Here is a 60,948-nt window from a genome sequence, read left to right on the forward strand (position 1 = left end):
TGAAATAAGGAACAAACAAAAATGTCAGGCAAATAATAGAATAATGAAATAAAACCTATGACGTACACATAGCGCCTATCTATATTGGGGCGAATACATAGCGCCTAATATAAAATCCTAACACATCCCATCTAGAAACCAGTAAATGACAGATAGAAAAAGCAGTAAAGCAGTAAATCGTACAAAAAGCTTTAAAAATTAGTTGAGTCTAGTGGATCGAGTATAGGATAGCGGTTCTAGATGGTTAGGCATTGTAGTTTAGAATAGGTCATCGAACTACGTTGACTCCGATTCTTCCCGAGGCCGGGATACGTAGAGCAGCTGGGATGGACGGCCATCTTGGTCCGAGTCAAGTCCTGCATTAGAGTTTTAGGATTTGTCTTGTCCAGTCATGTATAGAGTTGATTTGTGTTGTGTGTTTGGCTGTGTTTTCTTACTTTCATGTACAGATCCTATACCTTTAGCTGTAGCATGCATGTATTTGCACACCAGAATTTAGACACCAATTAGGTATGACACTCATAACTTAGCTATTCTTAGGCGACACTACTTTCCTTTCTTTTATGTGTGCTTATTATTCATATCCGAGACATGCATGATTAGATAGACGCCTTCTCGGAGATATTCGTTCCCATTTCACATGACTTTCGCCCAAAACTCTTCAAAATCATTAAGTAAATGGCATAAGAGACCAGGTGTTTGCACTTGGGCGGATGAGGTGCTCTTCGGACCTTCCAAATTCTTAACCAGGCACGAACCTTCTTTTTTATATCTCTGGTTATCCGTTGCAACAGAGCATAGTATGGGATCCAGGGCCCATTTCCTTGGATGGCGACTCTTCTTTGTTTAAGGTACACCTCGAATCTGGGCTAGTCCCCGAATCGAGAGGTATCTCACCTTTTATCGCCACTCATACTGTGAGGGGCACTTCTTTCGAGAGTTCCTTGGTAGAGCTCTCCATTCATGTGGATGATCCTGAGACTCGAGCATGGGGGCCCGTCCCCCCGGTTCTCTCTCGGATCGGGGTCCACAGGCTGGCGACTCTGCTGGGGATATCTTTCGAGATATTGCCTAACTCTGTTAAAATACCATTTTTTACTAACTTTGAAGAATTTTGGGCTAAAATCATTATAAATGGGAATTTAATCGCTTAGAATCTAGAGGCACCAAATAGGTGATTAAAACAAGGGATTCACACACTGCACTGCATGCATTATCATATTCTTTACTTCTTTCATTGTTTTCTTTATTTATTTCTTTCATTGTTTTTCATTATTGGCTTCACGGGGTAGATACAGTGCGTGCCAGATGGGATGTCTTTACCCTGCTGGTGCTGTTGTATCTATTTCCAAGCTATGCGCCAGTGCTGCAGCCGTAAACACTCGGCGTACTTGTGTTATACATCTAAAGTATGGATCATACCCATAGTGCCCGATATATTGAGTCCGGAGCTCTACTTTCATTTTACATATATTATGTACATGGATATATTTGTTGATTTAGTAAAACCCAATTAGGATCTGCATGTGCTTATATATATTGCATTCATATAAGGATGAACATGTGTTGCTGGTACATGTTGAAGCCTAGATTTAGGAACCATGTACTATCTATAGATTATTATAGCTCACCTTATGTGGCTACAACGCCGTCCTAGTGCACTCACATGTCTGTCTTGAGTCAAGTGTTTTGACTCTGTTGGATTATATTTAGGGTTTGTGCCCCTGGTTAGGGTGTATATATGTATATATACGTATTTATATTGATTATTAGATTAGGGCCTACTTATTCAGTGAGGTTTCCTTATCTAATTCTATCAATCCATCTTCAAGATCTAGACCCGGTCTATGACCTACTTCTGTCATTTTGTGGCTGTGGTCTTCTTTCTGATCATTGATCAACTTTGATCATGGATGAAAAATTCAGTGTTGCCTATTATATCCTTCTCCTATGATTGATTCTGATCTGATTATGTTCCACTTGTTTGATTGCGAGTTTATCTTGCTGACATTCATTCGAGTGTGTGTTCTTGCTGAGAGCCTTACTTTATCTTAACCTAGTTGGCATACCTTTTGTGATTAGCTGCTTTAGACCCTCTCTATATGGCTGTTATGCTGCCGAATTTTCTGCAAATACCTTGAGTTTGGTCATTATCCTTTAGACTTGTTGACAAACTCTATGTGCTTATCTTTACCACATCTCCTTGCATATATGTTATGCTGCCGGATTTTATCCATGAGAGGATATATTCGTATCATCTTTAGTCTCAGCTTACATATGGCATTTTCATTCGATTACCCTATGCTGAACTATAGTGTTTGTCCATTCCATGGCAGGAGTCTGACCTTGTTGGCTTCACTCATTTGTAGTACCTATTTCTATTCAACCCGCACCAGAACTGATGACTGAATCCAGAAATACTCTGGCCGAAATGAATGAATTGATGAAGTCTATGCTCCAACAGATGAATAGTATGAGTGAGGAGATAATCCGTCTGAAAAGTGATAGAGGTTCTGCTTCTGAAGAACCTGCACCCCAGCAAATTCCGCTTATACCTCCTCCACCCCCGGTCCCCTGTTGAGGATGACTTTGATGAGGAACAGTACGCAGAAGAGAATTGTCTCCCCCATCTGGATAGAACTGATAAAAGCAAAAGCATTGTAGACAGGTTAGATAAGCTAACCTCCATGGCCCTAAGAAGCTAAACATAGCCGATTTTATGATAGCCCCAGGTGTTGTTCTACCTCCGAAGTTCACAATACCTGATCTTGATAAGTATGATGGGACGGGATGCCCCACAAGTCATCTGAAATTCGTCATTCCTCTTCTGCAACAGCATGGCCTATCTCCAGAGCAGATTGCTCTCCTATTCCCCAGGTCTCTAGTCGGAACTGCTAAGAAATGGTTTTTGAGCTTAAAATCTGAAGAGATCAGAACTTTGGAAGATATTGCCAACAAGTTCGTGGAAATTTTTCCATGGAAGAGGGAATCGATGTAACCAAAAGGGATTTCAAAATGTTGAATCAAGGACATGATGAAACCTTCACTTCCTTCATCCGCAGATGGAGAAGGAAAGCTGCGCAGATAACTCATCATCTGTCAGATGAGAAACAAATAAAAATCGTGGTGAAGAATCTGTCTCCACAATATTACCATCATATGGCTATCCAATACTTTCTCGATTTCAATCACCTCATCAAGACGGGAACCCAAGTAGAGGATGCACTGACCAAAGGCCTAAAGACAAGGACCTCAACTGATGTTCGAGATGGAAAGAGGACTATGGTAGCAGCTGAAGATGTCAACAATGTGGACACTTCTCATCAACTTTTCAAGAAGGTGGCTCAGAAAGGAAACAAGCTTATTCAGAAGCCAAATAAAGAGATTCCTCCATTACCAAAGAATCTTGAAAAACCTTTGAGAGAATTGGTCGGAGTGGGTAAACTTGAACTTCCTGAACCTTCTCCTCCTCCAAATCCTCTTCCTAGCAACTTTTATGAACAAGACTTCTGTGAATATCATCGAGTTCATGGACATTCATCCAACAGTTGCCAAGCCTTGAAACATAAGATCCTAAAACTTATCAAGGATGGTACGGTAATTGTTGGAGAACCCGGTGCTACCAAAAAACCAATGCGAAGGTCAGTTGGCCCTTTACCGATGGTAGGAGCTATCTCTATGGATGACCCATTATTGGATCCTGCATCCCTTATTCGTCCTATCTCTGAAACACCACCTATTCCATCAAACTTTCGACCAATGGAGGAATCATTTGAAAGGTCGGCCCTCATCAGAATGGAAGACTGGATGGTTAAACTTTTTGGTCAGATGGCCATGCTAACTGAAGAAGTTAGAGAGATGAAAACTCAGATACGATATCTGCCTACCGAATGTGGTTCAGCTCCTAAGCAGTTTGCCGATATGAGTACTATGACAGAAGAAACATCAGTTCAGAGTTTAATTCTTAACAGATATGTTGATTTGCATAGTGGGACAAAGTCTGTCATTGTTCCCAGTGAAGTTAAGAATGTTGGACCCTATCGTCAACCTTTTAAGAAGCCAATCATAGAAGTGGAAGAAAGGATGGGTCAGAAACTGAGGAGGGAGTACGCTCAGCTGCCATGTTCTCAGGAAGTTATCATGAAGAAATGGGTTAGTGAAGGTCGTTTAACACTTTTAGATCCGAAGCTTCTTCCTAACCCACTCCCCAAACACTGGAGAAGAGATCAGTATTGTGAGTACCACGAAAGTATTGGTCATACAACAGAAAAGTGCCTGGTATTAAAACACAAAATTCAGGACGAGATAGATGGAGACTCTTCCCTTCTTCCTGAACTCTGTGCTTTTGTGAATTATGCACCGGTTAGACTTATTCAACCCTTCAAAAGTTCCACCACCTCTGTTTATGCCGCCTCAAAGCAGAGAAATGAATTGAAAGGAAAAGAAAAGATGTCAGAATTTGAGCCTCCGAAGAATGTCAGGACAGAGAGAATGATGCCACCGGCAGATTTTAAAGGGCAGTTTGGGCCAGGTAGACAGAACTATATGGGACCGCCTCTTCCGAGATTCCTATACCAAGATCGGAACCAGTAGCCGACAACATCATGGAGGGAGGCGTGCTACTTGTGAACTTCAGTGTCGAGCCTTTGTCCATGTCCAAGTGTCGTGTTTCAAGTGAGGTGTTCCAAATGTCATGTTTCAATATTTAACTTCTATCAAGTGTATACCAACTCCTGTGTTGAAAGTTGGTGAGTCATAGTGTCAATGTCAAAAAAAAAAAGTGTAAGTCATGTTTGTCAGTTTTCTCGTTGAGTCCATGTTTTGTTTTCTATCAAATTTGATGTAAAGCCCATAGAGCGTGTTTGTGAATCATCTATGTACTTCAAACTTTTTCAATTTAATAAAGCATTTGGTTCTGTATCTTCAATGTTTTATGATTCACTCTTGGATCTAATATTTAAAATAACTAAAGACACCCTTCTCGGATGAGAATGCAGACGAAATTCCCCTCGAGATCTGAAACATGATCAAACGAGAGGAAGAACGTCGAGCATAGCCACTCAAAGAAGAAATCAAAGCTGTTGATAGTAGTATTGAAATCCGAAACTCGAGAAAGATGGATTGGCAAAACTTTAGCTCCCAATGAGAGCGAGGAATTGATAAACCTGTTTATAGGGGTTCGAGGTAGCCTTGCTTGATCCTATAAGGATAAACCGGGTGAACGCCCTATGCAAAGCAAGACTCCATCTGCTTTAGATATCAGTCGTAAAGCAAAATTCAAGAGAGTGAAACATCAGACATGTAATAACCGGTAAAATATATATACAAATAAATAAAAATGGCCTCATAGGTGGGTAATCATCGGCCATTACTCATTTTTCCTCGAGTTAATCGGGCATGAGGACATCTAGCATAATGGGGCGTACGCGATTCAAACCCAACGCTGAGCGAGGATTGAACGGCTTCCTACCACTAAATCACCGCCCCAGATGTCAACTAAAAATGAGTAGATACTTACACATATTAAAAATTACCAATAGTCACTATTCATAATTACTATTCACAATAGTCACTATGCAAGATTACTATGCAGAAATACTACGTAAGATTACTATGCAGAAATACTATGCAAGTTCACTATTGAGATAAACTATTCAAAATTACTATTCACAGTAGGACCCACCGAGTACTATTCACAAGCGGGTCCCACATCAGCGGGCCCCACACAAGCGGGTCCTACCACCAGTGGGACCCACAACAAGCAGGACCCACAAATAGCGGGACTCAACACCAGCGGGACCCATCACTAGTGGGAACCACTACCAGAAGGACACACCGCAACCACTATCATTAATGAGTAGTTGCGCTTCACCGACGAAAATAATAATTAAATAATATTAATCATCCTGTTACTATTCAAGCAGCCTTTACTATTCATTTATACCTTTACTATTCCTATATTTTTGTAAAAGCATTTAAGAGAGTAGTTGTGAATTTAAGACTGTAGTTGAAAAAAAAATATACCTATAAATAGAGGAAGAGAAGAAGAAGAAAAATAAAATAAAAACAAGAGAGAGAGAGAAAAGAGAACGAGAGAGAAGAAAGAGTAAGAGAGAGGAGAAGGAAAAGGAAATCCACTTCATCACTACCAAGGTAAGTCTTTCATATAGATAGTTAATGTATTTATTATGGGTAATATGGTTGGTTCTACCACCTATGTAAATATTAGGATAAAGCATGCATAAGAGGCGATAACTTGCTATAGATTATGCAAGTTTTATCATCTTATTTGAACGGTGAAATACTAGCATAGTAACCGTAAAGTAAACTTTAATCAAAGAAAGGCGAACTGCTGAGCATAGTAGCTCATCTTATTTGAACGGTGAAATGCTAGCATAGTGACCGTAAAGTAAACTTTAATCAAAGAAAGGCGAACTGCTGAGCATAGTAGCCAAGAAATAAACTAAATCAAAGAATGGTGAACTGCTGAGCATAGTAACCTGTGGGGTCCACATGAATAGTAACATGTGGGGTCCATATGAATAGTGCATGCTGGGCCGCATGATCTTAAAAATTTAATAGAAAGAACACTGAACACAGGGAACATTATTTTGGACATAGATGGACATTACCTGGACAGAAAGGACACTGCCTTAAAACATGAATTTGATAAAATTAGACTATATTTACAGGTTATCCACTCCAAGGTGTAAGCTCAAACAAACCTGTGACCGGAAAACTATATGTAAGGATTTTCTTCCATTGATTCTCTTTTGCTATATGTAAGGGTTTTCTTCCATTAATTCTCTTTTGCTATATGTAAGGGTTTTCTTCCATTGATTCTCTTTTGCTATATGTAAGAGTTTTCTCCATTGATTCTCTTTTGATATACTGGATGTGAATATTTCATATTCTTTGATTCTCTCTATACGCAATTGCTATAAGAGTTTCTATCCTTCTAAGATCCACAACTGATGAGAATCCAAGGGGGATCCTTTCTTTCAGACCCCATTCATTTCAGATAAATGATTTTACTGATAAGGCTATAATTCTATTTTGTATCCTCGAAACTTGTTTCCGTGAGATATGTTTATGTTTAGAGTTTATCTTGTGATACCCTAATTCTGAATATGGACTGAGTTATGATATGATGACGGGTGGACGCGTTATAGTCCTCCATGTGCACGTGGGTAAAGACGACTCTAGAGAGTGTAAATCTAGAGGATTATGAGCCGAGGTATGGCTATGAATGGGCCGAGATATGGCTATGAATGAAAGCATCTACGCTTAATGAAGTCTATATATATAATTTTATATATAATTCTTGATATCAAGTTCTGTAAGTTTTCTCTATACGTTTGGAAAGTATGTTGTGCTTATTCTTTCTTTCCATATTTATAATGTGAGATGTCCTATCTACAAAATATCATGTTCTTATGAGCTTGACAATTCTACATCACTTGTTGTTTATACCCTACTGGGCTATTTGAGCTCACCCATTTTTTTTCTTTGTTTTATTGTTCCAACCCCCAGCTGAAGTATAGATGAAAGATGAGGAATGCTAGAGTTGAATCCAGAACTGTTCTAAAGGACAAATATGTTTTTAATATGTATCAACTATGTCTTGAATTAAGATGTAATAAGTTAGACCTAATTTCTGTAAACCCTCTAAACGTAGTTGTTGTATTTGAAATCTTGGGAATAATGAAAGTTTTTGAGAAAGATGATGTAATATTCTTCTACGCACCGAGTTGGTATTTCGAAAAATCCGGGGCGTTACAAGACATCCAGTCGAGCTGATGAGAAATTTAGCGAAGACTTTCAGAAAATGAAGTCATCAATTCGAGCCTGAAAGGAGCACTTGAGCTATATATTTTCAATGAAATTCCGAGGGGGAATACTTCAAGAGTAAGGACATTCCTAATGTCTAAAAGCAAAAAAAAAAAAGAATAGAAGGAGAAGGGAATGTGTCCCTAAGACAACTCCTTAGAAAAATCGAAGACCCAAGTGATGGAGTCTATGAGATAGATTGAATATCAGAATTGTCTCCAACATTTGGAGACTATCGAGAGCTGTATAACCTTGAGCATAAATTCAAGATATTCGAGAAGCGCATAAGTTCAAATGGAGCACCGTGGTTGAAGAACTTGCAAATACCGATAGACTCTTCGACAAAAATATTCAAAGCCGTTGAACCTTATTCCTCAAGAGCTTGTACATCAAAACACCAGGAGGCCATCCTTGGACGTTTGAGCCTTTATAGCCAAAATCCCAACGTTTAAAAAAAAAGTCCTTTTGTGAGCCCTTTGAGCCAACGTTTTAAAACCAAACAATTCTTTCAACCATATTATAAACCATGGGCATTTTATGCACCTGAACTACGTCATGCCCTGATCCCCAACTCTTCGGGGGTACGTAGGCAACCTGATCAACTCAGGTTCAGTCAAACCTTTGGGAATAAAGGAAACTTATTCCCTTTCAATCTTTTTGAAGCTAAAAGCTAAACCATTCTTCGCTAAGCCCTAAAAGGGTGAACTACGCGGACTGATCCTCCATATTTGGGGTATGTAGGTAGTCTGGCAAGACCAGATTCGGTCCAAATTCTTAGAACCTTAGATATCCAACCTTTTTGAACCCAAGCTTACCTGGAAAGTCCTTCTGGTGAAACAAGCGAAGGTTCAAGCCAAATGAAACAAAAACAGAAAGAAATGAAAAGAACGAGAGTCTGAAGACCTGCTAGGTTGAAAACCTGAAAGGGCGGCCTAGAGAAAAGTGATAATCATTTTTCTTGCTAAGTCAACAACCAAAGAGGTTAGCTTATACAAAGAAAGGGTAGCGGTTTGCTAGATTGAAAACTCAAAGAGACAATCTAGTCAGTAGCAAGACTTCCCATGAAAAACGAGCTGATGAGTTGTGGAAGGAGTTCCTCAGCCATGAAGAACTCAAGAATGCAAGCAGTGCAAACAAGAGTTGAGACAGATGGTCTGCTAGACCAGAAACCTGGAATGGAATAGTCATGAGTTCCCGCAAGGAGGGAATGGACGAGATGGAGAAGCAGTCTTCAAACAGGGCAGGATCCCCGAATCTGAGTAGTGTCGGCGAGATTTACTTTGATACTCTTCTAAACTAGGGGCATTAAAACTGAGCAATCCGAAGAGGGGTAATAACCATGATGGAAATACCGATGGAGGAAATTAGTGCCTCTTGACATGATTTTCGAAATTACTCTGAGAGCGGCTAGTCTTACCCTAAAAAAATAATACATTGGATCTAAGGGTGAATCAAAAGTGAGTCGTCCCTTGAATCGTATAAATTTTCTTTGATCGAGTCAGTAGAAGTCTACTTCTCATTCTTATCCATGTTTCTCTCAAGGTCTAAAGTTCTCAAGGTCTAAAGTTGTCTGGCACTGGAGACCGAGAGTACACCTTCCAAAACGCGAAGAAAATTCAAAGAAAATCCTGGTTAGGAATCAAAGAGAGGCAAGAGACATCTTGTTCAGACCTGCCAGAGACATCAAGGCCTCAAACAGTGAGCAGTGACAGAAGGAATTCTCAAACCCAGCCATTGTAAAGATTGTTCTTCCTATTTCAAAGAAAGAACCCATACAAATTTAAATTTTCCTTACCTATCCTGGTTCCGCTTCCTTAAGAATCTTGTCATGGAATCACAACACACTAGGGGCATCTTTTATGACTTGCGTCATAAAAGATATCAAGCACACAAAAAGCAATCAATGTCAATGTTTTTAGTAAGTTGAGATAAGAGATGTACGGGTATATCTCGAACCAAACTTCTAAATTCCTCAGACGAGTCCACTCTCCTGAAGAGTCAACTTCCCAAGAAAATCAGTTTCCCCAGCGGAGTCTAGAATTTGCTCCCACAGTCTTCAACCCCAGCAGAATACAATTCTCTTGAAAAAAAGGGGGGTTAATACCCAAAACCCAGCAAGTTATTTGAGTCCGGTTCTCGGCAAAGAACTCGAACTCACAATGGTTCTCGGCAAGAGACAGTCAATCTCTCAGTGGAATCGATCAAAATTTTCTCATCCAAAAGCAAAATTATTGTTTATACCTCCTAGCAGTTAGTATGGAGAACAACCTTTCCACAGGTCCATCTACTGTTATTCTGGTGAAAGCCTTTCAACAGGTCCGTCATACCTTTGATTCCCGTACCGTCTCATGAAGATTTCGGCTTGATCAAGGTATTCTCGACCTTTCGGTTCATTCGCAACCAGGTCAATCCTTTGAGCCTTCGACTCATTCGCAGTCTCGCTCATATTCTCGACCTTTCGGTTCATTTGCAACCAGGTCAATCCTTTGAGCCTTTGACTCATTCGCAGTCTCGCTCATATCCTCGACTTTTTGGTTCATTCGCAACCGAGTCAATCTTTGAGCTTTTTGACTTTCACAGTCAAGTTTTTCGGTTAATCTGTGACCGAGTCAATCCTTCAATTTCTGATTCTGTCAGGTTATTATATTTTTGGTTCATTCGCAACCAAGTCATCGTTTCGACCTTTTCGGTTCATTCGTTACTGGGTCAATCCTCAATTTTCTGGTTCATTATCAACCGAGGTGATCTCTGAGCTTTTTGAATTTCGCAGTCAAATTTTTCGGTTAATCTGTAACCGAATTAATCCTTTAACTTCTAACTTTGTCAGGTTATTACCTTTCTGGTTCATTCGCAACCAAGTCATCATCTCGGCCTTTCGACTCATTTGCAGCCAGGCCAAAATCTTAGACGTTTCGGCTCATTCGCAGTTAGGTCTATTTCCTAATTTCTTGACTCATTTGCAGTCAAGTTAATCTCTTTCACTTCGGTTCGTTTGCAACCAAGTCATCATTCCGGCATTTTTGGTTCATTCGCAACCAGATAAAAAATCTTAGACTCTTCGGCACGTTCGCTGCCAAGTTTCTCGCTGATTTCTTGATTCATTCGCAATCAAGCTAATCTCCCCGACTTCAACTCACTCGCAGTCGAGTCAATCTTCCAATTCTCAGCCCATTTGCAGCTAAAGTCATCATTCCAGCTTTTTGGTTCATTCGCAACCAAGCTAAAATCTTAGATTCTTCGGCTCATTCGCTGCCAAGTTTCTCGCTGATTTCTTGATTCATTCGCAATCAAGCTAATCTCCCTGACTCTGACTAACTCGCAGTCAAGTTAATCATCCAATTCTTAGCTCATTCAGATCTAAAATCAAATTCCTAACTTTCTGGTTCATTCCAACCAAGTCATTATTATGGTCTTATAGTTCATTCGCAACTAGGCCAATATCCTTGACTCTGGCTCCCTCGCAGTCAAGTCACCCCTTTGCTTTTTGGTTCGTTTGCAACTAAGCAAAATTTTGACCTTCCGACTCATTCGCAGTCAGGTCCATTATCTGATCTTCTGGTTCATTCGCAACCAAGCTAACATCCCTAATTCTTTGACTCCTTCGCAGTCAAGTCAATTCCCCGTTTTTTGGTTCAATCGTAACCATGCCAATATCTTTCCTGACTCTCTCGCAACCAAATCAATCCTTTAAAGTTTTGCAAGAGAGGCTATCTCATCCATATATCCATTGTTGAGTTACGGCATTTGCAGAGTCAGAGTCCGGTGAAAGGCTATTCCACCGTGGTATCTTTGTAAATATCATTTTCAAAACCAAAAATTAAAATTTGATTTGCTTCTTTTTCGGGTCGGCCAAAATGGTTTGTCTGTTCAGCTTTGACATTCGCATGACAAGTACGCTTTGCCAAAGAGGGGCATCTGTAGACACCCCATTTTGACCGTGCCCTAAACCTTCCAATTTTGTGCAAGACCCCATCAAATCAATGAGTTAGGGTCCCAAACTTCACCCTAGGCTAGCTTTGGGTCTCATCTGATTCCCCGCAAAATTTGGTCGAATTCCGAGCGCGTTTGCCTAGCGAACGAGATGGGAGAGTGTTCGTAGTGTAAACCAGAAAAGGAGGGCGAATTATCCTGGAGAGGGCTGATCCTAGGCCAGATAAGACAAGAATCCGTTGTGCGCCCATCAACTTTTCGCGCAACCGCGCGCTCATCAAATTTGGAGTGCCATTATCAATTCCCAAAATATTCTATAAATACGAAAATCAAAGCTCATTAAAAAAATCTTAAAAAAGAAAAGGAATTTTCATTTTTCTCTTTTAGAGAGAGAAACTCTGAAGATTTAAGTGAGAGAAAGGGGATCTGGATCGAAACCCTAGCGAATTTTCTTCACCGATCATCGTCTTCTCCGATCATCCTCGACAGAACTCCGGTCAAATTCCGAGCGTATAGATTTGGTTATCCTTTTCAGCATAAGGAAGAAGCTCATTCTCAGATCTGAGAAGAAGAGAGAGAGAGTAGAGAGAGAGAGAAGAGACTTGGAACCCTAATTTCTTGTCACCGTTCATCTTCTCCAACTAAAATTCACCAGAATCTTGTTTTCTTTCACTTTTAAGGTTTCAATTTCAGATCATCCGAGAGAGATCCAGGAGCAAGAGTTCCGGCCACTCAACGTTGATCAACTCCGGCACCTCTTAGAAGGAGAAGAAAAGAAAGGGGATCTGTAATTCATCTCCTTCGAGAATCGTTTCTCCGATCCCCCAAAATTCGAAACCCTAACTTCAGATCTGATCCTTCTTCTCCGGCCAATCCGTCAGATCTCCGATCAATCACCATCAGAAGCATTTCCTTCAGCTTCTCTCTCTATTTTTGTCCTTTTCCAATCAGATCATCATCTCAAACAGTAGTGAGGAAGTATCTTGGGTTTTGGCCTTTGTTTTCGTCAATTATACAGGTAGATTCCTCCCCTTTCTTTTACATTTATGGATTTGAATTAAAATCATGCTTATGGATTGAGGTTGGCAATCAGTTGTGATCGATAATGGTTCATGCATTCACGTTATCAAGATGCTAATAAGTTCTGGAATTGAGTTTAATTTCTTCTTTTCTTAAAATTCCTTTAGATTTCTATTTTACCCAAAGATCTGCAACATGATTGTTTGAGAAGATGAACTTTGAAAGCTTGATCACAATTTTCTTTTAGAATAATCTCTTCACAAGGTTCAATACTCAGTATTCTTATGATCTTGATTTCCCTCCGGCGATTTGATGTTAGGAATAAGATGGATGGATTTTTCTTCACTTTTGGTTTAAGTTGCTTACTTTTAATTGTTGGTCCCTATTGCTATTATATGTGATAGAAAATTTTGTTTTACTTCTTTGTATTACACCTCAAATTTCAATTAAATTTGGTCTGTGAGGATATGATGACCATAAACATTTTGATCTTGCATGTTTTGTTAAAATAGGTGCTATATCAGTATCTTTCTCCGGGACCTTAAAATAGTCGATTTTAACAAAGGTTTAAACTGGTTTTTGATAAATCATGTATTTGTTATGATTTCGGGCCCCTGATTCTCGGCCATTGCAGATAAAACATGGAATTGATATCTCACCATGAACTAATTTTTCGAGTTGCAGGCAAAATCAATTATCTTATAGCCCAGTTTATCTATTTTTTAGGTTTACCTTTAAGATAATCATAATAAATCTCTCATGACAAGAATTGAGGCAAGATTCCACATGCTTATTAAGACAAAACAATGCTCAACTTGTTCTGTATAGGGTGATGATATTGTCCTCTAAACTTTGTTTTATGGGAAGTTCACACTAGAAAAGTCTAAAGGGGAGCTAAGCTCTTGCTTTGATTCCCTGAGGTATATGTTTGAATGGCAAAAAGAAGAGACTTTATTATTTTCTTGAGTTATATGTTGAGTGACACAGTGAAGATTTTATGTCCATCGCTCTATTTTTATCCAGATTTTGGGATTCCTTTAATTCTTTCGAATAATGAAAACAGATGGTATGGTTTGTTTTTTTTTTTTTTCCAATTCAAAGATTTTATTCTTGTCATGATCTGTATATCTTAATGCAAGCTTGTGATAGAACTGTGAAAGGATATCATCCTTTTTATCAACTTTGGTATGGGCTTTATGCCTTATAGGAAGGGTATTTGGGTAGTGCAAATGTTGTGTTGGGCTTCAATGTTTTACCTTCTACTATGTTTATGCCTTTGTTTTACATAGTTGTTCGAAATGAGATCAAAAGGAGGCCAAGAGAGAAGCCCATAGACTTTGACTTGTTCCCCATTGGTTTTGACCTTTGTTATATGAAGATTAGAGAGGTTTGTGTTGATTGTCGGCTAAGAATGTTTTGTTTCTTTAGATATCCAATGGTTGATAGGGTCAGGGTTCGGTTTTTAAAATCAGCTATATAAGAGTTAGATTTTTTATAATTGTCTGAGAGAGGAGTAGCGGGCGATGAACGAGTCATCCCAAGCCCATCTTTTAGGGGATTTGCTTAGTCCAAATAATGAGCCCTATTTCCTCTTCTTTCTTCCCCTGTATAGAGACTAATTTAGTCTTTTAGATGTTTTCCCTTGTTATTCAGTAGCCTTATCATTGCAAGGGCGATGAAGGTGTTAGCCCAAGCCCATCTTTAGGGGACTTACTCGGTCCAAGTAGCACTCCCCTCTTATTTTAGCTGTACTCAGTGTTTACAAACCCATTCATTGCAAGGGCAATGAAAGAGATATCTTGAGCCCACCTTTTAGGGAGACGAGCTACGTCTCAACAGATAGTCTTACCCTCAGGGAGACAGGCTATGTCTCATGCAAAGAAAGTTATATCCTTTAGAGACAGGCTTTGTCTCATCAGTAAGTCAATCCATAGGAGACTATTCGAGTCTCACAAAGTTGCACCCCTTTGAGGAGACAAGCTATGTCTCATGTAGGAAAATTCAAACCCTTTGGAGACAGGCTTTGTCTCATTAGCCCTAGTTATCCTTTGGTTTTAGGAGACATGTCATGTCTCATTAGAGCCCTTCTCAGAGTCACTAACATAGGAGTCTATCCTTAGCAAGAATGTCTTTTCCATTGGCATAGGAGTCTGTCCTTAGCTAGAGAGTCAGTCTTTCAAGAGTCTGTCCTATCATCATAGGGGTTAGGATTCCATCCAACCTCTCATCAAGCATGTGATTTCTATCCGCTCTTGCAAGGTATAGGATGCTGTCCAACCCTTGCAGAGTCGTGATTCTGTCATTTTTCCCCGCAAAGCATAGGATGCTGTCCAACCTTTGTGGGATATCAGGAGTCTGTCATACTCTTATGATGATAGGAATTTGTCCTCTTGAGTCAAAAACATTTCAAAACATAAAAAACACTTGAAAAGCCAAAAATCTCAAAAGTCTCGAGTCTCAGAGAGTAGTTAGGAAAGTCTGTTCCGAACTTCGTTGGCTTGATCCTCTTTCACGAGGTACGTAGTGCAGCTTGGGATTCATATCCCAAATCCAGCCAAACCTTCCAAAATAAACATTTTAAACCTTCAAAAAATACAAAAACTCTTCAAAACCTTTTCAAAAAGATCTTCCCCTAGAGTTAGGAGTCTGTCCTAGATATTTGGGGTGTTTTAGAGTTAAGAGGCTGTCCTGATTTGTATTGATATGGTGTGTCCTGTCGCGTGAGTGTCCCTAGAGTTAGGAGGCCTCAAATTGATCGGTTAGACATTTAGTCGAACCGATGGCTAGACTAAGAAGCATATAGTCAGCCCATGGTTTTCATTAGGTTGCACAGCCTAGATACACATAGGATGTAGATCCCACCAGCATTAGCTTAAGGCTAATCAACTTGCATTAGTTAGGGCATATAGAGAGTCCTAAAAATTACAATTCACCTGAATTTAAGCAATCGTACAAAAAGCTTTAAAAATCAGTCGAGTCTAGTGGATCGAGTCTAGGATAGCGGTTCTAGATGGTTAGGCATTGTAGTTTAGAATAGGTCATCGAACTACGTTGACTCCGATTCTTCCCGAGGTCGGGATACGTAGAGCAGCTGGGATGGACGGCCATCTTGGTCCGAGTCAAGTCCTGCATTAGAGTTTCACGATTCGTCTTGTCCAGTCATGTATAGAGTTGATTTGTGTTGTGTGTTTGGCTGTGTTTTCTTACTTTCATGTACAGATCCTATACCTTTAGCTGTAGCATGCATGTGTTTGCACACCAGAATTTAGACCCCAATTAGGTATGACATTCATAACTTAGCTATTCTTAGGCGACACTACTTTCCTTTCTTTTATGTGTAATTATTATTCATCTCCGAGACATGCATGATTAGATAGACGCCTTCTCGGAGATATTCGTTCCCATTTTACATGACTTTCGCCCAAAACTCTTCAAAATCATTAAGTAAATGGCATAAGAGACCAGGTGTTTGCACTTTGGCGGATAAGGTGCTCTTCGGACCTTCCAAATTCGTAACCAGGCACGAACCTTCTTTTTTTTTATCTCTGGTTATCCGTTGCAACAGAGCATAGTATGGGATCCAGGGCCCATTTCCTTGGATGGCGACTCTTTGTTTAAGGTACGCCTCGAATCTGGGCTAGTCCCTGAATCGAGAGGTATCTCACCTTTTATCGCCACTCATACTGTGAGGGGCATTTCTTTCGAGAGTTCCTTGGTAGAGCTCTCTATTCACGTGGATGATCCTAAGACTCGAGCGTGGGGGCCCGTCCCCCTGCTTCTCTCTCGGATCGGGGTCCGCATGAGCAAACGTCAGTAGATGATAGTAAAGGATAATAATCAGTAACCTAATGAAGATAGAGAATTACAGCTAAGCATGTAAGAACTAACAGCCAAGCAGGGAAGAGCTTCAACTAAGCAAGTAGGTAAAACACATAAGCAGGTAAATGCTATAGCTAAGCACGTAAGTAAGCAAGGAAATGAACACACGCTATCATGATCCTATGCGAAAATCATCATCAATATGGAAACATAAACCCTCAAGTGCTAATAACAGACCCTAAGACTCTAACGGTTTCGCCCGAGTCCTTGGATGGTCTGATGTTCATCCAAAGAAGCCTACGTATCCCTGCCTCCACGAGAATCAAGGCAACGTAGTTCTTCGCACCTATTCTAAGCTATGATGCCTAAGACACCTGGACCTCTATCCTAGACTCGACCTAAAAGACCGGACTAGTTTTTAAAGCTTCTTGTGTGATTATTTAAATTCCAGTGGATTGTGGATTTTAGGACACATTATATGCCTTAACTAAATGCAGGTTAGCCCTAAGCTAATGCAGATGGTTCCTACAACCTATGTATAACTAGGCTGTGCGTCCTAAGGAAAATAATGGGATCACTAACGTATCCAAGACCTAGTCACTAGTCGGCGATGTGAATCGCCAACTGACCGGACGGAGGCACTCCTAGCTAGGACAAACTCCTAACTCTAACACAAACACATAACAAGCACACAACAAAAGACAAACTCCTAACTCTAAAACTCTCTATCTAGGACAAACTCCTAACTCTAGAGGAAGATCCTTTTGAAAACAAGGTTTTAAAGTTGTTTGAACGATTTTTTGAAAGATTTAAAAAGTCTATTTACAAAGTTTGGCTGGACTTGGGATAAAGATCCCAAGCTGCACTACGTACCTCATGAGAGAGGATCAAGCCAACGTAGTTCGAAACGAACTTTCCTAATACGCTACTAAAACTCAACACTTTAAATGATTTCAAATTTTTCTAGTTTTCAAATGCTTTTTATATTTTTATATTTCTGATGTTTTTGGTGTTTTGAAATTTTCAAGTGCTTTTACATTTTAGGCGTCTAAAGCGAGTTAACACCCTTTCAGATAAAGGGAATCCGATAGAAGAGCCTCTATACCCACCATATCATGGTAGGGTATTAAAGAGGGAAGCAGGATCCCTAAAGCCTAGGGGGAAAGAAAACAAACGAGGGAACTAAAATTCTGATACGAGAAAACAATCTGAAAGAGACGAAAACAAAACTAACGAGCCCTAATCAATCTCCAAATGAGACGATATCTAACCTGCGAGAGAAAACCCTAAACAAATGAGAGATGAAAAGCTTCTAACCCTAAGGGTAAACTAGACAGAAGAGATGAACAAAAACCTATAAGAAGAACTATTAAACAATCAGTCACTAACCAAGGGTCCTAACTAGTTAAACACTCTAAGAGGGAATCCCTTAACCTGCGAAAACTCTAAGGCAAGAAGGGAAGAGGTTGGCTCAAGAAACGTTCCATCGTTGCCCTAGCCCGACAAAGTGTTCCCAAAATTGAGAGAGTCCCGAAACTCCATAAGGATCCCAAGGAACGCGCAAAGAATGATCTCGAAAGTGAAGGAACTCCTAAACCCTATAAGAAGTAATGATCTCGAAGAAGGAGAAACCTCAAGCCCTGTAGAAAATGATGAGATAGGAAAATGGACAGGAAGGGCAAAGGAGTGGCTCAAGAAACATTCCGTCATCGCCGAGACCCGACAGAAAACTTCTGAAATCGATGGACAATATGGGAACCCTGAGATCTAAGGAAAATCCTAAAAATAAGAGAAGCCTCGAAAGGGAAGGAAAGAGAAAGATAATCATGGGCTCCGAGTAACCTCATCATAGCCCTTGCAATGAAAGGAGGAACCACCATCTAATATCTAAAGGGGGTCTAAAGATTAAGAAAGTCTGCTAAAATAAAAGAAGAAAAAAGCTACGTGGGGGGTTTTGGCTCAGGAGGTCGCCGTCCGTCGTCGCCTGTAACCTGACAAAGATGTGCTCCCAAAATCGATGGGATCCCGAAATACAAAGAGAACCCTGAGGAGTGCGAAGAATAAACCCGAAAGAGAAGAGAAGTAATTCTGAACCCTATGGAAAATGATAATCTCAGAGAGGAAAGAACTCCTAAGCCCCACAAGAAACGACGATCACATAGAAGAGGAAACCCCTATGCCCTATGAGAGATGAACATAAGAAAAGAGACAAGGAGGGCAAAGGGGATTGACAATATTACCAACATGAAGTAAGTCAAATGTGTCACCTGGGTGATCAAGTAATGGCGACAAGCAAGGGTAGCTATCAGATACTGAATCTACACGGGTAATCAATCCTGCTCGTCTATTTTCCTTACCTTGAACAGAGTTGAATGAGGGGATAAGCAGGGGACTAAAGACATGGACTTTTTATTTAACATTCCAAAGCCATCTTGAGAACCACTAGGATAGTTTGAGGAAAGAAGAGAAAAGAAAACAATATATGACCACTCTACCTGCCACCCTTGGTCTCATAAACTCTCACTTAGACATTTACAAATAGGGTGGAGGTTTGAGCAGAATAATTTGGGGTTGAGCAATGGTCAAGTCATGACACCCAAAATGCTAAAATGAACAAGAATCATGTAGACGGAAAAAACATGGTATGCTAATACGAATCCCAAAGGAAATAAAGAAAGGGAGTTGCATACAAGGAAGAAACTCTCAGCCCAAGAATCAACACAAAAAGGGCACACATAATCTGATATTTTAACAAAGCATACTCACATTATTTGATTTTCAAAGAATGGACTCAGGACCCTTGACAACCTATCAAAACATGCGAACAATATTTGGGGACCAAACTAATGGACTCTCAGTACTCAATAACCCAACAGATCATACCCATTTTACTTGATGCCCAAGGAATAATGAGCTCACATCATCTGATGACCCAAACACAGTAGACTTGCACTATCCAACAGAACCTAACATACTCAGTGGACTTAACCACTAACTGGCTGCCCCTATAAACCTAGGAAATATTATGAACACTGCCATACCCTGCTACACCAAGAATTTCAATGATTCTACCTCTCCTACATCCATGCTTTAATAATTGTCTTGAATTTATCTATACTCACATCATCAGGCAATTATCAAAATTATACCATGAACCCAGATGCAAATTTGAATCATCAAAGTAGCTTATCAGGGACAACATGAATGAACATAAGAAAATGCAAGGACTCATGATGGCAGCAACGGGACTAGCATCCGTGCTGAAACAGGGGGCAACAACAATGGACTGTATGCTAAAACAGTGAGCTGACCTATGGACAGAACTTTATGCAAAACAGGGAGCATAAACTGCCCACAGAATTGTGCCAAACCAGGGACCAAACTGTGGACAGATTTGTGCCTCAAACAGGGGCTGAAATGTGGCAAACATGGGGCTGAACTATGGCTTTGTATTATGCAAAACAAGGGCTGAAATGTGGCAAACATGGGGCTGAACTATGGCTTTGTATTATGCAAAACAAGGGCTGAAATGTGGCAAACATGGGGCTGAACTATGGCTTTGTATTATGCAAAACAAGGGCTGATTTAGGGGTGAAACTCATGCACAAACAGGGACAGATTTGGTTGACAGAATCTTCACAAAACGGGGGCCGAATCGGTGGACAAAATCTGCACAAAACGGGGGCCGATTCGTGGGTTAAACTCGTACAAAACAGGGGCTGAATGGTGCTTAAAAATGGGACTGAAATGGGGTAATAACAGGGTCTGTTATGGCGTAAAACAGGGGCTAAATGGTGCTTAAAAATGGGACTGAATTGGGGTAATGTGCATAAAACCGGGGCTAAACTCTGGGACAGATTTGCGCCTCAAACAGGGCCCAAACGATGGACAGAATTGTGATGAAGCTGGGGTTGACTTGTACATATATGAGCTGAACTTATAACACAGAACATGGACTGGATTGCTAGTGGATGAGTTGAACACACAGACGATCATGACAACCAAACATATACCTGTGAGCATAAAGACAGAGCTAAGCATACATACAGTGATAGAGACACAACTGTACTGAAATCATTTTCCTAAGAGCTTTGGATGAATCATATAGGCGAAAGCAAGGAGGAATGCAGAAATCTTCCTATAGGCATTTAACCAAACAGCTTACAGGCATATGATCATTTCAACACTAAAAACTCAAGCAAATTGTTCATTTATTACTGAAAATTAAATAGATCATACCACCATCAGAACATGAATTCTCTTCAAAAATAAAAATCAAATAGATCATATTGTCGTCAAAACACAAAATCCCGTGCAAATGAAAATCAGGTAGATCAAATATTTATCATAGCATAAGAATCATTTACTCACTCAAAATCAAGTATATCAAGCTATTATCAATAAATCATTCAAGAGATAAAAAACAAAATGAGTAGCTACCTGATCTGAACTCTTTTCTAACAGGTCAACAATGATCGGAATTAATGCCTGAAAGTTGCAGAAAATCTCCGAAGAAAGAATTGCTTGCTGGAAAAAACAAAGGGGTCACGATTGAAATGGGTTCGCAGCTTCTGATAGAGAGGGGTTTGGATCTAATGAGAAGAAGGACAGAGGATTGAAGGTTTTGTGTTTAGCTTGATATGGGTTTGTTAGATCAAAGTTGAAATTGAAAAGGGTTTGGTGTAATTAGAGGGACATGGGTTTGGGTCTTAAAAATGGTGGAAGAGAAGTGGCCTCGGTCTATGGAGTTGGCTGAAAGGAGTTGAAGGGATTTTTATGAGGGTTATGATATTTTAAAGAAGGTGATGAAGAGGAGAAGAAGAGATGGTGGCGGGTGGGGCGAACATGGGTGGCTACGGAGGGAATGGAGACGATCGGCGGCGAGGGTGGTCGGATTCCAGTGAGAATCCCACCGGAGATGAAGGGTTTGGTGGTGGTAGAGGGGTGGAGAAGAATAAAAATGGAAGAAGAAGAAGAAGAAATGGAGGTGTTGTTCGGCTGTGGGGAGATGGGGTTCACCGGAGCTCCGGCTAAAAGATCGAAAAAGGATGAAACCCCGCCTCTCTCTCCTTACTACCTCTCTGCAGCTCCCTCTTGCCAAAAAAAATCCGATCCTCTCCAATCCCTAATTTGTTTAGTATTTAAAGGGAAAATGATAAATTCTCACCCCCACTATTTCATGGACAGCCCCCCCCCCTTTTAGTGTATTTGACTATTCTTTTATACTACAAAGGGGGGGCTCGGGTAAGAAATGGGGCATAAATTATTTTCTCTTTACATGCTCTTAACCCTCTGATTTGATCCAGTGGCCAATAAAGATTGCTTGCGAATGAAGCAATATAAAATTGCCAAGAATGCACTCCTTCACATGGGAAATGACGTATTTCATCCCTCCCCCTTCTAAACTTGCACCACGACACCGTCCTAACTCGTTCGCTAGGCAGATGTGGTCGGATCTTGACGAAATTTCACAGGGACCTTGGTGGGACCCTAAGCTAGCCCAGGGTGTAATTTGGGGCCCTAACACACTGATTTGAAAAAGTTATGCACAAAAACATGAAGGTGTAGGGCACGGTCAAAATGGGGTGTCTACAACCTCCTGAGGTTTCAATTTGTATAAGGTAGACCCCCCTCAGTTGACGGTTCGTCCACAGATCGGATGGTTATGATGATCCTATGAAGCTAATTTTTTGGGCACACCCTATCTATGTTAGGGCCCATCAACTGAACGATTTGGATCATCCAAACAACGTGGCCCCACTGTGTTTTTGGTAGTGTTTGGATTCGGGTATGGGTTTGGAGAGGGAGGTATGGGGTCTTCATTAGCATTAATAGTGTTTCGAAAGAGGGGGTCTACCTTATACAAATTGAAACCTCAGGAGGTGTAGTTGGTGACTTTTAAAAGTCAGGGTTCGAGTTGAAAATGTCAGAAAGTTGAGTGGGTGTAATTGTATTTTTCCCTAATAAAAAAAGGAAAGTTTCTTAGGGTTTGGGAAAAACCCAAGTATAAGAAGGTGTCAGTTTTCTCTATCGGGTGTGTGCGGCAAAACAAGAGAGGGAGAGAAATAAAGAAGAGAGAGAGAGAGAGTGTGTGTCAAACAACCAATTACTCCCAAAGCTTAAGTGGATGGACATGGCATTATTTAATCTTTTAAAACTTGACACTCCCCCTCAAGTGTGGCACCTTTTTTGGGTTGGCCATTACATGTGGATTTTTAATATCAAACAGTTCTGAACCCATGGCAATTGCTTGTGATACCATGTGAAACAACCAATTACCCCAAAAGCTTAATTAAGCCGTTGGAGATGGCACTATTTAATCTTTTATGATTTAACAGAGGGAGAGAAAAAGAGTGAAGGAGGGTCTCTTCTTGGTTTCCTCTTGGGGTTTCTTCTCGGATTTTTTCTTAGGAATTTTCTCAGGGTTTTCTCTCGGGTTTCAGTGAAATACAAGTGTGACAACCCAAGAACGGGGGGTGAATTGGCCAATAAAAAATTCTTGGCTTAATTAGGTGGATTAATAAAATTAATTTACTAATTAAGCAAATATGGTCTAACCCTTGTTCAAATAATCAGGATGATGAAAGCTAGGGTTTAGATCTTACGTTAGCATACATTCACTAACCCTTGTTAAGTTAAAACATAAACACAAATAGGGTTAGAGATTACCAATCACCAAGTGCAAAGAGAAGGAGAAAGCAATCACAAGGAACACAAGATTTTTATAGTAGTTCGATCTATCACAAGACCTACTCCACTCTTCCAAGTATTCATCCTTGGATGCTCCACTAAGATTGGGATTCTTCAATGGAGAATCACCAAGCCGTACATACACCTTCTCCTTCAAACTCCAAAGGGCACCAACCCTTTCTGCACTAACCCTTGCGAGGAACACTTCCTCTTACAGATGATTTACTTTTGTTAACGGGCCAAATCAGAGACCCTCAAGAATAAAATGAAAAAATAAAATGAAGAACTCTCTTTGCCTCTTAATAGGTGGATTACAAACTTTGTACAGTTCACAATCTCTCCAAGGAATGGATACAAATGTAAAGCCTATGGATCCTCATGAAAGAATGTAAAAATACAAGTTCAAAGAGGTTTAACCTTCCATATAAAAGTTTACGTTCAAGAAGATAGGATTTGATCTTCAAAATTTTTTTTTTAGAAAGGTTTAGATAGTGTATATATAGCCCACAACGAAATATGACTGTTTGGGGGTAAAACTGTAAAATACAGGGTTGAAAAAGTCAACATGCGCAAGCCCCAACGGCTCTATTTTCAGGCCGCGGCGGTCGCCCGCCCTTATCGGGCTCCCTTTTTAAATTTCAAATTTCATACCGGCGCGATCGACCGGCCCTAGGGCGGTCGCCCGACGAGGGCAATCTGTTTAAATCAAAATTCAGCTCAAAAACACTATCGCGGTCGACCGACCCCATTGCGGTCACCCGCCAAGACCAACCTGGAATGGTTTTGTTTCGACAGAACCATTGCCGTGTTCGTCCGGCTCACCCTGTCTCGGTGTCTTCTCCCTTTGATTCCATTCATTTCTGTGCCAAATGTCAGAATATTAATCGGATGGAATCAGAATAAGATGCCGATTCCAGCACTTGGTTCAGGCAATCCAAACGTAGTAGTATGCATAGTTCAGTGTTTAATTGATGTGTTGTTTGCAAAGAATATTTTTTATGAGTATTTGATTACTGATTGACAACTTTTTGAATAAATGATGAATTTATAGAATAAATCATGATTTAATTCTAAAATTCATAGACATTAATTAGGATCACCCTGATTAATGAAGATTGACACATTTGCATTGTTTGTTTTAGATTTTGAGAACCGATTGTGAGTCCAAAATTGATTACTGGACTCGCAATCTGTTGTCAAATTCCAAAACAAATAAGGCCTTGGCAGGAGTGATGCACCACAAGAACATGGTTCTTTCCTATTGTTCACTTATTTTCCCCGGAAAGGAAAGGAAAGGATTTCGTTTTCCTTTCCTTTCCAGGTGACATGGCAGAAGGAAAAGGAATCCAGGGAAACTGTCAGGCTCTGTTCACTTCTTTTCCCTGGTGCTGTTTTCCCTGGAAAATAGTCTTTTTTTTCCCTGACAAGACCTTGACAAGACAATTTCTGTGTACACTTCTTTTCCAGAGAAAAATATTATCAGATGTGGAATTTCTTATTTAAAAGCTGAAAATGACATGGAAATTGACCTTTTCCCTGTTACCTGAGATTTGGCTTCCGATTAAATATGTCGAAAAGAGGCTTTCCAAGGAAAACGAAACCTTTTCCTTGAGGCTCTGTTCACTTCTTTTCCCTGGTGTTGTTTTCCCTGGAAAACAACCCTTTTTTTCCCTGACAAGACCTTGACAAGACAAAATTTCTGTGTTCACTTCTTTTCCAGGGAAAAATATTATCAGATGTGGAATTTCTTATTTAAAAGCTGAAAAATGATGTGGAAATTGACTTTTTCCCTGTTACTTGAGATTTGGTTTCCGATTAAATATATCGGAAAGAGCCTTTCCAAGGAAAACGAAGCCTTTTCCTTGACAGTTTCCCTGGATTCCTTTTCCTTCTGCCCTGTCACCTGGAAAGAAAAGGAAAACGAAATCCTTTCCTTTCTTTTCCTTTCCGGGGAAAAGAAGTGAACAGAGCCTGACAGTTTCCCTGGATTCCTTTTCCTTCTGCCATGTCACCTGGAAAGGAAAGGATAAAATCTTTTCCTTTCCTTTCCGGGGAAAAGAAGTGAACAGAGCCTCAAGGAAAAGGTGGAAAGCCTCTTTCCGACATATTTAATCGGAAACCAAAACTCGGGTAACAGGGAAAAAGTCAATTTCCACGTCATTTTCAGCTTTTAAATAAGAAATTCCACATCTGATAATATTTTTCCCTGGAAAAGAAGTGAACACAGAAATTCTGTCTTGTCAAGGTCTTGTCAGGGAAAAAAATGGCTGTTTTCCAGGGAAAACAGCACCAGGGAAAAGAAGTGAACAGAGAGAAATAATAGACTGAAAGGTGCCGTTGCAAAAAACCAATTACAAGGGGTCCTTGTCAAACAGGGCATTTAGTCATATTAAATTTGAGGCCGTAAATTGATTCTTTTTCTCGCTAGATGGTGTTTTGACTATGCTTTATTTGTTCTTTAGCCACTCCATAGTCTAGAAGGTATCTGTCTCTTACTTGTTCTTAGTCCCTGAAATAGTTTGTATATTCCTTAGCCATGAACCAAGAAGAAATGGAGAATAACGCTCACAGACCCCATGTTCTAGTTCTCCCATTTCCTGCCCAAGGTCACATGAACCCAGAAACCCAATTTGCTAAACGTTTAGCCTACAAAGGCCCCAAAGTCACAGTAGCCACCACCGTCCTCTTTGAACATAAGGAAACCCAAGTTGGTTCAATCAAGATTGAAAACATATGCAATGTAGAAGATTTTGTTGCCAATAGCACTTCCACTGAGGCCTATTTTCGCGGTATAAAAGCCATTATCTCACCGGCCTTAGAAGAGTTTATAGAGAAGCACGAAAACTCCGGTGACGCCTTTTGTTGCCTCATCTATGACTCCCTTATTCCTTGGTGTTTGGATGTTGCCAAACAATTTGGATTATATGGAGTTCCATTCCTCACTCAGCCGTGTTGCGTGGACGCCATCTACTACCATGTGCACCATAAGCTACTGACCGCCCCGTTGGAAGTTACCACCGTTTCTTTGCCTGGATTGCCAGAATTCGAAGTTTCGGAATTGCCTTCTTTCCTGTCGAAACCAGAAGTTTACCCCGGTTCATTGGGCACTCTTGTGAATCAATTCTCCAACTTGGAGAAAGCCGATTGGGTTCTAATTAACACATTTGACAAGTTAGAAGCTGAGGTTGGTCTTGAATTTTTTTCCGTTTTCGTTATTATTTGCTTTGATTAATTGTAGAATGAATCTACTTTAATTTAACACATTTGACAAGTTAGAAGCTGAGGTTGGTTGTTCGTAGACCGTGTTTCTTTTGGATTTAGAGAATCGATTTTCATTCGAAAATATATATTGGACTCAAAATTGCTTTTAAATTTGAGTCAAATGAGGTGGAGATTAGATCGGTTTACCAAGGTATTAAATTGATTGACCAAGAGCTCCTAAACAAGATCATAGTAAGGGTGACTCTTTGATAGTGATGAGATGGTCTAAAGGAATCAAGGCTCATCCATGGCGGTTTGCGCGATAGATTGCTGAGATCTCAGATCAAGTGGCAGGAACCTCCATTTCTTTTCATCATGTAAGAAGATCGACTAACAATGAGGCTGTTAGGCTAGCTAAGAAATGGGTTTCGAGGGTGGAGTTTGAAGTATTCGACTTTCTCCACGCTTGATTGTTTTGGGCTCTTTGTTTGGTTTTTTATTTGTTTATGTGAATGATTCAATCTTCTCGATCGTTGGGGTTCCCCCCTGTTTCGCTTCTTGATTAATGAATTCTTTACCATTTTTTTCTAAAAATAGTCAAATAATAAGTTTTTGGCTCAATCAATTTTTAAAATTCCAATGAAACAAGAACTTGGATACAAGGAGGGCTATACCTAGGAGGAAAAGTAGATACTTAGCATATTCCCAAAAAGGAATACCAATATCGACTGACAAATGAGGCTGTTAGCTGGCCAGCAGATAAATCTTCAATCTTGGTTCGGTGATGCAAGTGCATTTCAGCCAATCGAGGGCTGGATGTTCCGTAATGGCAATCTAATTGGTCGGGTTGCTCATTAAAGGGCCAAAGGCTTTAGAACCATGATTGGATCACATAGGACCATCGGATCGACAAACCAACAATCGATGGAGTGGAGATTCAAAGGAATGAAGGCTAGACACATTTATCGGTCTTTACCTATCAGCCGGGCTGTGACACTGGAACTATACTTCTACCTGTCAATGGGGTTGTGGCATTGACCATATTATTGGAACTATTTTACTTATGACAGATATTTTACTTATGAGGGACATATTTCAAAAAAAAATTAGAACTTTTAATATTATATGTTTACATATCCTTGATCCAACTGATGTAGGTGCTAGTTACTTATTTAGCAATCGAGCTCACTCTTTTATTTTCCATTTCAAATATCAAGAAATGACCTGATTATGCCACGGTAGCTTAATCAGTGTGAGGATTAGATGATTAGGGACTAGACTCCGATCAATTAGTCTACATGAAACTTAGTATTTTTAACCATGCATTATAAGACATTAACCATGATTTGGAGCTTTATTGAAAATTAAATTCTAGTGAACTTATTTATTCATTTTTAGCAAATTTAGATTTCTCTGCCATGAATGTAAATTCTAGAGATCCATTTCTGGTGTAAATCGTTAGATCGGATGAATGCAAAGATGAGCGTTATCATGTGCCTAGTCTGCATTCTTGGGTTGGGCATGATATTCTGTCCTTAAAAAAAAGGCTCCAATTCAAGAGGCTTCCGCCATTGTGAGGTCTGGCGAGGGCAAGATGTACGCAGCCTTACCCCTGCTTTGCAGAGAGGATGTTTCCATGACTTGTACCGTTGCGTGATATTCTGTCATTTGGGGGATAATATTAGCATGTTCTTCTCTTAAGAATACGGTTGGTCATTTGGAAAAATGGAGTGAAGATAACATTTTTTGTTTGTTTATTAATATTGATTTCATTTTTGTTTAGATTTACTTGTTTCTTTCTAACAATTTTACTTGAAATTTGTTTAAGCTGGTAAGTTGGATGAAGGGACTATATCCTTTGAAGACGATCGGACCGTGTGTGCCATCTATGTACATTGACAAGATTATTGAGAACGATAAGGACTATGGGCTCAGCTTCTGGATTCCGAAAGCCGACACATGCATGAAGTGGCTAGACACAAAGCCAATCGGGTCAGTCGTCTACGTCTCGATGGGGAGCCTCTCGACACTGGAACCGGAGCACATGGAGGAACTAGCATGGGCTCTGAAGGGAAGTGACAACTATTTCTTGTGGGTAGTGAGGGCGGAAGAGGAGAATAAGCTTCCCAACAATTTCTTAGAGGACACAACAGAGAAGGGTTTGATAGTGAACTGGTGCCCCCAACTGGAGGTATTGGCTCACAAAGCAGTGGGTTGCTTTGTAACACATTGTGGGTGGAATTCAACAGTAGAAGCTCTAAGCCTTGGAGTACCAATGGTGGCGATTCCACTGTGGGGTGACCAGCCCACTAATGCAAAGTATGTGGAGGAGGTTTGGGGGGCGGGAGTGAGAGCTAAGGTTGATGATGAGGGGATTGTAAGAAGGGAAGAAATGAAAATTTGTATAAGGGAAATAATGGAAGGAGACAAAGGGATAGAGATTAAAAGGAATGCAGGCAAATGGAGGGAATTAGCAACCGAGGCACTAGAGATTGGTGGAAGTTCAAATAAGAACATTGAGGATTTTGTAGCTACACTTTCGACTAAGTGATATTTTGGACTTCGTATGTATTCTATGATTGAATTGAAAATATAATATAATAGTTGAAGAGGGATCCTTTAATGTTATATTGTGTTTGGAAGGACAACAATGCAAGGGTATAGCAAATGCAATTGTATTCAACAAATTACACCACAGATATATGGCTCTTTAAAATAAATTAAATAAATCCAATAACATTTAATTGTAAAAGAAACTCAAAATCATAAATATGTTAATCCAATACCATTCATATCCAATGTGGGACCTCTTTATCTTTATTTTTTATTAAAAATGTTACTTATTTTATCTTAATAGTTGTAAAGGATACTAAAATAAGGATGAAAGTGGTTAGGAGACTGTTTAATTTGATCATTAAGGAGAAAACCTTTTAATTTGATCATTAAGGAGGTTACAAATTGGGCCAACTCTCTCGTTCAATTCTTCTCTCCTGATTGCACTAGCTAGGATACTTTGGACCTTAGAAAAATAAGGTTCGATCCCAAGATGGGATTCCCCTCTCTTAAGTCTCTTTCAAGTTCTTTTGGAAAAGCTGAAAGCATGTGAGTTGAAATTAAATATGGATGTAGTAGCCAAAGGCAACTTCGGCATGTCTTGTGGAGGCAAAAGTATGCAGGCAAAAGTAAAAAGCATGCAGACTTAGATACTAGAAACGTTTTGGGTTCACAAATATCTGTATTGAATCAGATAGTAAGACTATGATTGATTTACTTAGGGACAATAAAACTCCTCATTGGAGCATTAAATTATATTGAGAGGAATTGGCATCGTTGATCATGGAGCTAAAGTCTAGGATATCCCATCCCTAGCTATAGAGAGGCCAATCAAGCTGCTGACTCTTTGGCAAATTATGCTTGCAAACGAAAAGGTTAAAAAGCATTTAGTCAATGGAAGTAGCTTCCTACAAGTGCTATTCACGGGTGATATTCATGGTTTTAAATTTCAACCGAAATTTCGGATTTCGGTGGGGACCGAAACAGGTATTTGGCGAAATTAGAAATTTCGGTCCGAAATTTCGAGAAAATGCATTTTTTATTTTTCAAAAAAAAGCGTTACAAAATTTTGGCCGAAATTTCGAACGAGAGTACCAAATTTCGACCGAAATTTCGGTTTTTCGGAAGTCCGAAACCGGTACCGAAATTGAAATTTTAAACCTTGGTGATATTTGACGGGATGCTTTGGGTATTCCAAGCATATGTTGTAAGCAATTTATGCCCTGGATTTCGAGTTGAGGTGGAATGTCTCGCTCTTGTTAGTCTTTTTTTAGGTTTTTTGCAAAAGAAGTCTTCTACTTTGTTTTATTTGAAAAGAGAGTCTTCTAGTTTGACAAACTGTCCTTATAGGGACAAAAATTACCTTGACAAAGGACCAGACTACCCATGACGGTCAATGATATGTCTTGAATCAAGGGTGTGGGAATAACATTTCTATATATACCGGCTTTTTTGGCCCATGTAATGCACAGTTGTTAGATGGGCCCCATCCTATACATGTGCTCAATTTGATATCGTGGGACCTATCCCATCAAAACATGAGGCAAAATGGTGAGCCCCACCCGATACATGGGTTTGAGTTGAGTTGGTGGGAGCCACCCTATCAAAATATATTAAGGAGCATCACTAGTATTTTGGTCTTTTTATTATGTAATTTTCTTCTTTTTTACATAGAAGGACATTTGGTCTTTCCACTGAGAGAATTTTTGTCGCAAATTGATGGCATGACCTGATTTGCAAAATTCACTCGAAGGTGATTACTCAATTTGTAAAGTGAAATGTTATCCGCACTACTGTATTTTGATGAGGGCACTCCACACTTTATTAAAAGAACGGTATGGCCCGCACCATAGGATGATCCAAACCGTCCATTAGATGGGCCACAGCCTAAATAAGGTGTGCCCCAAAAATGATTTCCATAGGTTGATCCTAACCCTCCGATCTATAGAGGTTTAGGTTCAACCCTCTAACATTCAGATCAGAGGGTTAGGATTAACCTATGGAAATGATTTTTGAGGCACAACCTATTTAGGCTGTGGCCCATCTAATGGATGGTTTGGATCATCCTATGGTGCAGTCTATACCGTACTTTTAATAAAGTGAGGAGTGCCCTCATCAAAATATAGAAGTGCTGATAACATTTCCCTTTGTAAATTCTCAAACTAGAAGCCTGTTTTCCCCAAATAAAACAGAGTAGAAGAATTCTTTTGCAATATCCCCCATTTTTTTTTTCTTTCATCTAAAATCCAAGGTGCATTATTCTACTTCTAGATAAAAAAAAACAAAAATATGTAAGACCATTGCATTATTGTACTTCTAAACACAATATAATATACAAGTGGTCCTCTTCAATAATTGTGATATATAGGTTTTCAACACAATCATAGAGAACGGAAAAAGTCCAAAATATTACTTATTCAAAAGTGTAGCTATAAATTCGTCAATGTTCTTATTTGAACTTCCACCCATTTCTAGTGCCTCTATTGCCAATTCCCTCCATTTCCCTGCATTCCTCTTAATCTCTTTCCCTTTATCTCTTTCCATTACTTCCCTTATGCAAAGTTCCATTTCCTCCCTTCTCACAATCCCTTTCTTATCAACCTTAGCTCTCACTCCCGCCCCCCAAACCTCCTCCACATACTTTGCATTGGTGGGCTGATCAGCCCACTGTGGAATTGCCACCATTGGTACTCCAAGGCTTAGAGCTTCTAAAGTTGAATTCCACCCACAATGTGTTACAAAGCAGCCCACTGCTTTGTGAGCCAAGACCTCCATTTGGGGGCACCAATTCACTATCAAACCTTTCTCCTCTATATCCTCTAAAAAATTGCTTGGAAGCTTGTTCTCCTCTGCCGCCCTAACTACCCACAAAAAATATTTGTCACTTCCCCTCAAACCCAAAGCGAGTTCCTCCATGTGCTCTAGTCCCAGTGCTGAAACGCTCCCCACCGAGACGTAGACTACTGAACCAATCGGCTTTGTGTCTAGCCACTTCATACATGTGTCGGCATTCTGAATCCAGAAACTAAGCCCGTAGTTTTTGTCGCCCTCGATAATCTTGTCTAAATACATGGACGGGACACTCGGACCGATCGTCATTAAAGGGCCATAATCCCTTCATCCAAGTTACCAGCTTAACCAAATTTCAAGTAAAAGTTAATAATAAGTAAATCCATACCGATATCAAATCAGTGTATAATAAATCAAAAAGCTTGCATTTTCTTTTTGCACTTAAGCGCATAGTGTGCCTTTTGTAATGATTCCACTACGTTTGTTCGCCCAAACAAATTAGTGGTCTCAAAATTAATTTTGAGCCCAAAAATCGGTTTGGGCCACACTACGCTGGTGCGCCCAAACGAACCAGACCCATGCCACTTTTTTTTTGGGATTTTGATAATGGATTGAGACCAAATGACTCTAAGGCCCTATTCGTTTAAGATTGTGAAAACCTATTGTAAGCCCCAAACCAATTATTGGATTCAGAATGATGGCATTCTGAGTCGTTTGGGGCCCACAGTTGGTTATCACAATCTAAAACGAGCTGGGCCTAATAATCAGTTTTGGAATCAAAATCAATTCTCAAAATCTAAAATAAACAGGGCCTAAGATTAGAAAAGTTTTTTTTTTTTTTTGGAGTGAATGATGACTATATTAAAAAGATGCATTCTACGTTAATCCAAACTATAATAATTCCTGAAACTAGAATATATATAGATAAAAACCAACCAAAATAGGAAAAAATTTAAGACAAACCTCAGCTTCCAACTTATCAAACGTGTTAATTAGAACCCAATCGGCCTTCTCCAAGTTGGAGAACTGATTCACTAGAACCTCAAACGAACCAGGGTAAATTTCTGGTTCCAAAAGGAAAGGAGGCAATTCCGAAAGTTCGAATTTCGGCAATCCAGGCAAGGTAACACTAGTGACTTCCAAAGGGGGTATAAGTAACTTCTGGTGCACATGGTAGAAGACCGTGCACACGCCACAGGGCTGAGTGAAAAATGGAGCTCCATATAAGCCAAATTGTTTGGCAACATCCAAACACCGAGGAAGAAGGGAGTCGTAGATGAGGCAACAAATGGGGTCACCGGAGTTTTCGTGTTTCTCTATAAACTTTGCTAAGGCCGGCGAGATGACATCGCTGACAGCATGAAAGCTGGCGTCGGTGCTTGCGACGGTGGTGAGATAGTTTTCCACATTGCAGAGGGTTTCAACCTTGATTGAACCAACTTGGGTTTGCTTATGTTGGATTCCTCTGGTGGTAGCTACTGTGACTTTGAGGCCTTTAGAGGCTAAACGTTTAGCAAATTGGGTTGCTGGGTTTATGTGACCTTGGGCAGGAAAGGGGAGGACTAGAACATGGGCTCTGTGAGTGTTTTCTATCTCTTTCGTCTCCATTTCTTCTTGGTACATGGCTTTGGAATATGCCTATTATTTAAGAGATTTGGAGTTGTTAAAGAAGAAATAAGTACACGAACTCATCAACAACTTGACAACTTGTAGTTGCTAGAGAACAAATGAAACAGACAGTCTGACCACTTACAGACACGGAGTTGCTAGACAAAAACAAACCATGTTCATGTGGCTGGGAAAGAACCATGTTCTTGTGGTGCATCACTCCTGAGAAGGTTTTTTTTGTTTTGGATTTTGAGAACCGATTGTGAGTCCAAACTGATTATTGGACTAAAAGATTATGTCATTTTGGGTACAATCAGTTTTGGACTTAGATTCGCTTCTCAAAATCCAAAATGTGTAATTTTGAGCCCAATAATCAGTTTTGGACTCACAATCGGTTCTCAAAATCCAAAACAAACAGGGCCCATGCGTGATTCTTAATCAATCCGGGTGATCCTAAGAGATGGCTACATTTTGTATTTCTTTATTAGATTGTTTCTAATAGTTGTTGTAAGAGATAATAGCCTAGACTAGAATTCACAAGAATCTAAGAGATCAAATTGGGTTTTGCTTCTGTATTTCTTTATTAGATTGTTTCTAATAGTTGTTGTAAGAGATAATAGCATAGACTAGAATTCACGAGAATCTAGGAGATCAAATTGGGTTTTGCTTCTTGGTTGCTTCTTAGCATATAAACTATTGTAAAGAGGATATTTACAACTTTAGGCATTTACATATAGAAGAAAACTCACTTGGAGGCTTTAGGAGCTCTTTACTTATTGAAGCAGAAATTGAATCAGTTGCTAGGCGACAAAGGATCAAGATCCATAACAGAAAGAGCTAAAGAAATGACCACGATTGGACAACCCTGTGCAATCGGGGCAGCGAAGAAAAAAGTTAATGGTTAAATAAAAGAAGTAATAAAACTATTGAGAATAAAGACATTAAGGCCATGTTAGTTTGAGATTGTTGGCCCCAATTACATGGATCGATTATATCATGTTGTGGTCGTAAGAGCAACGCAAGGGAGCTTGGGAGATACGTGGCCAAAGCGCACGTGTAGAGCTCCACCAAAACACAAATGTAACACCAAAATAAGAAATTACTACACTTGTTCTCCCTCAAGCCTTCGGGCTTGAAGCTTCTCTCTAACTTTCCCTTGAAGTTCTTAAGCTTACCATCTCTACACAGACTTCATATTTATAGACTCAAGAGACACCTAAAAATAGCAAATACATTAACCACAAAGTTGTAGTTCCCATGAGTCATCTAGGCATCCTAAGCAACTACATAGGAACTCGCCATTTGACTCTTTAATAATCCAATTAGACTTTAAGAACTCTAGGAAACACAAAAGACACTTTATATTTTCCACTCACTAACTAAACTAGAAGACTACATAGACTTTCCACAAGCCATACAAATATTAATTTTGATTTACTATTTCCAGCACCTCTATTTAAATCAAAATCCCAAACAATTTCTAATCTTTATCTACATGATTATCATCTGAACTTGATGAAATCATCTTCTACAACATAGCAATTTCTCCTTCAAGCAACTTGATCTGATTGCTCAAATCTACCACACGTTCTCTTTTTTCTATTAGGTTACGATGATTAGCATCCATGAAGACGATATAGTAACATTTCGGGAAAAAAATGAAAGGCAACGTGTGTTGCACTTTCTTCAGCTTCTTCTTTATGCTTGCCACCTTTCCAAAAAATTTATTGAAAAATCCATGCTTACCAACTTCAACTGAGGCTTTGAAAATGGGTTTGTAGTCCGGTCCTTCTTTCTAAACAGCATAAACAGGAGGTTTTAGCATCAACTTTTTCGAAGCTTCCATTAGAAATGCTTTGAACGAAGCCTTCACAACAATGATTTACATGGTGCATCAGACGTCATAATCGTTGCCTTCGCCAATGGGATAAAGAAGAAAATTGTTCTTTTCCCAACACTCATCGGGACAATAAGAGAAATCCGTTCTCGAGAATAAGAGAAGAGTATCCTTCTCTTATTCACACCACTAAAATTTTGCACCACCCAATCAAATGGAAACACCACAAATAAATATAGAGAAGGGAATTGTTTTCTATTCTAACAAAAATCCTTAATCAAATCTTCCTCGTTAAACCTTTAAATGGATCATAATCATCCTAAAAACCTATAAAATAGATAAACTTTCTAATCCATACACTTGAAGGAAATTTCTTCTCTTGAAAAACCGAATCTTGAAAAACAGTCCAATTTGAAAGCCATCCACTATTTTGACAATAACTTTTTGTAAAAAACTCTGGTCGATGATCCATTTTTTTTGTTGGAAGCTAGACGGAAAACTCTTTCAATTAGTATATCATAAGCCACATTTTGACTGAAAAAAGTTACTCGCAAACATTTAATAAAAACTTCCAAAATCTTCGACTGGTTTTTCAACACTACGCGCCCTATGCCCTGATACCACTTGTTGGCCCTAATTACATGGATAGATTATATCATGTTGTGATCATAAGAGCAAGGGAAGGGCACTTGGGAGATATGCGGCCGAAGGGCACTTGTAGAGCTCCACCAAAAAACAAATGTAACACCAAAATAAGAACTCTTTTATATATCAAAATACACTTACAAGAAATTACTACACTTATTCTCCCTTAAGCCTTTACCCATGAAGCTTCTCTCTAACTTTCCCTTGAAGTTCTTAATTAAGCTTACCAATTCTACACAGACTCCATATTTATAGACTCAAGAGACACCTAAAAATAGCAAATACATTAACCACAAAGTTGTAGTTCCCATTAGTCATCTAGGCATCCTAAGCAACTACATAGGAACTCATCATTTGACTCTTTAATAATCCAACTAGACTTTAAGAACTCTAGGAAACACAAAAGACACTTTATATTTTCCACACACAATAACTAAACTAGAAGACTACATAGACTTTCCACAAACCATACAAATATTAATTTTGATTTACTATTTCCAACAGAGATTATTAAAACTATTGATATCTATTAAAGTCCAGAAAAAAGTTATGTAGATTGTGAATTGTACAGATGAAGAAACCAATGAGAGAATTATATGAATACAAAAATTAATATATATATATATATATATATATATATCTCCAGAAGTATAATAAAAAATGTCCAGGCAAAAGTTCTGTGAATTGTATAGCTTAAAAAATCAATGACATAATTATATGAATACAAAGGGAAACCAAAGAGAGAGAGAGGCGAAGGTAGCTTGAAGAGAGGTGGAAAGGAAGATATCTTCAGGCCCTTTGCAAGACATTAAGCTTTAACTATTTTCGGTCTCTAAAAAAAATGCTGACTCATACCTATTTGGTTGGCTGGGAGAGTAGTGGAAGTAGTTGTCAAAAGGGAGGTGACAAGCACGGAAGATGTGTAGAGTTGTCTAGGAAGAATGGGGGAAGAGCGATAGTAGCATTTGGTTGCGTGTAGAAGACGTGAGGAAAATGTAGGGGCGCCATTATCAAACTAGTGAGTGAAAGAGAGAGAAAGGGAAGAGAGAGAAGGAGAGAAAGAGAATAAGACAAGACCATTATACTTTTCTTCCACCCAAAAATCTACTTTTTTTTTGTGGAAGAAATTTGCTTGGGAGATGAGAGGAGGGAACAATTGAAAAAGTAGGGTGCAACAAAGAAAAAAGCTTATGATTATGTCCCTTGATTTTAAGAAGTCAAATGGAGTTTCCACTAAAATTTGGCAACTAAACAGCATTACGCATTCCATATTCCGCAAATTTCCCAGTCGTCTTCCACTGTTTTGACAACCAAACAAGAAATGTCTTCCAAAGCCATAGAAAGAATGCTAATTCCATAGCCCATTCTGCGAAACTAAGAAAAAAAAAATGCTAAGATGTACATTTGAATAATTTTAATATTTTGGTTGAGGAAGATGGAAACCACAAGACAATATAACAGAGAAACCCTAATGCCATCATAGGAAAATTGTAACATAAAAATACCCTAACCCTAGCTCCAATGGAGAGAAACCAAAACGGTAAAAAGAAACCTCAACCAAAATATAACAATAATAAGACACTGGTAACAATACAATTAATGCATAGGTTGGGTCGAAGATGGTGGAACCCACCCGATATTAACATTAGGGATAAATGGAGGGCCTAACCCTATGGGGAGAGATGATAGGCCCACCCCCATTAAAAGATGATGTGTAAAATGGTGGGCCTGACCCTATGCATGAGTTTGGATGGAGATGGTGGGCCAACTGCATAACAACATAAAAACATGAGGTGTAAAATGGAGGGCCCCGCCCCACTATAGCTGAGGTGTAAGATAGTCGGCCCCACCATATAGGTTGGGTAGAGATGGTTGGCCTCAACCACTGAGTGTTAGATTGATGGAATTTCAAGTAAAGACCGAGGAAAGGGTTCTGTTCACCCCTAATTCAAGGCCTCTTTCTCATGTCTGTGTGCCGCATTCACAATGGGCCCACCTGTACCCTAATATCGGTGAAGTTCCCAAGGGAATAAAATTGGGGCTATTAATTAATTAGCTTTTCAATGCTCAAGATGTTGTCGTTCATTTTTAATAAGTGACAATTACCTTCAAAATCGATTATGTGACAATTACCTTCAAAATCGATTTATTGGGGATGAATCAAAACCGATTTAGTCTGTGTAACTCACTCAAAGGAAGAGGTTACCCGCAACAATGAATTAATGATTGAATTAGTAGGAGTAAATTGACGTAGAGCGCGACTTGCGGAAGCGATCTTCGTCTTTCGAATTGAATCTAGAAATGTTTTTCTTCTTCTCTTTTAATTTTCATATGAAATTCGAACCTCGATCTTTACCACGAGCGTGAGGACTTAAGGGGTCAATCAAGTGTGAAAAATTGGGGTATGAAGTTCTTGCAATGTTATAAATGGAATTGAATTTAGAAATGTTCTTCTCATTCTCTTTTAATTTTCATATGAAATTCGAAGCTTGATCTTTACCACGAGCGTGAGGACTTAAGGGGTCAATCAAGTGTGAAAAATTGGGGTATGAAGTTCTTGCAATGTTATAAATGGAAAAGGGATAGGAGAAATTAAAGACAACTAGAATCACTAGCTTGTTAATCCAATTTTACAAAAAAGAAGATGAGATAGAAGCTCTCTCAAAAGATGCTCTCTCTAATTTTCAAATCATCAAAATTACAAAATGAAAGACCATAGGGCTTTATATATGTAGAGTAGCCCATTACAATATAAGATGACCAAACTGCTCTTAATGAAACTTAAACGCCCACCCCCCCCCCCCCCCCCGAGTGAGCAAAAGGCTAAAATAACCTTACAAAGAAAAACAACAACAACCGTAAAAAGATGACTCTCACAAAAAAAAGAAACTACAACCAGCACTATCTAAGCTGATGTAGTCATATGATGAGCCGATGCGCCTGAGGATGCTCTGCATCACAAATCCAATGAAACCAATTAAATAGGGAAAAAAACAGAATTATTAGTGGGAAAATTAAAAAGGGAAATGATATGCCCCCCTCCCCCAAAGAGTTATTCGTAAAATTTTAAAGGCAAAGAAAAACGTCAATGGGGGTGAATTTATCCTCAAGCAGTGAAACATTCTCACAGAAACTGTTAGGGGGTGAGGGGTGAGATTTTATCTGTTTAGGAGAGGGGGGATATCATTCCCCAGTTAAACACTAGCTGGAAATTATGGATAAATCAAAACTGATCAGGACACATCTTCAAAATTGAATTAGTGACCAAATCAGTAGGGGCAAATCAAATGTTAGCAGCATAACGGCAAAACCCAATTAATACTGTTAAAATAGATTTAGTAGGGGAAAATGTTTTCAAATACAATTTTTTCTTGGGAAAATGAGAATGAGAATGGGAAGAAACTTGCTTAGTATGTTTGAGAATTTATATGATGGTTGGCCGTGAAAACACGTGAAGTCTGAAAAAAGTAGGTACAGCCCACTTTTTCGATGATCCAAACCGTTCATCTGTTTGGGCACAAGGTAAATATGGTGTGTCCCAAAAATCATTTGCATAGGATGATCCTAACCCTCCGATCTGAACTGATCTGAAAATGGAGATTTCCAAAAATCATTTATGGAATCTTCTACAGATCGGAGGGTTAGGATCATCCTATGGAAATGATTTTTGGGGCACAACCTATTTGAGTTGTGCCCAAACAGATGAACGGTTTGGATCATCGAGAAAAGTGGGCCGTACCTACTTTTTTCAGACTTCACGTGTTTTCACGGTCACCCATCATATAAATTCTCTATAATATAGATCATAGGTAGATAGATAATACAAGTATGCTAAAGTGAAAAGCGCCCTTGAAAAACAAGCTACAAGGGCACCCCCATTGGACCATCTCGCTAAAGTATGGCACACAACAATATAAAATTAAATAAATAATTAATGAATTTTTGTGAGATGATACAATGGGATGCCCTTCATGCTGGTTATTTTCCGGGGCACCCGTCACTTTAGCATTCATCTATATAATAATTCAAAAGATAAAAAAAAGGGGAGTGGTAAATCGACTCCCATATATCTTAAATCGACTCCCCATGTGTCTTTTTCTCTCCTTTGGGTTAGAGAGAGAAGGAGGAGAGAGAAAGACACATGGGTCGATTTAAGATATTTGGGAGTCGATTTATCACTGCCCTAAAAAAATCAATGATTAGAAAGCGTAAAGAAAAATAATTAATGCATTTTTGTTAGATGATACAATGGGATGCCCTTCATGCCAGTCATTTAACGGCGGTCATTCAAAACGCCTCCAAAGGTGAACAGTGTACTCGCTAGCCCCCTTCTCTGTCCCCTTTTCCGTTCTGAAAAATTCCAATTTAAGGGGTTTCCTTTCTGAGACATTTTTTATATTAAAATCTCTGTTTGAAGAAGAAGAAAATGAGGAGAATAAAAAGAATAAGAGGAATGAGGGAATGAAGAAGAAGCAGAAAGAAGGTGGCTTGAATTTTTTTGATTTTTTTATTAGTGTTTTAATCTATTACTTTTCATATCTTTTCATTTTTTTTCTGATTAGTGTTTTTATTTCTATGGCTGAAGCAAATCCACAGTTGAAGAAGAAGAAAGAAGAAAGAAGAAGGGAAGAGGAAAAATGCAACTATTTTTTCATTTTTTGTTTTCTATAATAATGCCCTTTTCATTAAATTTGTACTGCAAATCTCCCTTGATCTGGTTAGCATGCATAAACAATCTCCCTTATTATTTTATATTAATTTGGAGTTGGGTGGATTGTTATTTATTCGGGTATGTTTGGTAGTGTTTATTTTCATTTTTAATTTTATTTCCTGTTGGTATGCTGAACTGCATACCCCAACTAGTTTGGGACAAAGGCTGAGTTGAGTTGAGTTGGGTTGAGTTGAGTTGTATGCAGAACTGCTGCTTAATTTTGATATGATTTCTTGATGTTTAGGGTATCTAATTTTGATATGCTCGATCCTTAGAATGTTTATGCATGTTTGATTTTTAGATTTATTTTAGTTTATTTTGTGTTGAGTGGCATGTTTTCTTACTTTAGGATTTTAATGCTTTGATTATAGACATGTGGGGATTTGAATAGTAATTTTGTTCACCGGACTGTTTTTTTTCTTTTTTTGTTTCATATCTTTCTTCAATGAGTTGCTGATTTGTTTCTTTTGAATTGGTTTTTTGTTTGCCATGACTTCTTTTGATGATTTCGTGGTATATATATGTAGTGACTGTATATTCACATAAACTACCCATGAATCACATATAATTGGAAAATGAGGGGTTGCAATTAATTTTAGGTTTAAGGTATTTGTTTTGGCAATTTTTTTTTCCCCTTTCTTAAACTTTAATCTCCCTTGTTTATTTAAAAATAAAAATAAAAAATCAAACTTCCATTCAATTCCTCTTTCTCTTTCTGTTATGTGTGTCCTTGTGTTTTTGTCCCTGATTTGAAGCTCTATAAGAAAATTCTTAGTAAAGGAAACTATTCATAACTAAGAAACTTTCTATAACTCGTAAGACTAAATAAAAAACTTCTTAAAAAAGAAGCTACCAACAGCTAAAAAACATAGCTAATACGATAAGGGACATTTTAATAAACAAACCAAGATAAAGAAGGCCCATATTGAATATGAATTAACATATTTAGGATTTTGAGTTATGTTTACCATTAAATTTTGGTTGATTTATTTATTTAAATTTTAGAGGATTTTAGATTGCTCTACTATGAAGGTGAATTAATTAAGGATTATGTTAAAGAGCTACCTATGTTGTAATTTGTTGAATTGAATGTATGTGGAAATGGTGGTCAGGGCTAGCCATGTATGCTTATGGGAAACCCAATGGGTATGCAGCATCACCACAGGCGTAGTAGTCCGTGTTGTCAGTTTGGGGCGTGGCATGGATGCTTCAGGATTCTCTCTATTTTTGTTTTTCTAATTTCATGTATTTTCATCTTTAGGAGCTCATCTGTTTTTTGTGCTTGTCCTTTGTTGTTGTGTATGATTTTCTTTCAATAAATTCTTTCTACCCAGAAGAAAGGGGGCAAAAAAAGAGATTTACTGGAGTGAAAACATGTTTAATCGGTAAATTTATTGCCAAGAATATTAATGTCTTTGTATCTAAGTTAATATTAGAAGATAATATATATTGAAATAGTATACAATTGCATATGTAATATCATTGCTTTGTTGTATTTCCAAACACAATATAGCATACAAGGATTCCTCTTCAACTATTATAATACGTTTTCAACTCAATCATAGAATGCATACCAAGTCCAAAATATTACTTATTCAAAAGGGTAGCTACAAAATCCTCAAATGTTCTTATTTGAACTTCCACCCATTCCTAGTGCCTCAGTTGCCAATTCCCTCCATTTGCCGGCATTCCTCTTTATCAGTTTCCCTTTTTCTCCTTCCATTACTTCCCTTATGCAAAGCTCCATTTCTTCCCTTCTGACAATCCCCTTCTTATCAACCTTAGCTCTCACTCCGGCCCCCCAAACCTCCTCCATAAACTTTGCATTCGTGGGCTGATCAGCCCACTGTGGAATTCCCACCATTGGTACTCCAAGGCTTAGAGCTTCTACAGTTGAATTCCACCCACAATGTGTCACAAAGCATCCCACTGCTTTGTGAGCCAAGACCTCCAGTTGGGGGCACCAATTCACTATCAAACCCTTCTCTGCTGTCTCTTCTACAAAATTTCTGGGAAGTTTGTTCTCCTCTTCTGCCCGCACTGCCCATAAGAAATAGTTGTTACTACCCCTCAGACCCCATGCCACTTCCTCCATGTAATCTAGACCCAGTGTGCAGATGCTCCCCACCGAAACGTAGACGACTGATCCGATTGGCTTTGTATCTAGCCACGGCATGCATTTATCGCCTTTCGGAATCCAGAAATTGAGCCCGTAGTTCTTGTCGTCCTCGATAATCTTGTCTCCATACATTGATGGCAGACTCGGTCCGATCGTCGTCAAAGGCCATAGCCCCTTCATCCAACTTACCAGCTGAAACATATTTCAAGTAAACTCGTTAGAAAGTAATTAAGAAATCTAAATCAATATCAAATCAATATGTAATAAATAATAGGAGTATATGTCTGCATGCCATGCCCCAACCAAAGAATACGGCCGGGCTAGGCATGTGTGAGAACGCCAGAAACCCATGAGGTCAAATCCCATAAGTATGCAAGGTTAACTTAACTAGGATCATTACATACATCTGATCTAACTATTTACACCATAGATGGATCTTTAGAATTTACCTTCATGGCAAAGCAATCTAAATTTTCTAAAAAATGAATAAATAAGTCCACTAGAATTTAATTGTTAATAGAACTCCAAATCATGATTAATGTCTTACAATGCATGACTAAAAAAACTGTGTTTTAGGTAAACTAATTAACCAGAGTCTAGTCCCTATTCATCTAACCATCACACTCCCACTCCCACTCCCACTCCCATGGCTCAATCAAGAGTCATTCCTCAGTATTTGAAAAAGGAAATAAAAGAGTGAGCTCAACAACTCAGTACGTAATGAACACCTATATTAGTTGGATCAAGCATATGTATACATACAATAAGAAAATACGTTACTCATAAGTAAACTATCCATCATAGCTGAAAACAACATTAAATCATATGCATCAGAGTTCAAAAATATCACTTCATTCTCATATGTCTAGTCTATGGTCAATGCCACAACCCCATTGATATGTAATAATATAGTTCAAGTGTCACGGCTCCACTGGTAGGTAAAGACCGATCAAAAGTAGTCATGCACTAGTGTCATAGCCCCACTGGAAGATAGGGTATATACCAAATGTAGTTTCAATGTCACAGCCCCACGGGTAGGGTACCAAAAATACATAGCCAGACCGAGAGCAAGCATGATCCATAGCTTTTCCATATCAATCTTAACACCATATCAAAATCATTGCAACAAGTAGCTCACAAAAATCTCATTTGCTTCAAATTAAGTTTCAAAATTTCTCATCCATTAATTTTTCATGCTTGATCAAGAATTGAATTCTTCAGAATAATATTTACCGAAATAACATAATTAAAAATAAGTCATGTAATTTCCCGAAGAAAAATTCAAGGAGATAAGAACATGATTGAAAGAATTCATTTAATTTTTCAAACTTACAGGAATAATAACATGTTCAAAACAATTCGTTAAATTTTCCAAAGCAATACTTATGGGATTAATAATGTGTTTAAAATAATTTCAATTAATTTGCTAAAGCAAGATTTACAAGAATATGGACAATTCGTATCAAATCATTGATTTCAACTACTTTTGACAAATTTAAAATATCACACCAAAAATATCAAGGATTTAATAAAATACTAGCATAAAGGTAGGTTACTTACCTCAAACTGAATCTCCTAAAAAATCTTTTTTACAAAGTCAAGATCAAGATCCCCAAATAGAGGATGAAGATGTTTCTAAAATAAGAAGGAGATCTTCCAAATAGATAATAGAGTGTAGATATGGAGAAAATTGGGTTCCAAAAGTGTGAAAAATCTGTCCCACTTCTTTCTTCTCTCCTTTTCTTGAAACCACGTGAATTTTATTCGCCAAAGAATCTCTTTCCTTGCCTTTGCCCTTCTTAGAGAGATGGATAATGACCTTTATGCCGAGCTTTACGACATTTTCATTTGATTCTTTGGGGTTTACAGAGGGTTTATGCCATTTTAGAGGATTTAGTGATGGGAAATGATTTCAGCACAACTATGTTTTGATGACACATGCGCTCCATCTTGTCTTTTAGCATTTAATTGTCACGTAAGTGCTTTTTGGGGACAGTAAAACCCCTTTTGCAGCTCTTTAAATATAAAAGACAAGAAACATGAGCCTCTGGTATCAAAACATGTTTGTGTTGAAATCATTTCCCTTTAGTGATTCCTCTATTGAAGACAAAGTTTTAGACTAGTGCAAGGTTTAGAAGGGTTGTACGTGAATATTTCTATTTGAGAAGGTTTGTAGTAATCCTAAGTAGAACTCAAAGAACTACTAAATATGTGTGCATTGCTCTTAAGTGGTTTAAGGGGATGTAAATTTCTTTTGGAATTTGGAAGCTTTCTAAAGAGATGAGGCAGCCAGCTGGTAGGTTGTGGTTTCTATTGGGGATTGATCACGAGGATCGTAGACTGTAGATTAGGTAATGTTGAAACAATGATCAGCATCGCAGGGTGTTAGATTGATAAGAAACCATGCGATAGGTTTTTCCTCAACAGATATATGCTCTGTGGAATGCTTATCTGTGAGTAGCTATAGGGTAATGGTAGGTTGGAGAAAATTTAAGAACTTGCCGATTTTGTTTGCTTGCAATGGACAGCATACATGTTGAAATTCCGTATAATATACTAAGTTTTTGGCACTTCGATATGGCTTCAAACAAGCTGATATATAGGTGGTAAACTTGCTGAAATTCAGCAGCTTTCTGAGTTAGTTTCGGCATGGAGGAAAGGATTGAAAGGTGTTCCAATCACCCAGGATTTCATCTTACAGAAATCTCAACTATCTAAAACGATTTCAGCATGTTAGGACCCAGGTAGAACTCACCCTGAAAAGTTAGCCATAAGGGGAGGGTGCCCAAGTCGTTATAAGCCCTTCCACATCTGTTCACTTTTCCTATGTGGGATTCTTTGCTTTTCGTGTGCAACCCCCAACAATCTCCCCTCCATGTCGAAGCAACGTGGGAACTATGAGATGTACTCCGAGATATTTTTGTTAGTATATGTCTTAAAAGCCAATGTTTGATGTATTGAACCTTTTTTCATTTCATTTCACGATATTCATTTGGGACTATAATGGAGTGAGTGATGTTCTTATTGACACACGTTTGTGCTTAGGTTGTATCGTAGGAAGTGTCATGCCCATAGATTTACAGATCCTACGGGGCGGGGAAATTTAACCTTCCATTTTTTGCATACCTAGAATGATTCTGGTTGGGATTGAGACTGGACATCACTTCCTGTACACAACCAGCATCAGACCTGTTTCCATACACGAGTGGGGTGGCTTATATTAGCCATTGAGGTAGTATACCCTAAGCAAGTAGTACAGGTGTGATGAATGGTTCACACACTGAATGGGATCATTTCCAAAAAAGCCCTGGACAAGGATATGGAAAAGGCTAATTTGTCAGTCAGAACCCTTTATATGTCCTTCGACATGAGGGGTCATATCGGTCTATTGGCTCGTTATGTGGCTTTGGTCTAACTAACAATGGTTCTGGTTTGGGATCATTTATGTGCAGTACTAGGTCTAGGGTAACCCATAAGGATTCCCAATAAAGAATCCTCAACCGTTATCAAAGAGGAAAGTCATTTATAGTTTTGATCTCAGTGTAGACCTTCGAAATATGTTTGGCCAAACAATTTGACAAAAAATGTTTATCAAAAGGTTTTAGAAAACCATTGTTTATTTTTCAAAGAATTTCCAAATGCATTTGTGGGCCTAGTCTGATAGATTGAAAGGTATACCATTGGGTGGGTCCATGTGGTAGTTAGTGTCTAACCCTCGTAGGTCCCAACCTGGTAAATGAGGGTTGGAAGAAGGAAGTATATATTGGATGTGATTAGGGGTATTTGATCATTTGAAGGTCATCTTCAAGGTAATGTCCTGGTAGGGGCCACTTGCCCAATGCAACCATAGTGGGACTAAGTGCGTGAGGTCGCAATGGGGCCAATCTTGGGTTTTTCAGAATTGGCCGTCGAACCTCTATGTTGATCCAACTCATAACTCACCTGAACCATTGATCCTTGGAAGATCAGGGTCCTGGATCTACGGATTGCACAGACGGATTAGATCCGCTGTGTGAGAATGTGAGATACAGGGAGGATTTATGCTGTATATATGGTGTATGAAATTTAGTACTTTTAGAATGTATAATAACTAATTATTTAATATGATTAATTATTTAGTTTTTCAAGATGGATAGTTGGAATTCCTATTTGAGAATAAAGAGGGGGAGATATACAGAAAAAATAAAGAAAGTAGTTTCTAATTTCAATTACCAATTAATAAAGGTTTTGATTCATAAAAGGAAAGTATTTTGGAGATTTTTTGAGATTGCAAAAATGTCCAAGGCAAGCTTGGACGTTCAACTCTCCTCCCCATATTTGGGCAGGCAACAAGAAAGTACAGAGGCTATGCATAGGCGATCGTAGACCCCTTGCAAAGAACCAACACTAGAGAACTCTAGCAAAGATACTTTCGTCACTGTCTCTACCTTGTATTCATAAGCTAACACAATCCGAGATGCGCCAGTGCCATAGATACAAGCAAAAACAGTTTTTCTTATTAAAAGGTGATGAAGAGGATGAACCTCCCGATATTCAAGAAGAAACGAAAGGACATGTAGACAAGGAATTTCAAATCTCAATACATGCACTGGCTGGAACAAATTCAAACTAAACCATGCACGTTAAAGGATATATCAAAATGCGCCATGCACTAATCTTGATAGATATATTCCAGGAGTAATCATAATTTATTAGACCCGGAAGTGCTTATGCGAATTAAGTGTGATGTTCAACCTACTAAACCCGTGCCTGTATCCTGATGGAACTAATTAAGTTGACAAGTACTGCTATATGTGAAAACTTCCAATGGAAATGCGCCTAGGAATAGCTCTCCTTGTATCCTAAGTCCATGTTTGTTTGGGATTTTATGAATTGATTGAATGAAAAACTGATTATTTGACTCTATTTGACTCAAAACTAAAAGCAACTTTGAGTCCAATAATACGTTTGTTCTACGATGAGTTGTAAATTAAGTTAATGAATTCTACAATTAATCTCACCAAATAATAATGAAAATAGGAATAAAATTCAAGACGAACCTCAGATTCCAACTTGTCAAACGTGTTAATTAGAACCCAATCAGCGTTCTCCAAGTTGGAGAACTGATTCGCGAGATACTCCAATGAACCGGGGTAAAGTTCTGGTTCCGAAAGGAAAGAAGGCAATTCTGATAGCTCAAACTCTGGCAATCTAGGCAAGGAAATTGTGGTAACTTCCAACGGGGTGGACAGTAGCTTCTTGTGCACGTGGTAGAAGAAGGTGCCCACGCCGCAGGGCATAGTGAAGAATGGAGCTCCATATAAGCCGAATTTTTTGGCAACATCCAAACACCAAGGAATAAGGGAGTCATAGATGAGGCAACAGAAGGGGTCGCCAGAGTTTTCGTGTTTCTCTATAAACTTTTCTAAGGCAGGTGAGATGGCGGCTTTGATACCACGCCAATAGGCGTCGGAACCATTGGCATTGTAAACAAAGTCTTCAACGTTGCAGATGTTTTCAACCTTGAGTGAACCAACTTGGGTTTGGTTACGTTCAAGGTTTATGGTGGTTGCTACTGTGACTTTGAGACCTTTGGAGGCTAAACGTTTAGCAAATTGGGTTTCTGGGTTTATGTGACCTTGGCAAGGAAAGGGGAGGACTAGAACATGGGGTCTGTGAGTATTAGCTATCTCGTTATTCTCCATTTCTTCTTGGTTCATTGCTTTGGAATATACCTACTATTTATGGGACTTGGAGTTGCTAAAGAACAAATAAGAACAGACAGTCTTGATTACCTTCTAGACTTTGCAGTTGCTAAAGAACAAATAAAGCACACAAAAGGCCTTCTAGAGCAAAACAAACCCAGATGAAAGAGGAGAGGAAAAAGAGAAAAAAAGAATCAATTGGCCGCCTCAACGTTTTCTTCAGTACCATTTTCACTCCGTCCATGGCTTTGTTTGTTGTGAAACAACCAATTGCTCCGGAGCTTAAGCTAGATGGTGTTAGTTAATCCTTTATACTTCCAACGTTACTCCTTCCCGTGTGGCCCCTCTTTTGAGTTTGCCAGAGGTAGATTTTTGGGTTTTGATTCAAGACCTGGTGTCGGGTAATAGCTCAAGAGCCTAAGCTATTAGAGAGGGTGTTATTTAATCATTTATACTTCAAAATTTGGTTTGGATTTTGAGAACCGATTGTGAATCCAAAACTGAATATTGGAGTCAATGACATTTAATTTTTAGTCCCATAATCAGTTTGGGACTCACAATTGGTTCTTAAAATCCAAAGCAAACTGGTCCACGTGCAAATCTTAATCTTTTCGGGTGATCCTAATGTCTGCATATTAGAATAAATCTTGATTTATTCATAAATTCATCATTTATTAAAAAAAGTTGACAATTAATAGTAAAATAAGAATAAAGAATGGGAGCTGATATTTTCACCCATGTGCAGTAGGGGTGGACATGGTTCCGGTTCGAACCGAGGAACCGAACCGAACCGGCACATATGGTTCGGGTTCGGTTCCATAGTTATATGGTTCGGTTCCGGTTCTAATAATCTGGAACCGATGGAAATTCGGTTCGGTTCTGGGTTTGGGATCCCGGAACCGAGAACCGAACCGAGAACCGCCCCACCTTAAAACCCTTAAATATGCCTGTTTTTACTTGGATTTGATGAAGGACTGAGTCGTCGTCCCCTTTCGATCAAGAGTCAAATATCATGTAATCCATGTCTTGATGACAAATGAGAAAAAAGTGAAAGATAGCATTCTACCAATCAAAAGCGCGTTTTAAAAATCTCATGTATAACGCCCCCACAAAGTCATATTCATCAGCTCATTACAGACTTTTGTGCTCTGCTTTTCCCATCAATGATAGGCTGGAAACAGAAAGTTATTATATCTCAAGAAAAAAAAACCAAACATTCAAACACAAGGAGGGAAACTGTTGTGAATAAATTCCGTTGATTTGGTGAAGGTCGGGTAAACCCAGAACCGATCCGATTATATATGGTTCTGGTTCGGTTCGGTTCCAAACATATATGGTTCTGGTTCGGTTCCAATTTCAGGGAACCGATTATATATGGTTCGGTTCTGGGTATACCCCAAAACCGAACCGAACCGAACCATGTCCACCCCTAATGTGTAGTCCGCATTTGCCCCCTTATAACGTGAATAGTGGACAACTTTAACGCTTTTTGACGTCAAATCACGTTAAAAGGGGGCGATTGTGTACTGCAGAGGGGTGAAAATATCATCTCCCTAAAGAAACTACACATCCATTATGATTTTGAGTTGTGTTTACAATTAAATTTTGTTGGATTTATTTATTTATTTCTTGGGGATTTTAGATTGATGTACTACAAAGGACAATCAAGGATTATTTTAAAGAGAAATCTATGGTGTAATTTGTTGAATTGAATGTATGTGGAAATGGTGGTTAAGTTTAATCTTGTTTGTTTATGATATTTATCCCCGTCTATCTATATTTATAAGGAATTTGCTAGGAACCATCGCAGAAGGCATTTTGTGGACTGGCAGTTGCATGAGAGACCAGCCACCTCAGATGAATTAAATGAATAGGACAAAATCCATTGAAAAGTGAGCCTATGTGGCTGCTCTCTCATGCAACAGCTGGACGTGAAATGCCTTGTGATGGGGTATAAAAACAGCAGCCTATCAGTTGTCGACACGTGGCCCAAGTGTGGCCCACCACAGATCCCACATCAGCAGGGGTAGTTTGGTAATTACAGCTGAGTAGGTGAGCTTGAACCTATAGCTGGCTGACACCTGTCCTGGAGTAATAACTCCCCAACTACCCCAGACTTCCTTCTATAAAAGAGCTTCCAAAGCTCATAAACGAGGGTAATAACTTCTCACCCACCACTCTTAAGACAAGCTCTGCACTCCTGCTCATACTGACTTGAGTGTCGAAGGGCCTATCCGGAGTAACACTCCGGGTTGGTCATTCTGACCTCGTTTGCTTCTGTGCAGAACACAGTTCCCCAGGAACCATTTCCTTCAGTTCGGCTCCTCGAGTCCTCCAGCTCAGCTCTTACGTCACTGCCGTATCTGTTAACCGATTTTAGGCACAACAGATTGGCGCCATCCGTGGGACCCGAACTAAAAGCTGTTCAAATCCCTTTACAAAATGGCAGGACGGAGAAATGCTCGAGCACCAACTGCACGGACCACCCGTGCCGTGCTACCTCGCAGGACCCGTAGTGAACGAATCGCCTCACAGGTGGTGGCTACTTCTGCTATAGCGGAGCAGAGCCCACCTCGCTCAGAGCACCTCAATCCCGCTCCCACTCCGGATCAAGTCCAAGCCCTCTTTCAACAAATGACGGCTCTTGTTGGCCAGTACCAACAACTTATCCAGGCGCCTCCCCAAAATCCCCCAGAAGCTCCACGACCTGTACAGGAAAGGCCGTGCACTCACGGAGAAGGGTCGGCGCGCTGCGATGAAGACCGGACTCACTACTCCACCAGGCGAGTCCATCACTCCCGATCGAGGCACGCCCATACCGAACCCCACCGTCACCGGAGGTCACGGTCTCGCTCTGCACAAAAGCACCGAGCCCATGAAGACCACGCGCCACAAGAAAAATCCCGGCCTCGTCGAAAGAGCCCGGAAAGTCAGTCCAGCTCTGCAGCGAGCCCATCGGTGGAGAGAAATCGGTCACTAGACCGGCCAGATCGTAGAGCTGATCCGATTCTACGAAGGATGGAGGAAATGGACCACCGCATAGAGGAGCTGGCAAAGGATCAGAGCCGGCCTGCCCCGCGGGCGTTCTCGAGCAGAACGCCTTTCACCAACGATGTCATGAGCGCCCCAGCGCCCAGGGGGTTTAAAATGGCAACAGTCCCGCAGTATGACGGGACCTCTGACCCAATGGACCACTTGGAGACATTCTGGACAATGATGCTCCTCCACGGCGTGTCCGATGGCTTCCTCTGTAGAGCATTCCCGACCACACTGACTAGTGCGGCTCGGGACTGGTACTCAAGGATCAAACCGAACTCCATCAGCAACTTCGATGACTTCGGGGAAGATCTGGTCCGCCACTTCATGAGCAGCCGTAGGCCAAGGAAAACAACAACATCCTTGATGGCCTTGCGGCAGGAGGATAATGAACCTCTAAAAGCCTTCGTTAGCTGTGGACCCCGATCCGGGACGGGCGGCGTGGGGACGTGCCCCCGCGCGCTGTCTCTCTAGATCGTCCACGTGAAGGAGAGCCCCACCAAGGAACTCTCGAAAGAGTGCCCCTCACAGCATGAGCGGCGATGTAAAGTGAGATACCTCTCGATTCGGGGACTAGCCCGGATTCGAGACGCACCTTAAGCAAAGAAAGAGTCGCCATCCAAGGAAGTGGGCCCTGGATCCCATGCTGTGCTCTGTTGCAACAGATAACCAGAGATATAAAATAGGGTTCGTGCCTGATGACGAATGGGGAAGGGATTAGGCGCCCCCAATTCGCCCAAGTGCTAGCACCTGGTCTCTTATGCCATTTATTATTAATTTTGAAGAGTTTTGGGAGAAAATCATGCGAAATGGGAACGAATATCCCCGAGATAACGTCTAGCTAATCATGCACGTCTCGGAGATGAATAAGAAACACACATAAAAGAAGTGAAAGATATGTCGCCTAAGAATAGCTACGTTATGAGTGACATGCCTAATTGGTGTCTAAGTTCTGGTGGACAAGCACATGCATGTTACAGCTAAAGGTATAGGATCTGTACATAAAAATAAGAAAACATAGCAAAACACACAACACAACACGACTCGACACACGACCCGACACGACAAACCCTAGACTCTAATGCAATACTTGACTCGGACCAGGATGGCCATCCATCCTAGCTGCACTACGTATCCCGGCCTCGGGAAGAATCAGAGCCAACGTAGTTCGGTGCCCTATTCTAAACTACGATGCCTAAAACTCTAGGACCGCTATCCTAGACTCGATCCACTAGACTCGACTGATGTTTAAAGCTTTTTGTGCGATTGCTTAAATTCAAGTGGATTGTAATTTTTAGGACTCTATATGCCCTAACTAATGCAAGTTGATTAGCCTTAAGCTAATGCAGGTGGGCCCTATATCCTATGTGTATCTAGGCTGTGCATTCTAAGGAAAACCATGGGTTGACTATATGCTTCCTAGTCTAGCCATCGGTTCGACTAAATGTCTAACCGATCGACTTGAGGCCTCCTAACTCTAGGGACACTCACACGACAGGACACACCATATCAATACAAATCAGGACCGACTCCTAACTCTAAAACACCCTAAATATCTAGGACAGACTCCTAACTCTAGGGGAAGATCTTTTTTGAAAAGGTTTTGAAGTTTTTTTATATTTTTTTGGAATATTTGAAATGTTTATTTTTAAAGGTTTGGCTGGACCTGGGATGTGGACCCCAAGCTGCACTACGTACCCTGTTGAAAGGGATCAAGCCAACGTAGTTCGGACTGAATTCCTAACTACTCTGCAAATAACTCAAGATTTTTTGAGATTTTTGATTTTTAAAATGTTTTTGGATTTTGAATTGTTTTGAGATGTTTTTGAATTTTCAAGTGTTTTTGGAATGTTTTTGTTGTTTTCAAGTATTTTTGAAATGTTTTTTTTGTTGTTTTTTGACATCAGAGAATAAAATCCTATCATCATAAGGGTAGGGAGACTTCTGGAATCCCGCAAAGGTTGGACATCATCCTATACTTTGCGGGGGAACGAACAGGAAAATAACTCGGCAAGGGTTGGACAGCATCCTATACCTTGCAGGAGCGGGTAAAGATCACAACTTGATGGGAGGATGGACAGAATCCTAACCCCTATGATGACAGGAAAAATTCCTGGACTGACTGAAGGACTGACTCCTGTGCTGAAGACTGTTATAATTACTATACAAGATTACTATTCAAAAATACTATTCATAATTACTATTTATAGGTACTATTCAAAACTACTATTCATAATTACTATTTATAAGTACTATTCAAAACTACTATTCATAATTACTATTTATAAGTACTATTCAAAACTACTATTCATAGTAGGACCCGCTGATAGGGGACCCGCTGTTGTGGGACCCGCTGTGGGACCCGCTGATGTGTGACCTGCTGTGGGACCCGCCGATGTGGGACCCATTGATGTGGGACCCGCTGTGGGACCCACTGATGTGGGACCCGCTGTGGGACCCGCTGTTGTGGGACCCGCTGTGGGACCCGCTGTTGTGGGACCCGCTGTGGGACCCGCTGATGTGGGACCCGCTGTGGGACCCGCTTGTGGGACCCGCTTGTGGGACCCGCTGTGGGACCCGCTGTGGGACCCACGGATGTGGGACCCGCTGTGGGACCTACTGATGTGGGACCCGCTGTGGGACCCGCTGATGTGGGACCCGCTGATGTGGGACCCGCTGGGACCCGCTGTGGGACCCGCTGTGGGACCCGCTGATGTGGGACCCGTGTAGTGCAAAGAATGAATAATTATAAAATAAAAAAATTGAACTTACGCCAGCTATAGGAGGAACAAGAGATCCAGGAAGGTATTGACAGAGTCGTGCTTGTGTGGGGCCCGCTGATGTGGGACCCGCTGATGTAGGACCCGCTGATGTGGGACCCGCTGGAGGTGGGGCCCGCTGGAGGTGGGGTGGAGGAGATGTGGATGCCGGTGGAGGTGATCGGTGGATGGTCGGTCGGAAATGGGTTTGGCCTCGCCGGATTCCGGCTGGGTTGCCGGAGGAGAAGACTCTCTCTCTCTCTCTTTCTCTCCCTCTCTCTCTCTCTACAGATCTCTCCTCTCTCTCTCTCTCTCTCTCTCTCCCCTCTGGTGATCTCTCTCTCTCTCCCCCTCCCCTCTGCAGATCTCTCTCTCTCTCTCCCCTCTGGTTTTTCTTCTACTGTCGTTTCTTCTTTTCTTTTCTTTTTTTCTGTCTGCAGAGGGTTGGCGACCAGAAGAACTCCTCCAATGGTTTTTTTTTTTTTTTATATTATTCTGGTTTGACGAAAGAGAGGTGGTAGGTGAAGAAAATGAGGGGGAAATGAAGAAAAAAAGGAAAGGGAGGGGGGACAGTGATGATGGTTTTTTGTTTTTTTTTTTTTTTTCGTCAAATGGGAGGTGCGGGCTCAAGAAAAGAAAAAAAGGGGGTACAATCATGATGGGTTTTTATTTTATATTATATATATATATTTATATATGTAAAAGAAACCGACGATTCTCCTCTCTCTCTCTGTAAAATCGATTTTTATTTTATTATTATTATTTTTTTATTTTATAAAAACAGGGTGGTGATATTGGCACTACCAATATTGATGGGCGCACTATTGGCGGAAAAATTGATGGGCGCACCATCCAATCGTGTCTTATTCAAAATCTGCTCTGCACCGTTCCAGGATAATTCACCCCCCTTTTCTGGTTTACACTACGGTCCTTTCTCTGCTCGTTCGCTAGGCAAACGTACTCGGATTTTGACGAAATTTTGCGGGGACCTAGCTGGGACCCTAACTTACCTTGGGGAGAAATTTGGAGTCCTAAAGCATTGGTTTGATGGGGTTTTGCATAAAATTGGAAGGGTTTAGGGCACGGTCAAAATGGGGTGTCTACAGATGCCCCTCTTTGGCAGAGCGTGCTTGTCGCGCGAATGTCAAAGCTGAACAGACAACACATTTTGACTGGCCCAAAATCAGAGGGTTTTTTTTTTTTTTTTTTTTTTTAATTTTGGATTTTTTGTTTTTTGTTTTTTTTTTTTTTGGATTTTTGAAAATGATACTCACAAAGATAACATGGTGAAATAGCCTTTCACCGGACTCTGACTCCACAAACGCTGGTGAGATAGCCTCTCTTGAACTCGTAACTCAATAGTGGATATATGGATGAGATAGCCTCTCTTGCAAAACTTTAAAGGATTGATTTGGCTGCGAGAGAGCCGGGAAAGATATTGGTTTGGTAGCGATTGAACCAGAAGCCGAGAATTGACTTGACTGCGAATGAGTCGGAAGGTCAAAATTTGCTTGGTTGCGAGCGAACCGAAAAGCGAAGGGTTTGACTTGACTGCGAAAAAGCCAAAGTCAGGGATACTGGCCGAGTTGCGAATGAACTATGAGACCGAATAATTGACTTGGTTGCGAATGAACCAGAAAGTCAGGGATTGACTCGACTGCGAATGAGTCAGAGTTAGGGAGATTAGCTTGATTGCGAATGAATCAAGAAATCAGCAAGAAACTTGGCAGCGAATGAGCCGAAGAGTCTAAGATTTTAGCTTGGTTGCGAATGAACCAAAAGACTGGAATTTGATTTGAGCTGCGAATGAGTTAAGAATTGGAAGATTGACTCGACTGCGAAGGAGTCGAAGTTAGGGAGATTATCTTGATTGCGAATGAATCAAGAAATCAGCGAGAACTTGGCAGCGAATGTGCCGAAGAGTCCGAGATTTTGACCCGGTTGCGAATGAACCAAAAGGCCAGAATTATGACTTGGCTGCGAACGAACCGAAGTCAAAGAGATTAACTTGACTGCGAATGAGTCAAGAAATTAGAAAACAGGCCTGACTGCGAATGAGTCGGAAACCTAAGATTTTGACCCGGTTGCGAATGAACCAAAAGGTCGAGGATATGAGCGAGACTGCGAATGAGTCAAAACTCAAAGGATTGACCTGGTTGCGAATGAACCGAAAGGTTGAAGATATGCAAACCTGAATTTGGATCTGAGAAGATAGCATCTTGGCAGATGATCAGGGCGGAATGATTAGACAGTTATCATGATCAAACCTATAACCTGGTTGCGAATGAACCGAAAGGTGGAGGTTATGAGCGAGACTGCGAATGAGTCAAAACTCAAGGATTGACCTGGTTGCGAATGAACCGAAAGGTCGAAGATATGCAAACCTGAATTTGGATCTGAGAAGATAGCATCTTGGCAGATGATCAGGGCGGAATGATTAGACAGTTATCATGATCAAACCTATGACCTGGTTGCGAATGAACCGAAAGGTCAAGGATATGAGCGAGACTGCGAATGAGTCAAAACTCAAGGATTGACCTGGTTGCGAATGAACCGAAAGGTCGAAGATATGCAAACCTGAATTTGGATCTGAGAAGATAGCATCTTGGCAGATGATCAGGGCGGAATGATTAGACAGTTATCATGATCAAACCTATGACCTGGTTGCGAATGAACCGAAAGGTCGAGGATATGAGCGAGACTGCGAATGAGTCAAAACTCAAAGGATTGACCTGGGTGCGAATGAACCGAAAGGTCGAAGATATGCAAACCTGAATTGGGATCTGAGAAGATAGCATCTTGGCAGATGATCAGGGCGGAATGATTAGACAGTTATCATGATCAAACCTAAATTGGGATCTGGGAAGATAGCATCTTGACAGATCAACAGGGCGGAATGATTAGACAGCTATCATGATCAAACCTAAATTGGGATCTGGGAAGATAGCATCTTGACAGATCAACACGGCGGAATGATTAGACAGCTATCATGATCAAACCTAAATTGGGATCTGGGAAGATAGCATCTTGACAGATCAACACGGCGGAATGATTAGACAGTTATCATGATCAAACCTAAATTGGGATCTGGGAAGATAGCATCTTGACAGATCAACACGGCGGAATGATTAGACAGTTATCATTATCAAACCGAAATTGGGATCTGGGAAGATAGCATCTTGACAGATCACCATGGCGGAATGATTAGACAGTTATCATGATCAAGCCTAAATTGGGATCTGGGAAGATAGCATCTTGACAGATCAACACGGTGGAATGATTAGACAGTTATCATGATCAAACCACTCTAAGAATCAAGAACACGAAACTCAAGAATGAACAATTTTGATTCAAGAAATTGAGATTTCGATCGATTCCATTACATGATTGATTGTCTCTTGCCGAGAACGTTAGGAGTGTGCGATCTCTGCTGAGGACCAGACATAAGTAACGTGCTGAGGTTTTGAGTAGACCATTTTTTCCGAGAGAACTAAATTCTGCTGGAGATTGAAGGTTGTGGGAGCAAATTCTAAACTCCACTGGAGAAACTGATTTTCTGGGGAAGTTGACCTTTCAGAGAGTGCACTCGTCTGAGAAGTTTGAAGTTTGGCTCGAGATATACTCGTACATCATTGATTGCCTTTTGTGCTTGATATCTTTTATGACGCAAGTCATAAAAGATGCCCCTAGTATATTGTGTTTCCATGACAGGAGTTTTAAGGAGGCAGGACAATGATGGTTGAAGAAAGATGCATCGTTTCATGAAGGCTTGAGGATGCAGAGTTTTTTTTTTTTTTGTATGGAGAGAATAGGACAATAACCATGATGGCTGAGTCTAAAAATCTCTTCTTTCGCATGGCTCACTTTTGGAGGCTTAAGGTCTCGGGTAGGTTTGAACAAGATGTCTCCCACCTTTTCTGATACCTAAACCAGGATTTACTCTGAATTTTCTTCACATTTTGGAGGACACGCTCCCATTCTTCCAGCATCCGACAGTTTTGACTTTGCAAGGAAAGGGAACACAAATATGAAGGAGGAATAGATTTCCAAGGACTCGGGCAAAGAAGATTCTTGTTGTTCGGAGGACTCGACTCGCTTTCGACTCACTCTTGGATCTGATGTGTTATTTTTCAAGGGTATGGCTTAGCCACTCTTAGAGTATTTCGAAGACCGTGTCAAGAGGCACAATTCTCCTCTTTCGGTGTTTATGTCATGGTCATTATCCCTTTCAGATTGCTTGGTTTCAATGCCCCCAGTTTAGAGGAATGTTAAAGTAAGCTTGCTGGCACTACTTGGACTCCGAGGTTTTACCCTGGTTGAAGACTGTTTCTCCACCTCAATGATTCGCTTTTTCGTTGGAAGTCATTGCCATTGACCAGATTGCCTTGTCAGGTTTTCAATCTGGCGGACCGCTTGCCCTAACTTTTGCCTGGTTCGCCCTTTCGGGTTTTCAATCCAGCGGGCTCGATACCCTAACTTTTGCCTAAGCTGAATTTTCAGTTGTCAACTTAGCGGGTAAATGACCCTAAATTTTGCCTAGACCGCCCTCCCGGGTTTTCAACCTAGCGGGTCTTCAAACTCCATCATTTTTTCTTCTTGACTTTGAACCTCTGCTTGTTCACCAGAAGGACTTTCTAGGCGGGCTTGGGTTCAAAAGGGTTAGATATCGGAAGTTCAAACGATTTGGATCGAATCTGGTCTTGCCAGACTACCTACGTACCCCAAAAATGGAGGATCAGATCCGCGTAGTTCGCTTTGGGTTTAACAAAGAATGGTTTAGCTTTTTAGCTTCAAAAGTTTGAAAAGGGGATGATTTAGCTTTTATCCCCAAGGATTTGACCGAACCTGAATTGATCAAGTTGCCTACGTACCCCCGAAGAGTTGGGGATCAGGTCCGCGTAGTTCACTGAGATTTGGAACAGAATGATTTGGCTTTTAAGCTCAAAGGTTGAAAGGGAATAAATGGACTTTTATCCCAAAGGTTGAAAGGGAATAAATGGACTTTTATCCCAAAGGTTGAAAGGGAATAAATGGACTTTTATCCCAAAGGTTGAAAGGGAATAATTTGACTTTTATCCCAAAGGTTGAAAGGGAATAATTTGATTTTTATCCCAAAGGTTGACCGAACCTGAATTGATCAGGTTGCCTACGTACCCCCGAAGAGTTGGGGATCAGGTCAGACGTAGTTCGGGCCGAAATGCCCCTAATTTGCGGGTGTTTGAAAAGAATGTTTGATTTTGTTGAGGCTCGAAGGTGTTCGCAAAAGGATTTTTTTTTGAACTTGGGATTTTTGGCGTTTAAGGCTCAGGCGTCCAAGGATGGCCTTCTGATGTTTTGGCATACAAGCTTCTTGAATGGCTAAGATTCAATGGCTTTGAACTTTTTTCCTTTCTCTTTTTTTTTTTGAGGAGTCTGGCGGCATTTCCTGGCAAGACTTCATCTGCACTGTGCAAGCTAGACTGATTGAATTCCCACTTTGTCTTTGAGATCTTGCACTGATATTTGGGATTCTACGACTCTGGGTCTTCTCTGAATGCTGAAGATTTTGAAATTTTCAATCTACTTATCGACTCCGCTTCCTGCGATTCTGATGCTCTTGAGGAGTTGACGCGGGGCATGCTCCCTTCTCCTTTCTTCTCTGGATTCTATCTTATTTTTCTTTGTTCATTCTGATTTTTATTTTTTTGCTTGGATGTGGGGAATGCCCCTACGCCTGGAATGCTTTAACTTGAAATTCCATCGCAATGTATAGCCCAAGTATTCTTTTTGGGGTTCATGCTCTATGCTCATGACTTTGTTGTCCGAAAGTCTTCTCTCAGTTTTTCATTCATTGCATTTGATGTCTGGTATTCTTCATTCGAAATTTTTGCTCTTTCGACCCGATGTCTGAAGCTGAGGGTGACTTACGTTGAACAATGCCAAGGCACGCTTCTGGTTTATCCTCATAGGACCAAGCAACACTTCTTTGAACCCTCTAAATAGGTTTATCGATTCTTTGCGCTCTTCGGGAGATTTTGCCAATCCTTATTTCCCGAGTTTCGGATTTGGGTACCACTATTCACGGTATCGATTTCATCTTCAAGTGGCTTTGCTCGACATCTTCCCCTCGTTTGATCAGCTTTCAAATCTCGAGGAGAATTTCATCAGCATCCTCGTCCGAGGAGGGTGTCTCAATTTGTTTATTAACATTAGATCCAAGAGTGAACATATACAAGAATACTGACGACACTGGAATCAAATGTTCGTTGCATTGAATGTTTGAAGTACATACATTGATTTTTGACGCGCCACGATAGGCTCTCCATCAAATTTAACAAAAGACTGGATATTGGCTCACAATGAGAGAGACCAATAAACACAACGTACTTAGAATTGACATTGACATGGTTAGACTTACCAACTTTGACAGGGAGGGTTGGTATACACACTTCAAAGCAAATTTCAAAGATGTGACACTTCATCGGAGGCAACGGATTGGCGCTGAAAGTTCAAGGACAACGTGCCTTCATTAATGATGATAATGATTGGAGAGAGCAATCCTGGAGTTAGAATCTCAGAAGGGAGGGCCTCTTTGGTTTCTGTTGACCCAGCTCAAATTGTTCTTTAGCACCTGACAATGGCAAGGCTTTCTCTGGTATGATATTTTCAAGAAGTTCAAGCTCAGACATTTTTCTTTTCCCTTCCCAATCATTTTTCAGGCCAGAAGTGGTACAGGT

At 40.0% G+C, this 60,948-nt stretch overlaps 1 protein-coding gene and 2 pseudogenes across 2 annotated transcripts; 1 reads left to right on the forward strand and 2 right to left on the reverse strand.

Annotated features, from left to right (window-relative positions):
* Positions 1 to 25,779: 25,779 nt before the first annotated feature.
* Positions 25,780 to 29,099, forward strand: LOC143858694 (UDP-glycosyltransferase 74E1-like). The gene is made up of 2 exons (XM_077369412.1): positions 25,780 to 26,473; positions 28,319 to 29,099. The coding sequence occupies exons 1-2, from the start codon at positions 25,826 to 25,828 to the stop codon at positions 29,039 to 29,041; spliced, it is 1,371 nt and encodes a 456-aa protein (XP_077225527.1). The 5' UTR covers positions 25,780 to 25,825; the 3' UTR covers positions 29,042 to 29,099.
* Positions 29,100 to 31,331: 2,232 nt separating this feature from the next.
* Positions 31,332 to 33,601, reverse strand: LOC143858740 (UDP-glycosyltransferase 74E1-like; annotated as a pseudogene). Its single transcript, XR_013239025.1, has 2 exons — positions 32,797 to 33,601; positions 31,332 to 32,176 (listed from the first exon to the last, which is right to left on the reverse strand). The product of XR_013239025.1 is annotated as a UDP-glycosyltransferase 74E1-like (transcript).
* Positions 33,602 to 42,252: 8,651 nt separating this feature from the next.
* Positions 42,253 to 48,437, reverse strand: LOC143858425 (UDP-glycosyltransferase 74E1 pseudogene; annotated as a pseudogene).
* Positions 48,438 to 60,948: the final 12,511 nt, after the last annotated feature.

The sequence above is a fragment of the Tasmannia lanceolata genome, unplaced genomic scaffold, assembly GCF_043159265.1.
Source record: "Tasmannia lanceolata isolate RefF3 unplaced genomic scaffold, GAP_Taslan_0.1 ptg000026l, whole genome shotgun sequence".
NCBI classification, from domain to species: Eukaryota; Viridiplantae; Streptophyta; class Magnoliopsida; order Canellales; family Winteraceae; genus Tasmannia; species Tasmannia lanceolata.

Bases quoted from the DNA above. Each gene is read 5' to 3' on its own strand.
- LOC143858694 (XM_077369412.1), top strand. From the start codon at position 25,826: ATGAACCAAGAAGAAATGGAGAATAACGCTCACAGACCCCATGTTCTA. The intron at 26,474-28,318 runs GTTGGTCTTGAA...AATTTGTTTAAG, and splicing joins TTGACAAGTTAGAAGCTGAG to CTGGTAAGTTGGATGAAGGG.